The 53,697-nt window shown below is 40.0% G+C and overlaps 3 protein-coding genes across 4 annotated transcripts; 1 reads left to right on the forward strand and 2 right to left on the reverse strand.

Moving 5' to 3' along the window:
- The first annotated feature begins 15,366 nt into the window (after positions 1–15,366).
- mmp19 (matrix metallopeptidase 19) lies at positions 15,367–20,589 on the forward strand. Its single transcript, XM_022197448.2, has 9 exons — positions 15,367–15,509; positions 15,713–15,798; positions 15,920–16,050; positions 17,002–17,211; positions 17,298–17,543; positions 18,753–18,878; positions 19,169–19,333; positions 19,426–19,553; positions 19,648–20,589. Exons 1-9 carry the CDS (start codon positions 15,414–15,416, stop codon positions 19,876–19,878), a joined length of 1,419 nt encoding a protein of 472 aa, XP_022053140.1. The 5' UTR covers positions 15,367–15,413; the 3' UTR covers positions 19,879–20,589.
- A 106-nt stretch (positions 20,590–20,695) lies between these two features.
- On the reverse strand, positions 20,696–34,442 carry LOC110953450 (transmembrane protein 198-like). 2 transcript variants are annotated; one of them, XM_022197450.2, is made up of 5 exons: positions 33,962–34,442; positions 23,691–23,943; positions 22,943–23,518; positions 21,958–22,035; positions 20,696–21,711 (listed from the first exon to the last, which is right to left on the reverse strand). In XM_022197450.2, exons 2-5 carry the CDS (start codon positions 23,842–23,844, stop codon positions 21,659–21,661), a joined length of 861 nt encoding a protein of 286 aa, XP_022053142.2. In that variant the 5' UTR covers positions 23,845–23,943; positions 33,962–34,442; the 3' UTR covers positions 20,696–21,658. The 2 variants fall into 2 exon arrangements, with proteins under 2 accessions (XP_022053142.2, XP_022053141.2); XM_022197449.2 differs by having other exon boundaries at positions 21,887–22,035; positions 33,962–34,409.
- A 2,841-nt stretch (positions 34,443–37,283) lies between these two features.
- On the reverse strand, positions 37,284–52,454 carry timeless (timeless circadian clock). Its single transcript, XM_022197446.2, has 30 exons — positions 52,315–52,454; positions 50,782–50,914; positions 50,517–50,670; positions 48,779–48,893; positions 48,589–48,651; positions 48,374–48,475; positions 48,084–48,239; positions 47,869–48,002; positions 46,797–46,884; positions 46,521–46,697; positions 44,124–44,341; positions 43,925–44,028; positions 43,526–43,695; positions 43,309–43,434; positions 42,990–43,141; positions 42,552–42,649; positions 42,358–42,478; positions 41,998–42,199; positions 41,739–41,878; positions 41,266–41,345; positions 41,023–41,146; positions 40,832–40,914; positions 40,509–40,663; positions 40,106–40,328; positions 39,844–39,912; positions 39,570–39,688; positions 39,175–39,406; positions 38,214–38,265; positions 38,061–38,131; positions 37,284–37,861 (listed from the first exon to the last, which is right to left on the reverse strand). The coding sequence occupies exons 2-30, from the start codon at positions 50,861–50,863 to the stop codon at positions 37,731–37,733; spliced, it is 3,741 nt and encodes a 1,246-aa protein (XP_022053138.2). The 5' UTR covers positions 50,864–50,914; positions 52,315–52,454; the 3' UTR covers positions 37,284–37,730.
- Between the last annotated feature and the right edge of the window lie 1,243 nt (positions 52,455–53,697).

The raw sequence follows: 53,697 nt of genomic DNA on the forward strand, positions 1-53,697 counted from the left end.
ACAGATTACAGGTGAGGATGGTTACCTTTAGTAACCATTCAAACCCATTTGTGTCAACTAGTGTGCATGTTATCAGGCTAAAATCACCAGGGTATGTAAACTTTTGATCAGGGTCATTTGGGTAGTTTCTATTGTCATGATTTAAAAAGAGTAAACACAGTCGTTTGACAATAAATGGCTTCATCCAACCACGAACCATGAGTGAGAGAACATATTTTCTCTTATCATTCATATGCTCTGAAAAATGGCCAAAAAAATCACAAACTCTGCCAGAGTATGAGCACAACTGTATGTCAAAATCGTATCCAGCTTTTATGCATGAATTTCAATAATATTATTAGCATTGTTTTACATTGAAAACAGCCATAAGCACAAACAGCTACATATTATCTTGCAGTGTTTATATCAGCGACGTGGTTCAGATTTTTATTTCTCAGTTTTGTACCTTTTAAACAAGAAAACGTCAGAATTTTCAGGACTGCTTGTTGTAAGCAATATCTTTTTATAACTTTGTTAACCCAGATATCTCAAAAGAGGAACATTAAAAAGCCAAATGAGGTAACTTATAAAATTACACTCATATGTTTCCATTACATATTGTGGTTTTTAAAGCAGAAGTTAGGGATTGAAATGTAGTTGTTGGTTGGGTACAGCTCAGCATCAAATTAAAACATCTGGGACTCTGTTTTTTTTTTTTTTTTTTTTAATATGCAAAAATGTGCTCTTATCCAGTTTTTCCAAAATGAATTTGAGTTATATCTTGGATGTTTTTTTCTTGACTTCTTAGCAGGGGTGGATCCCGATTAATTTTAGTGGAGGGGCACTGAAAAGTTGTAAGAAAAAATGAAACCTGCTACCAACCTCTTGCTTTGACAAAGTATTTCTCATGTTTTGTTTTGGGTAGTTTTTTTGGCTCTTTAACTCAATAGGAAAGCTGTATATGACCTTTTCATTTTGTACTGTTAACATTCAAATTATGATGGACTTGTTTCCTTGTTTATGTGAATTACAGCATCATTAGCTGCAGCATCTGCCTGTTATGTAAAACTAGTAAGCTCAACGACAGTATCCTGAGGGAAATTAAGTGGCAAATATTCTGCAAGAACAGCATTATATACAACCCTGTCAATTTCCATTTCTTAGAATGTTTACTGACAATTATCACACATAAAATAAGAAATAATATTCTGTACTTTTAGCAACCAGTTCTCAGCTGTATACCAGACACATCATAAGGTTCTGATTACTAATCAGTCTAAATCACAATGAGTACAACCCAATACACATTTTGGATGGAATACTCGGTTAAACAAACATTTTAGGTGCATGTCCAGGGATTTTTGGTGGAATGTTCCTTTAAGGTGGATGTGTGAGGACCTCAAAAGGAGAATACTTCCTGAAACCAACCTTTTAGGTCAACATTCAAAGATTTAAGGTGGAATATTCCTTTAAACCAACCGAAATCTTCATGTTTTGGTCATTATCAAGTGAGAAACCTCAATCCAGACTCCTCATACTGTGTGTTCCAGATAATTATGCAAATGTGATTTTTCGTTATTGTGAAGAGGCTTTTTGCTTAATTTTACTAAATCTGCTTTTTTTTACTATTGCAAAGGCCTATTGTGAGCATTATTTGGTAGTTTTGGAATATTTTTATTATTTAGAGGTGTAATAATCAAATTTTCTAGAATATGACTGTTCCACATAATTATGCAAGTCAAATAAAAAATAAACACAGTTCAGTTTTAAACGTAAACAACACATTTATTTCATACCAGCAAGTATGTAACATGATAACACTGGGTAACAAAAAAATTTTTTTGAAAAATTGTCTAGAGTTTTTTAACTGATTTAGGAGGATTAAGTAGCGCTTAATCCGAAAATGACATCCGTTTTACTCTATCAGGTCAGGTTTTGAAGCTATACAGATTGGTTGAAAATCTAATTTTTTGCCCAAATCAAATACACCTCTGTGTAGTTAACGGCTGCGTTATGCCAATACTTCTTATCTAAGAATGCTTTATTATTACAAAATACACATTTGAGGGAGGGCTGCACAGCGGCGTAGTGGTTAGCACTTTCGCCTTGCAGCGAGAAGATCCCTGGTTCGAATCCCGGGGTGGGCCTGGGATCTTTCTGCATGGAGTTTGCATGTTCTCTCTGTGCATGTGTGGGTTTTCTCCGGGCACTCCGGCTTCCTCCCACAGTCCAAAAATATGCTGAGGTCAATTGATCACTCTAAATTGTCCATAGGTGTGATTGTGTGTCTGTATATGTAGCCCTGTGACAGACTGGCGACCTGTCCAGGATGTCCCCTGCCTTTGCTCAAGTCAGCTGGGATAGACTCCAGCACCCCCCGCGACCCTAATGAGGATAAAGCGGTGTATAGAGGATGGATGGATGGACGGACATTTGAGGGATCACTTACTGCTATCAATGAACAGTCTCCAATCTGTGGGGTCATACTTTGTATGCTAGCTTGTGCAGGAGACCCGCAATGTCTGAACAATGCACCAAATCATTCTCCTCAGAGAAAAAACAGAGGTATGTCTGTTTCTGTAAAATGTTATGCGAGTACTGTCTGCAAGAAGGTTCTTTTCCTTCAGTCGGGAAGCCAAAAGCTTAGATCACGAACTAGATCATTTAGCTCTATTTGTGTGAAAGGATGTGGAGCATCATCATCAAGAAACACCTGATCCTCTTGATCTTCATGGTCACTAGAGGAATCTCCCTCACTAATATCTGGAAGCTCTCCAAAGACAGGTACTGGGATTTCATCACAGTGAGCTACAGGACGACGTGCTGATTGAAGATCAGGATATGTAAGGCTGCCCCTGTTCTTTCTGTTAATCCCAGTTACATCTACAGCACAGAAGTAGCAGTCAGTGACATGGTTTGCTGGTTCTCTCCAAACCATGGGAACTCCAAACTTTAGACAACTCTTCTTGCCCTTTGTCCATTGATGCAGATACTCAGTACATGCTTTGCACACCATATGTGGGGCCCAGGCTTTATCCTGGTCACCAAGCTTTATACCAAAATAGGCATTATAGGCACACTTTATGAAGCTTGTAACAGAGTTCCTGTTAGGTGCCAATGTGTATTCACCACAGATGTAGCAGAATACATCAGGTTGATTTTTGCAAGCTCTTCTGCGAGAAGCCATGGTATTCACCTATGTGCAAAGAATAAAAATAAGTAATTTACTGAAGATATTTCAAGAAACAAAAACTGGGTATCATCCAAAACAATATACGATAGAGATATACACCAAAAATATCGTGATTGTAAGTTGTAGATGCGTAAACAATAAAGCAATCATACGCATATATATAAAGAAAAGGTGAAAAACAACAAATGGTCATTGTTAAAAAAGTTGCCCTGATAGAGCAAAACTAATGTTATATTTGAATTCTGCACCCCAAAATTATGTTAAAACAGCTTTAAAACCTCAGACAATTTTTTTGTTGTTGACCAGTGTAATCTTTATTTTAAAAAAATATTCAACAATGGTATAATAAAAATAACAGTTTTAAACAATATTTAATTGAAAATGTGTTTATTACATGTTGATATAACCGCCTTTCTTCTGCAATACTTTAACCAGTCTAGAATCAACTGAGCATGTGAGCTTTTTGATGGTTTTAGAGTCAATGTTCTTGCTTATGGTCAATATTGCTCTCCAAAGACTGTCCTTAGAAGAAAACTGGCGGCCATTGGCGTACAACTCCTGTTTGAGAATTGCCCAAATATTCTCTATTGGGTTTAGATCTGGTGAAGCAGGGGGCCATGTCATCAGGCGTTTGTCCTTGAAATTCTTCTTGGCCAGCCACTCTTTTGTGTACTTGGAGGCATGACTTGGTGCATTGTCCTGCATGAAGATGATGCTCTTCTTGTAACTGGCAGGCTTTGATTTGTACCATGGTATAAAATCTTGTTCCAAGAACTTGGTGTAATTTTCCGAGTTCATTTTTACTCTTCTCTAGAAGAAGGAGTGAAAATGAACTCGGATAGTTTGGATAGAGTTTTGATAGTCTGGATACTAGAACTTGAACAGTGTTTATATTGTTTGTATATGGTTTGGAGAGTTTAGAGAGAGAGAGAGATAGTTTGGAGATTTAGGAGAGTGAGGAGAGAAAGATAGGTGATAGGATGAAGCCAACCAGGAAGTGGAAAATTTCCCCTGTTTGGGAACATTTTGATTTTTTACCTCCTAAGGTAAGCTAAATCTAACATTATTACAGACACATTAGGTTCGCTTATCAAAAATTGTATTTTTCACTGTTTCTTATTTTATTCAAAGGTGAGGTGTTTATTGTGTGTGTCAAAAAAAGGAATCATTTAAAACCAGAAACAGTTGAAAACCTGCTACTTCTGAATAAAATGAATAAAATCTCCCCTTTCCTGTACATCCTTGTCTAAGTTACACAAGCATATTTAGTACAATCTTCCTAGTTCCACAAGTACTTTCACTGTCCTCTGCCTGCATAAGGCCATGCCATTATCCTAAGGTGACAGAAAGACATTATTACAAAACCTGCTACATTATACGATACTACCATTTTGGGGGAAATTTACACACACAGAATACATGAAAATATATTTTATTATACACATATGTGATCATTTATCTATAGAAATTATTTGATCATACATTGTTTTGTTTTTCATAGTCATTCCCAACAGCCATAATGAACAATGATTCAATGCATCAGGCATGTGGTTCAGATACAGCTGCCTGTAATTATACACTTGACCAGTAGGTGGTTTCGTGTGCTCATGAAGCTTCAAGAAATGAACCCTTTCTCGAACCAACTGGCTCAAGTGGTTCCTTGCCTCATGAGACTTGGGCTGAATCCCAAACCGCCCCCTACACACTCCCCCTACACTACCGAGTGTCACTCCAAAAGAAGTCACACTCGCAGCTGTGGAGGGCACCTATTATTGAAGGGGGAGGGTATAAATACGATCGTCAGGAATGGGACGCCCTGTTGCCTCACCGGAAAACGGAAGATGTCATCACCATGGTAACACAAAGACGCCTACTGTCATGGCTGTAGCGTTGTGGCACAGGTTGCAACTAACAAGGATCGCTGCTGCTTCCAGAAGACGAAAGCATCCCCCTTTTTTTCACTCACACGTTTTCCAATCCTATTATCTGGCATTTCAAATCCAACAAATGAATGAATGAATACATGAATTCTGTCAGTTCAAATTTTAAGGTGTCAGGGGGTGCACAATTAAATCAAACGTCAGCAGAGAAGAAGATTTGTTTCTTTTGTTTTATCTTTTTTCACCACTCTTTTTGTGATGTTCTGTCCGTGTGAAAAAGGGCATGGGAGAAATAAAGGACGCACGTGGAACTCACATCGATATGTTGTTTCCTCCTCCATTTCAACGTTGCACTTCCTGAAAAAGTTGTCCAGAGTGAGCATCGATGCAGACTCGCTATTTAAGGGCTGAACAGTCCACTCTCCCTCCGCACTACGCAGTTTGGGACCGCCCTTAATATGGAGGACCCTCCACGGGAACGCGCAAACGGAGGGGTAGTGTGTAGGGATAGTGTGTAGGGGGCGGTTTGGGATTCAGCCTTCATCTCACCATCACTACCCAAAATGTTTGTTGCATGAGCTCCAACAAAACCTGTCCAGGAAGAAGGCCACTTTGACAAACAGGAAGTGGAAGATTCCAAGCAGATTTATAGAAGGGGGAACCGGACTGTACTAAGTGTGGTCGAGTATAGAGTGGTGTTTTGTGGGTTTTTAAGGCTGATAATGATTATTAGTGAGACATTTGGAGGAGATATTTATTTGCAGTAAATAAAAGTATTTAAAAACTTGGAATTAGCGTTAGAGTTAGCAGAATTACGGAATTACGGATAAACAATGTTTCCAGGGTTCTCTGATAAAATAAAAGCCGTGATTTGTTTTACAGAAAATTACATTATTTCATAAATGTGACTTTGAAAATGTAAATCAAACTGTAATAAGCATTTGCTAGCTGCTCCACTTGCTTTGAATATTTTTGTCCCCCTTTTTGTCAAGCCCAAACGAAAAATGAATCCATATTCTGGCTACATTACCAACAGCAACATCTATGGAGTGACCGGAAGTTAGCCGACCTGGCGGAAGTGCTAATGAGGTCTGCTCTGGCATGGATTATTACCGTCACACATGTAGCTTTGAAAATAAATCCTGTCCAAGACACAGAGCTGTAGCTCCGTTTCAGTGTTAGCTCTAATGTTTCTCTGTGTGACTGTCTGATTTCCTCTAATAAAATCCTGTTCACTGGGAACTGCAGTCATAGATATATATATATATCTACTGATTCATACCTATGCACACTAGTCTGGTCCATAGCCCTGGTCTGGTCCGGTCGGGTCCGATACAGGCTCGATGACGACGTTTCACGAGTACGTGAGAACGCAAGTACGGACAGTTACGTACTGAGAAACGGCCATAGTCTTCTTGCCACAAAGGTACAAAGCTGCTCGTTTTCTAAAGCTTCTTCAAATCCAAACGAAATACCTTAAAAAGACCAAACTAACGTCATTGGTGCATTCATGTGAAGTCGGACAACGAAGTTGCGTTCAGAAAGGTCGGAAATTGGAGTATCAGTAATGTAAATTTCCAACGAAATTTTTTGTTTTGTTTTTTTTTTTGGGGGGGGGGGCACACGGGGTGGCCAATCAGATCACAGGAAGGGCACTGCAGACTGCAATACTAATACGTTCAGGTTTCCAAATATCTCCTTTTGCTGTGTTTCGTGATTCCCAAATGTGGTCATGGCCACAACAGGATATGAATGGACTGCAAGAGCCTGCTGAAGAATGTTGGGTAAACAGTGAGAAGAGAGGAATGGTGATCGTAACCGATGTTATGTCAAGATAAAAGCTAATAAAAGATATGGTACACTATTTTAAAAAAAATATTTCCATGTAAAAGATAATAAACCTTCATTGAACCTACCGTCCATAGTTGAGTGTTTTCTTATTTAATTAATAAACTAAGAGTCATGATGTTGTCATGATGGTGAGCAATCTGACCTTAAACCCTGAGGATTCAGTCCAGATCTTCTCTTACATTTTGTTTTCTGCAACCGGAAGATGCTGAAATATGCAGATGTCTTTTTTCAACAGTTTCTAGGATGCATCTGTCTCTGAATCACAAATGACTAAAGTTAGGATGAGTAGAACTGCGTCAAACAGATAAAGAAAACACATTTATATGGTTTGGCAGCTGACCCAGCCTCTGAGAATTGATTTATTCTGTTTGATTTAAAGTCAAGTCAACAGATGTTGAGCCAAAATGCTTTTCTGTAGAGAAATAAGACTGACACTACAAATTCAAAGACCAGTCATTACTATGTGTGGCACAAAGGTTTACCTGACTAACCTAATGTCATTTACACATGTGGACAAAATTGTTGGTACCCCTCAGTTAAAGAAGGAAAAACCCACAATTCTCACTGAAATCACTTGAAACTCACAAAAGTAACAATAAATAAAAATTTATTGAAAATTAAATAATCAAAAACAGCCATTACTTTTGAATTGTTGATTAACATAATTATTTAAAAAAACAAACTAATGAAACAGGCCTGGACAAAAATGATGGTACCTCTATAAAAGATTGAAAACTATTTGACCAGAGTGACATGATTAACTCAGGTGTGTCATTTAATTGACATCACAGGTGTTTCCAAACTCATGATCAGTCAGTCTGCCTATTTAAAGGGAGACAAGTAGTCACCCTGCTGTTTGGTGAAAAGGTGTGTACCACACTGAACATGGACAACAGAAAGCGAAGGAGAGAATTGTCCCAGGACATCCGAAAAAAATTATAGACAAACATCTTAAAGGTAAAGGCTATAAGACCATCTCTAAACAGCTTGAAGTTCCTGTGACAACAGTGGCTCATATTATTCAGAAGTTCAAGACCCACGGGACAGTAGCCAACCTCCCTGGACGTGGCCGCAAGAGGAAAATTGATGACAAATTGAAGAGACGGATCGTTGGAATTGTATCCAAAGAGCCCAGAGCAACCTCCAAAGAAATTAAAGGTGAACTCCAAGGCCAAGGTACATCAGTGTCAGATCGCACCATTCGTCGTTGTTTGAGCCAAAGTGGACTTCATGGGAGACGACCAAGGAGGACACCACTGCTGAAAAAAACTCATAAAAAAGCCGGACTGGAATTTGTATAAATGCATGTTGACAAGCCACAAAGCTTCTGGGAGAATGTCCTTTGGACAGATGAGACCAAACTGGAGCTTTTTGGTAAGGCACATCAACTCTATGTTCATAGACTCAAAAACCAAGCATACGAAGAAAAGAACACTGTCCCTACGGTGAAACATGGAGGAGGCTCAGTAATGTTTTGGGGCTGCTTTGCTGCATCTGGCACAGGGTGTCTTGAAAGTGTGCAAGGTACGATGAAATCTGAAGACTATCAAGGCATTCTGGAGAGAAATGTGCTGCCTAGTGTCAGAAAGCTTGGTCTCAGTCGCAGGTCATGGGTCTTCCAACAGGACAACCATCCAAAACACACAGCCAAAAACACCCAAGAATGGCTGAGAGAAAAGCGTTGGACTATTCTAAAGTGGCCTTCTATGAGCCCAGATCTGAATCCCATTGAACATATGTGGAAGGAGCTGAAACATGCCATTTGGAGAAGACACCCATCAAACCTGAGACAACTGGAGCTGTTTGCTCATGAGGAGTGGGCCAAAATACCTGTTGACAGCTGCAGAACGCTCATTGACAAATACAGAAATCGTTTAATTGCAGTGATTGCCTCAAAAGGTTGTGCAACAAAATATTAAGTTATGGGTACCATCATTTTTGTCCAGCCCTATTTCATTAGTTCGTTTTTTTTAAATAATTATGTTAATCAACAATTCAAAAGTGACGGCTGATTTTGATTATTTAATTTTCAATAATTTTTTATTTATTGTTACTTTTGTGAGTTTCAAGTGATTTCAGTGAGAATTGTGGGTTTTTCCTTCTTTAACTGAGGGGTACCAACAATTTTGTCCACGTGTGTAAATTGTAACAACAATTTTAAAAGATTAACTCAGAACACTTGTTCCAGTTTTTTTTTACCATCAGTTGAGGGTTGCATAAAAAACGTTTATGCCTGAGTCCTCATGGAGTACGAATGATAAAAGAATTTGGCCTACAGCAGTTTGCTAGACAGAAAGAAAAAGAAAAAAGTTTAACGAGGTATTAGTTTCTGTAGCAACCCAGTGTGAGTAATGGTTTAATCCCAGCTATCTCTTCTAAATTGTCCAGCTTCATCACTTCTTTGAACAAAGACCTTGGCAAGAGAGGCGAGGAAACATACCTTTAAATACGAATAAACCTCCAGCAGAACCAGGCTGAGGGAGAGCGTCCATCTGCCTTGACTGGTTGGAGTGAGACAAATCGACAACAAACAAAACAATGTAAACCCTGGATAGATCGGTGGAACTGCAGAACAGACCTGTGCAGCTCCATTGATGTAAATACCTGTAGAGAGGAACACGAGAGAGAACAGAGAAGACAAAGTAGAAACCATGGGCAATATGACATAAAACATGCACATTCTTGGAGGAAATGACAAGAATCACAAAAAAGTTTGAGTGTAAATACATGTTTAGTCAACTGCATAAACAGGATTACCAATACTAAAACAGGAAACTGAGTAAATGAGATAATAGATCAATACAAAACAGCAGGGTAAATAAAAATAAGACTAAGTGAGGACATGACCAGGGCAATCTCAGAGAGAACTGAAAGCAAGAGAAAAAGATTAGTTTTTACTGAAACAGTTCTGTTGCCTTTGGTTTTGAGACGTTAGTTGGGAACTAAGGACAGTGATCACAAGTACACAACCATGATCTGCTGTATGCGTGCAGCGGAGTGCAACTGTGCAATACTCACTAAGACTGAGAATAGATGACAAAGAGCGAAGGGAAAGCAAAGTCAGCAACATTGAACATCACCTCATATCAAATACGAGTCATAAAACGCTGCTGTTTGTTTGTTTTAGATGTATTCAGTTTCATCAGACTGGCCAAAAGCAGACTTCTCCTGAAAAGCTTCCTGTACTCCCATTCCTCACTAGTTCCTGCTTCTTGTTCCTTTTTTGTAATTGCCAGTAATAATGGAAATGTCACAACAATGACAGATATAGTGGACAGGAAGCGTGATGCTGACTCTACTGCTCTCCAGTCAGCAAACACAGAGAATTATGTCACATAGGTGATAAATGCAAACGAGTGCAGTAGCGCTTTACTTTATTTTCTTCCGTGTGGTTAAGTTGTGATACAATGAGGAATGTGGGGGATGTGGATAGAGTTTGTTAGATGTTCTATAAATAATATTAAAAGAAAATTAGCATTAAAGAAACAGCCTTACTTAATCATCTGTATGAACTATTAGCTTAATGCTTATGTGCAAATGAATGTTATGGGAAAATACAGTTTATAATAAATGGATAGTATGATGTATTTATACTAATAATTTCTTTTACTGAGGGATAAGAATTTGAGCCGGGTCCCATGACAGTATTATAGACAGTAGATGAAAAAGCTATTATTCTTCTTTCTTGAAAAATTGTGAGGTCAAGTATTGCTTTTGGAATACTGTAGAAAGACAACCTCTCTGTGTGGTACTAGTGTGGTGCAGCTATACAATGCCAACCATGCACTCACATCTTGGTACCAGCTGTTTGGCCTCTGTAGCATCTATACCTGCTCCATACACAGCAGTCTAGTGTGGTCCTATCCTGAATTTTGCAGCATTATGGGACCTTCATTAGAAAACATCAGCCCGGGCGCCCAGATAGCTCAACTGGTTGAGGAGGCGACCCATGAACGGGGTTATAGTTCCCGATGCAGCAGCCTGGATTGGATTCCTGCGCACAGCCCTTTGCTGCAGGTCTTAACACATTCTTCTCCCTTCTTTCCTGTCTGACCTATCAAAACAGCCAAAAATAGCTTTAAAAAAGAAAACATCAGCCTTTTGTTATGTACAATAAATATGTCAAATTGGTGTAAATGTTACATTACATTTCAGCTGCAAACTGATATTCATTTATCAAAAAAAATGATACCGCTGCTCTGCTTCAATGAGCAGAGATCTGAGGTGATCAAATTTGCTGATAAAACCAAAATTGTCTTCTTCAGAGCTGCAGTAGAAGGAAAACCGACCTCTTTTTCTGGTTTTTGGAGACATTTGAGCTCTCATCCAAGAGGATTTTTCAGTTTTAACTTGAATGGTGGGAAGTCCTGTGCTTTTTTTATCCTCACCTCAAGAATTGTTTTTTGTTACATTTTTGGTTGTTAATGGTTGTGAAGCTTCCTGTGGAGAACTCGAGATTGCATTTTAAGTACCTGATATGTGGTGTTGTAGACCTCCTCTTCTGTTTAGAGATGAATGTTGAGTTTAACATCGATGTCTTCCTTCATTTCATTCTCAAACCATCACCCTTCAGATATAGGTGGACTACTGAAGGAGGAGATACACACGTGGACAAAATTGTTGGTACCCCTCAGTTAAAGAAGGAAAAACCCACAATTCTCACTGAAATCACTTGAAACTCACAAAAGTAACAATAAATAAAAATTTATTGAAAATTAAATAATCAAAAACAGCCATTACTTTTGAATTGTTGATTAACATAATTATTTTAAAAAACAAACTAATGAAACAGGCGTGGACAAAAATGATGGTACCTCTATAAAAGATTGAAAACTATTTGACCAGAGTGACATGATTAACTCAGGTGTGTCATTTAATTGACATCACAGGTGTTTCCAAACTCATAATCAGTCAGTCTGCCTATTTAAAGGGAGACAAGTAGTCACCCTGCTGTTTGGTGAAAAGGTGTGTACCACACTGAACATGGACAACAGAAAGCGAAGGAGAGAATTGTCCCAGGACATCCGAAAAAAAATATAGACAAACATCTTAAAGGTAAAGGCTATAAGACCATCTCTAAACAGCTTGAAGTTCCTGTGACAACAGTGGCTCATATTATTCAGAAGTTCAAGACCCACGGGACAGTAGCCAACCTCCCTGGACGTGGCCGCAAGAGGAAAATTGATGACAAATTGAAGAGACGGATCGTTGGAATTGTATCCAAAGAGCCCAGAGCAACCTCCAAAGAAATTAAAGGTGAACTCCAAGGCCAAGGTACATCAGTGTCAGATCGCACCATTCGTCGTTGTTTGAGCCAAAGTGGACTTCATGGGAGACGACCAAGGAGGACACCACTGCTGAAAAAAACTCATAAAAAAGCCAGACTGGAATTTGCAAAAATGCATGTTGACAAGCCACAAAGCTTCTGGGAGAATGTCCTTTGGACAGATGAGACCAAACTGGAGCTTTTTGGTAAGGCACATCAACTCTATGTTCATAGACTCAAAAACCAAGCATACGAAGAAAAGAACACTGTCCCTACGGTGAAACATGGAGGAGGCTCAGTAATGTTTTGGGGCTGCTTTGCTGCATCTGGCACAGGGTGTCTTGAAAGTGTGCAAGGTACGATGAAATCTGAAGACTATCAAGGCATTCTGGAGAGAAATGTGCTGCCTAGTGTCAGAAAGCTTGGTCTCAGTCGCAGGTCATGGGTCTTCCAACAGGACAACCATCCAAAACACACAGCCAAAAACACCCAAGAATGGCTGAGAGAAAAGCGTTGGACTATTCTAAAGTGGCCTTCTATGAGCCCAGATCTGAATCCCATTGAACATATGTGGAAGGAGCTGAAACATGCCATTTGGAGAAGACACCCATCAAACCTGAGACAACTGGAGCTGTTTGCTCATGAGGAGTGGGCCAAAATACCTGTTGACAGCTGCAGAACGCTCACTGACAAATACAGAAATCGTTTAATTGCAGTGATTGCCTCAAAAGGTTGTGCAACAAAATATTAAGTTATGGGTACCATCATTTTTGTACAGCCCTATTTCATTAGTTTGTTTTTTAAATAATTATGTTAATCAACAATTCAAAAGTGATGGCTGATTTTGATTATTTAATTTTCAATAAATTTTTATTTATTGTTACTTTTGTGAGTTTCAAGTGATTTCAGTGAGAATTGTGGGTTTTTCCTTCTTTAACTGAGGGGTACCAACAATTTTGTCCACGTGTGTAGCTGTCCTATGCTGAAGTGGATATTTGGTCTCCCTTGTGTATTGGTCTGTTCACTCCTCACTGCAGTGTACTGTGAATCCAACATTGCTCAGCCTGTCTTTGGGTGTTTCGTCCTCAGGATGAACTAGTATTTGCTTCAGTGTTGCTCGGTCTGGGTTAGGGTTGTTCCACAGGATAGAATGCTCGGGTAAAATCCTTGTTTTACACCAGCTACAAATGGGATGAGAATGCTTTATACTTCTAGCTGTTACAAGTGGGTCTTCATTAAGTCAGCAAAAAGATCTGGACAAAACAGTCCATTAAACGGAGTAGCAAAAATGAACAAGACACAACAGTCCAGCTGCACCTGTCTTTGAGGACAGCAATGTTCACCTTCTGGACAGAGAAGACAGATTGTCTGAGAGAGGAGGGAAGGAAAACATCTACGTTAAACTGGAACATCCATCTCTAAACATAAGAGGGAGACTACAAGACCACTTCCATACTGATAATGCAGTCTTGAGATCCCGTCCCAGACAGTTTGTTCACCATTTAAGCTTCAAGGAATGTGAATCTTGGGTTTTTGCAGGTCCATTTACAATAGGAGTTGTGGGTGACAATCAGTACCTGCAACTCTCCGTCAGTTCGAAGTAAAAAAAAATCCTCCTGGGTGATGGGTTAACATCTGATAAAACATTAAAGAGAAGTGCAGGTGACAGACAAAATTGCCCTCTATTGACAGAAATATTAACATATATTACTTTGCTGGTAAAAGCTAATCAGTGCTATTAAATTCAGTTTATTTTAATAAGCAAAACCCCAATGTTTATTTGTTGAAAGGGGGACGAAATGAAATAACAGAATAGCATCTTTTCTTTTAATTATTTAAAAACCAAAGAGTTTACAGGCACACAAACATTTACACTGCAAGCACAGATGCTCTACCACAAAATTTCAGATATAAAGCTCTGTAATAATTTTACTAATTCAGAATAGAAAGGAAATATAAAGTATTTTCAGAGGTGTATCTCAGTTTTGCGTCATCATATATGTTCTATTTCTGTTTGTGGACCTAATGCATTTCTGGTCATTGGGGGGGGGAGAAGGACACAAACATCAACAAGTCACAAAAGCTGACAAAGCCACACCCTTGAACACATCGTTGCCTTATATTATGACTGAACGCTTGCAAAACATTTCCAGTAGAGAAAGCAACACAGTCTTCCCTTTGGAGTTGTTTTTCTGTCTACCTAAGAATTCAAATCCCTGATGCAATCTCCTTGATGAATCAGCACCTATGAAATATACATCTGATCCTTGGGGTTTCTAAACGTGAGGATTTTAACAGCGAATTACCAGATTTGTCTGTCGTGGTGCTGGATAGCTAACATGGAGTGGACGCACTATAACATATATGGGTATTAGTTTGGGTTTTTGTTTTTTATGTAAACAACTGTAGGCTGTAGACTTGTGAACTATACAGTACATATATGGGCTGTCAAACCAAAACAGGGACTTAAAAGAGGCGTAAATGGGCATAATCATTGCTATTCTATAAAATACTTATTAATTCAAGTTTGATAATGAATAATGTGCATTTTGGTAATTCATTTACGTCACATCACATTTGTTCCCCTCTAATGTGGAATTGAACTAATCTTGCTGATTGCAATAACAAAAAACTAAATGAACTCTTTGAAAACCAGCTACCTCACTTGTAACTAACCAAGCTTATATCAGGCTTATCCCTGCATGGATGGGTCATGGATTTATTTGTCTGTACTACCTGTTGGAATGACAGGAATGTGGAGATGAAGGGTGAGGTTCCTCCTGTGGTTCAGACCAATAATTTAACTGTAATACATCTAGCAGTGTATAAACACCAGTGGATCAGTGGACCTGAGGAATACTATGGAAATGATATGTGCTAGTTTTGTTCAGGGATAGAGCTCTCTCTCTCTCTTCAGTGGCTTGTTAAGAAACTAAAGTGACTACTGTAGTTTCAACTCTATAAATCGGTTTAATGTAAGGAGCGGCCTCACATCCTCTCTGAACAGCTGTGCAATTTAGCAATAGACATGTTGACGGTAGGTCAATTGGCTGCTCTTGCAAGCCTCATTCTTCAGAGGTGGATCATCGTAGCCACAGGGCTGACTCATACGCTGGCCGAGTTAAAAGCAGCTGGAGCGCCCAGAGAACAAAGAGTCGGCTGTGGGGCTCTGCTGAACACTTCTCGGGCTTTTGAGCACCAGCTGTGGATATTTGGGTCGAAGTCCGCTGATCAGTAACTGAATATGGACTACTCAGGGCTGTTGCTGCTGCTGCTGCTGCTCAGCCTCAGAGGAACATTCAGTGCTGTGGTGCAGTGGACGGAGTTAGATGAAGCAAAGGTAAGATGACAGCTGGGTTTCCTAACCTCTTTGAATACTCACTTTCCCCTGACATTTCTGATTTATCTCAGCAGTGAATCAGGTCAGTGAACTGTATGTTCTTGTATTTTTTATGCTCATCTTCATTTTAGTGCAAAGTTAAGTTGAACTAAAGTATCCTTTCAGAAACATGAGAGCTTTGTTGTTTGCCCAAATTTGTACAGGCTTATTTGAAGCAGTATGGCTACCTGAATGACCCCGCTGACCCACAGGACCCTCATTATCTGGAGGAGATCATTGAAGCTCTCAGGTAACTTAGATTACTGCCCTTTGTAGGAAACACTGACTCAGGGTCTGCTCGTACTTCCTACAGAGATGGTGTCTTTTGCTTCATCACTTTGCAGATGGTTGATTGTCGTTTGTCTTTTCAGGGTCTTCCAGAGGGTAAATGATCTGATACCTTCTGGAGAAATCGATGAAGCCACCCTGGAAGTGATGAGACAACCCCGCTGTGGTGTTGAGGATCCCTTCAACAAGAAATTTCACAAGTACAGAGTGCTAGGTGAGTTGCAAAGTGTATTTTCTATAGTCTGTTAACTCCAGAAATTTAGCTGCTCTCTAATAAGTCACGTTACCATTAAAATCCTTTCATGTCATTCATTAAACCCCTAAAACTCATCTCATGACATATTTCAAAGTTGTGTCCAAAAAAATGTTGCTTAATACTTGCAAAGCTACAAACCTTTATCTCTGCCCTGCAGCTCAGGCACACCAGCTCACCTACAAGTCAGCTCAAAAATTGTAAAACTGCTCTATACTACACATTTGCAAGTTGCAAAACTGAAGTAGTTCATTCATACATGTTTGCATCAGAAACTGATTATGAAGAACAACAGTGATGCAGAGAGCTTCCCCCTGCATGCGGATGTGATTGGTTCATTTAGTTTGTTACCTATGAAACCCTAAATGTCTGGACCTGTGTTTTTGAGATGGTCATGAGTCCACTGTGGTTTCAAGGCTGAAGTGCTAAGCCATGGCTTTGATTTCTCATTTCACATATGATGTGTCTTCCAGCATATAAAAATGCTTTAGGGATGTGTTAATGTGGTTAGAAAAAACTTTATTTACACCAAAGGCAGTCTTTTTCTAAGACTGTCAGCAACAAGAAATCAGTATTGTTCAAATATTCTTCAAATATTGCTGTAACTTCACTGTTAATAATCTGTGATGATGTCATTTTTAATAATATATCAGTGACAGTGACCATACCAGTGTTTTTACTACATTTTGCTGCGAATAGTGTTGTACTTTTATCTTAAGTAAGATTTTTCTGGCAGGACTTGTACTAGTTATGGGGTAATTTTTTTACATTTACATTTACATAAATGATCTCAGTACTTCTTCCAGCACTGAAGCTGACAGAATACTCCTTCATTTTGATTCTCATGGAGCTGACAAAATGTGCATTTTTTTCAGTTTTTCCATGGTGACCTAGAATATTCTTACTTTTCAGGTCGGTGGGGAAAAAAGACTCTGACCTATCGCATCTACAAGGACACCACTGACATGACCAAGTCAGACATCAGGGCGGCCATCCGCTCTGCGTTCAAATACTGGAGTGATGTGGCAGCTCTGACCTTCAGAGAGGTCGACTACGGCAGAGCAGACATAAAGATCTCCTTCCATAAGAGGGATGGCTGTCCTGTCCCGTTTGATGGCCGAGGTTAGTTTCCCCTGTAAATATATTTGTTCAGCTTTCACTTCACTCCTGGAAGATGTAATCATTCCTGTTTTCTGTGCCACCTGCAGGTCATGTGCTGGCTCATGCTGAGTCACCACCATCTGGTATTGTCCATTTTGATGATGATGAGTTCTGGACTGAGGGAACATATTATGGTACTAATCTGCGTATTGTAGCCGCCCATGAAATAGGCCATGCCCTGGGCCTGGGTCACTCCCAGTTCAAAAGCGCTCTGATGGCACCAGTCTACACCGGTTACCGTGCCAACTTCAGGCTGCACTCGGATGATGTGAAAGGCATCCAGGCGCTATACGGTGAGTGAAGGTCCAGCAGGATGGTGCTGAAACTTAACCAGGACCATCAAATTGGTATTGATTGTAGCGTATTGTATGGGTTTAATTAGCATGAAGCAGCACCTATGAACTGACATGACATCTCTTTATGCAGCTGTTGGCCTGCGGATACTGTAAACTTCCTGCTCAGGCTTTAGTATTATTGCCACTGGGGAAAACATTAAGCAGGCTGCATATTCTCTAAAGTGAGCATATGGGGTAATTATTCCAATCCTGTTTGTGGTTATGGTTAAAGAAACTGCAGCGCAAATATGCCAAACATATGCACTGACCTGTTTATTTTTCACATTTATAGTACCCTGTTCAGTGTTTGCCTGCTTTGAATAGCATTTCACATGTGCAGTGTGTATGATTGAGTGCCACCTAGCGGCTAGGTTGCATACGGTAGAGGATAAAAATGCAAAATGCCTTCTTTAGAGCCATTTCTAAGTTTTTCACCCAGGTCTAAATTGCAAAAATAGAAATTGGTGGTTAAGTTTTGGTTAGTTTGGGTCAGGCAGCAATCCAATCTAGTGCCAACCTTAATTTGTCCATTCTTCACGGTGTACTCCTTTGAAAGAGAACAAGCTGCCTCTATGTAAAGGATTTGTTCTAAAGGAGCAAAAACACAATAATTCTTATTTTCTGGTGATAAACTAATAAATGCTATACCTGATTTCTGCTAATGGTTCCCTCTAAAACCTACACATTGGGCCTTTAACATGTCATAAACAAGATTTGTTTGGCAAGTGTTTCAAAAAAAATTAACAAATATCAAAACAATAAACTCAAATATTAATACCAGCATCAAATTAATAATCCTGAAATATACTCTTTCCACTTTTTTATATATGAAACTGCATTGCATTATTAATTGATAATGATAACTGATGCAGAGCTTGCTTACTGTCAAAGCAGAAACCTGTCCACAACATAAAATCAGCTCTATCTATCAGTTAGCAAAACTTGTTTTTAGATACTATCTGAGGAATCCTGTTTAAATATATTCAAGTTCACTGTTTTGGACCCCATCACACTCTGATCTGCAAAGTATTTGATAAAAATGAAACAATCTATACCATCTAAAAGTCTCACTACTGGCAGGAAAGCATCCTTAATGTAGGTTTCAAAAGTAAAAATATACACAAAATGCAAACGTTCATCCTAAAATTTGCAACTTCTCTGTTTTAGGTAAACGTATCACCAGCACGCTATCCAGTCCAACGACTCCACACAGCCTGTTTCCCACTGAGAGCAGCCATGGGACTGAGAACATCCCTGATCCCTGCACAGCCACACTGGATGCCATTATGTTAGGTAAGTTAGAGATCACAATAATTACAGATAAAGTCATATCTGCGTGCATTGTAGTCTGACTTTGAGTGAAACTACGGCACGTAAACAAGTTGGATTTACATAATATCGACAAAATACAATTAGAAGTGTTTGTGGGCTGCTACAAAGATCTGAGAATGGTGGAGTTTGAAGGAGATGAAAAAAGCACCATTAACGTCTAAAGAGTGCAGTTTTTGCAATAGTTGTTGGGGACATAAAGGACTTTAAAATGCTGAAGGATTTACATATTTTTTTCCTGTACCCTGAATCAGGTCCCTGGAGGAAAACTTTTGCTTTTAGTGGTGATTATGTCTGGACCATCTCTGATCTGGGACACAACACACCCATAAAAGTCGACCGGGTGTGGAGGGGACTCCCTGGAAACCTGAACGCTGCAGTGCACTCTCAAAAAACCAACAAGACGTACTTTTTTAAAGGTAATATATGCCTGGTGGAGCTGGGCTTCTGTTCTGCAGCTGTCAGTCCTGAATGTTCTGAACATAACAGTCCGTTCTCTGTCTGGTCACAGGTAATAAAGTGTGGAAGTACACCGGGTTCATGCTGGACTACGGCTACCCCAAACCTCTGAAACGGATCCCTCCCAATATCGATGCCGCCTTGTACCTGCAGATAAACAAGAAGCTGGTCTTCATTAAGGTAACTGTGAGGAGAAGCAGCGCACATATTTATCATTTTTCTTGGACACACCTTCATTTTTTTAATTGCATCTCGTTGCTGTCTGCCTGTGTAGGGGTCAGAACACTGGCAGTGGGATGAGCTGAAGTACAACGACTTAACTTTCTACCCCAAACCGCTCAGCATGCTCTTCTCCGGAGTGCCATCCACCCCTGACGCTGCCTTCACCTGGACCAATGACAAGATCTACGTCTTTAAGGGGGATCAGTACTGGAGAGTGAATGAGCTGCTCAGAACAGAGAGCGGTTATCCTCTGAGCAAGAAGGAGCGTTGGATGCGGTGCTAGTGTTTGACCAGTAGGAGGCAGTAGGTACCAGGAGGTCTGACCATAGAGGGCGTGCTGGTTCCACTCCAGGGGCATTGACAACCACACAACCTCAACAGTGGCAACACATTGTGAATTATCATTCACCACATTTGGAAAAACTAGCATAAGACTTGTCGTTTCATTTCACTGGATCTGAGGACAACCAAGCTCCCCGTACCCTCCAGAGCAGGCTGATATGTGTGAGGCTCTTTTTGTAGTGTGTATGCGTGTTTCTGTGACTGCAGTATTATGCAAGCTTTTATATGATCTCGGGGAGAAATCAAGGCCTTGTTTTCTTTTTCTTCAACATATGTGTTGGATTATGTGTCATAATACTTTCAGTAAGATGTAATATGGTGATGGGAGTGTGCACTTTCTGTTCAGTTTAGTGTAACCAACTCCTTATTCAGTGCACATTTCCATTATGTCATGAATCACACTGGTCAACATACATTTGTGTCAAGATTTTTAACAGCAAATGTAACATTTTCTACAAATAAACAAGAAACAAATCAAAACTGCCTTTTAGATGTGAGAAAAGTTGCTCACAATCCCATAAAAGGGGTAGAAAAATATTTAATGTTCACATGGATGAAAGGGTGGTCTGTCCTGCATTGTGCTGCCTGCAAAAAACTTTGGAGGCACCATGGCAACTCCAACCAATTGCAGAGTAGGAAATCCTCCCCATGACCTCTTTATTGGCGATGAAAAATCTGGTGAGTAATGCTGCCAGTGTTGCTAAGAGGCCAAAGAGACAAACAGTGACTGACTCAACAGATGAGCAAAAACTTCTTGCTTTTGTATCAAACAAATTTATTTATCTTTGAAATTTCTATCAACAGGTATTTACAGATTCAGGAAACAAGTGCGTTGTCCCTGATAAATTCAAACAACAAATGGATAATTATTTAAAAATCTACAAATTAACGACAAACATGCTTTGTTTTTTGTCCTTTTGTCCAACACTACCATGTACTTGGTCATTATATAAATTAAATTACAAAAAACTGACTCCACAAGCATACACGACAGACTATGTTCTTCACCTATTGTATTCTGACAGGGGCTACGTTGCAAAAACGATCCTCATTTCCACATATTCATGTCAGACTTTAATTTCTCACCACTCCATCTTAAAAATAAAAAATACACAAAATAGAAGTCACTTTAACGATAACTGTCCACAAATCCTACGACCACACAGTTAAACACAAAGACAAGTAATAACACAACACTTCATGGCAATGACTAACTTTTTAAGTACAGTACACGTAATGTCAAACAAACTGCTTTGCCATATTCACTACCAAAACATCTGTTTTTGAGGCTCAAACTTGCCGTTATGTATTCAACACGTTATGAGTGGAGATGGGTGACCTTACTTTGTTAGTTTGTGTTTCTCTGAGAAGCACAGTGGTTGCAGTGGTTTTAGGATCATCTAACAGGAGCCTGGCACCTCTGACCTCTCTCCAGAAAGCAGCATTCGGTTTCACTGAACACCCAGAACTGATTCTGGAGAAAAATCCATCCTCACTTCAAACCAATTTAAAGGCAATTAAAGCCCTTATATAGTGGAGCAGTTAACAGGTTCTACTCTACGTTAGCAAGACACAGTTGGAGAACCAGAGAGCACTACGTAGTCCCTTTTTATCTGTGCGTTGCTCAGACCCTGACAACTGGAGTGGTAGCAGTGAGAGGCACGGTGGACCCGGTGTCGTAGTCCAAGTCGATCATGGTGTGGTTGGCGGTGCCCAGGCTGCTAAGGGAAGTGCCGGTGCCCATCTGTCTGTCCCGTAGACTTTGCAGGTAGCTCTGAGACAGGAACAACACAGGGAGAGGTGAGTGAATCACATAAATGATGGCCTCAACTTGACAACAATTAAGAAACAATTTTGCTCTACTCTAGTTTTTTGTGTTTACTAGTCAGGAAAACCGATGCTACAAAAACACAATGACTACAGCACACGCCATGTTGGGTGACACTGACCGGTGCCAGTAGATCCCCAGCGTAACGTTTCACTGGGGTGGGTTTACGACGATAAGTGCCTTCCTGCCCACCTGCCTGCTGTCGCTTCTTGGCGTCCTTCTCTCGAATCCGCATCAGCTGGACTCTCTTTTGTCTCCGACTGATAACGACTACGAGAGGAAAGAAATCCAAAGGAAGCTTTCAGAATATTTGAAAGACAAAAACATTAATAATATTGTCTGAACTGAACTCAAGTCAGAAATTGTTACATTTACCCAACACGACAAACCTAAAGTAAAAAGCTTTTTGGTAAGATTTGTTAAAAACAGCACTGGTGTACATGAAGTTTAAATAAAGGTTGACTGGAGAAATGGCTTCATGAAGAGCTGGATAAAATACTTTCATTTAGAAGAGGCTGATGGTAGCATTCAATTTGCGGTGACACTTAAGAAACATAAGAAATACATCACATTGTTTCAAAACGTATATGTTAGCTGGTAAAGTGGTTAATAGGAAATTCACACAAGAAAATCATAAATTCTTGGCCCTGATTTGCTGTTTAATCATGTATGTTCCGAACAGTGTGTGTTATGAAGCGCAAACAGTCATACAGTCAAATAGTCAGACAGTTCATTTATCCTTTATTTTCATGCTAAATTACATGAAACTTTGGTTTCATGGCAAATAAATCCTCTTCACTTCTCATATTTTTAGCTCTGTGACATTACAGTTCATGTGGACTTTGAGTTTATTTAGCTTAAAATATATTAAACTACAGGCTCAAACGGTATTCAAAACAGTGCTTAAAATATTGGTAGTTTACATTTTACCTCCATTTGTTTTTGTTTCCATAAGTTAATTGCAAAGGCAGATATTAAGGAATTCATACAAAGTCTCTTACTAGCCATTTCTGCTCTGAACAAACAGGTGATTAATCATGTGATCACTTAGAAGACGCACTGCAATCTAACTCCAACACCTCCAGAAGGAGTGAGTCACTGAATAAATGTGTTATTCAATTCAGGCCCTGACACACACCCACAGCAGCGTGAAAGCATCATGATAGTCCCTCCTTACCCTCAGTGTGTGAGAAGCTGTTATCCGTCAGTTTCCACTGGACCAGTACTCCTATGAGGCTGAGTGCAGGCCAGATGCCAAGAATGACCCAGCTGTACCAGCAGAGCGCTGGTCCAGGAGTGAGGCGCAAACAGTCATACACATGTTTGGCCAGAGCCAGCATCTCCACAAAGTAATCAGCACACACTGTCATGATGGCTGCCCCGAACACAGCAGTGGACAGCATGGTGAAGAGCTTTTGCCACTGCAGCGTCAGCACAGCGAACAGCATGCCTGTTCCCAGAAGAGCACCCAGTGGCACCCAGACCGTGGTCGGTGTGTAGAACTGGTGAGTGACCAGCAGAGCGGCGAGAGCCAGGAGAAGGCCCAGCAGCAGGCCGGTCATGAAGAGGCCGACGCTTCGCACCAGCATAGTGACCAGGCCACAGAGGAGGCCTATACCAAGGCCAATGCCTGCGCTGGCCTCGACGCTCAGCTGGGTGTCCAGCACATGCTCCTTGTGGCACAGCAAGAAAATGATAACTGAGCCAAACATCAGGCCAGACAGGAACATGACAGCCTTGAAACAGCGGTAACCTGGAAGAGGAGACACAGAAGAGATCTACAATGAGGAATTAGGGAGTTGGAAGGAATAGCCTACTAAGCAGAAATCCCATTATATGACCATAATGTAAGCAAAGAACAACCACAGCAGATGACATCTACTGGAACATGTGTATACAGTCTGTGACACAGCAGGGATGCTCACCAAAGAAGCAGTAGATGATGCCGAACAGGCAGCACATTGAAGAGATGACGGCGGGGATGACATCATACTTCCTCTCTATCTCCAAACTGCAGGCGTCAACCTCAGCCATGTCTGCCCCCGCCCCTTCTGAGCTCAGCCCAGTGGGATCTGCCATTCTGGTTGAATGTCAAAGGCTCTGGGACCGGCTGAAGTTCAGGATGAGAGAAGAACTTCAGTTGGCGTTATCTCAAGTCCATTGGAGCAGGTTTGGGGACTGGAACAGAAGAGAAAAAAGTTGATAATTTAAAAAAATATATATAACAACTCCAGGTCAGCTTATAGTCATGTAAAAACAAAAGCAGTTTTATCTCATTAACCCAGAGAGGAAAAGCATACAAGAGGTAAAGGTGAGGTGTGAAATCTTCAGATCAACTGTGACTTCTTTGAGCTGCCCTGTATGTACAGGGCACAGTCATAAAGATGACTGTACTCAGTCAAACCTTTTATGCCACAGCAAACATACAAACAGCTCATTCACTCACTGTAATCTATGTGCAAGCTGTGTTCCTCTTGAACAGTTTAGGGACATGAGCTCAGACAGTCGTGTCATGTCACCTGATTAAAGTTTAATTTCATCATTTTTTAATGCAATTAAAGTAATCTAGTTTTGAATGTCACTTGAGAATTTAATGGAAAGGAAAAAGCAGTCAAATAATACTTTACTTTTTTTATTACTGATGAAATTTTCAGGGAAGGTCAGAAATGACACAAAGACCAAGTGATTAGATTTTGGCAGAGATGCGGCTCATAGTCTGGATCCACAGATTTGGTAAGGATTTCCATGTCATTGCGAGATAGCGGCACAGCATCACTGTAACTACAACTACAAGTGAACATTATGTCAGCTGCCTGCTGCCGATCACATGATTGCAATCCTTCTACAAATCGACCGCTGTGGACGAAAATTTTGTAAAGAGTTCATCTGTCAGAAATCATTCAACGACTGAGCAACCTTGGCGGAGTACTGCGCTGTCTGACTGCTTTTCTCATTTATCATCAAACTTTGGTTTCATGGCAACTGAAAAGTTAGTTCTTCAAACTGCAACAGGGGTGCAGTTGTTACCGACCTGTAAAAGCCATATATCCATGTATGTGTAAATATAGTCTATTTAGCTACATTTATTTTAAAGCTACAGTCCAAAATGACCCTGAAGCCCAATTTTTCCTCTGACTGTATTCAAAACAATACCTAGTTTACATTTCACTTCCACTTTCCCCCTTAAATGGTGGAAGGTTACCAACTAGTAGTCTTGAAAGATTATATATGATATCTAAGCTGACAGGCCTGCAGAGAGCCACAGAGGGCTGCAGTGGGGCTAAAGGCTTATGGGTGGACTTCTCTTTCTGAGGCTGCTGGCAGGCCTCTTATATGAGCTCACCACAGCTGAGATCCGATTACAGCTAACTCACGTTTTCTCCACTGTACAAACAGTCAGGAACAGTCGGTCCAGCCTTTCCTCTTTAATAGCTGCCAGCTCCTCTCCTTTTGTCCTGTTTCTCTTCTGCCTCTCCTTCCTTACCTCCAACTTTCCCCACCTTAAGTCTGACATGTGGCAGATCTATTTTGCCTTTTTCTCAAACACGAGACTGTAATCTGTACGTCCTGTCTATGAATGACTTTACATGGAAAAAATTAGACCATTGGAAAGTTTTCTTTTCTTCTTCTTCAGGCACTCGCAGTTGTTCTGTACCTATTTTTCTTCCCCTCTTTCTGTTTTCTATCAATGACAACTGCTATGTCTCACAACTGAGGAGAAAAATATGTGACTAGTTGCAGCCCGTTTAATGTCTAATACATTACACAGTTAGTAAATACTTTGAGAATGTGGACATTTAATGTTTCTCAATTAACATTTAAAATAAAAAATGTAGCTGTGACTGATTTGTCAGGTTCCTTATTTTGCTACAAACTGGGTGTTGCTTATGAAATGAGCTGACTGAATGCCTTATTGATATCAGTAAAAACAGAGGATGAGAAAAACATCTCAGATCAATCTAATGAACACCAGCTGAAACGTTTGGGGCTTTCTGACTTCAGCAGGCCAAACAGAAAACTGACAAGAATGAGACAGAGCCAAAATAAAATCTAACTTTTCAAACACAGTGAGCACTGCCGGCAAGATCTCTGTTTACAATCAAGACTATAATCTTCACATCCAGCCGGGCCAACTGAGAATGAAGAACCAAACTATGCTTGGGATAAAACTACACACACAGGTCTTGGCAGCATGTTGTTTGGTGTTGGAGTGCAAACATGACAGCTGGTAGGTTTTGTTTTGACATTTACATATATTCTCTACATCTGTCGAGGTTAACTCTGCATCCTCTAAACTTTTAGCAGATGTGAATATGATGTGTCAGTGTGTTTGTCTATACATGCTGTGATTCCAGTGACTCTGAACAGGATAACCTCATAGTTATGAGCTTTTGTTTCCCTCTGGTTTGGATGGTACTGGCTCTGTGTCTCTGTGTTACCACAAATACAGTCATATGAGAAGAAGAGCAGGTTTGTTAATGTCAGTGCTTCTTCAACTGTTAAATTGCCAAACTGGCATGTGAACCACAAAGACATTTGAGTACTAAAATGAACCAACAGATGTCCGTAGATAAACTTTGGTTCCAAGTAGAGCTGACTTTTACTGTAAATTATACTTGATGTTGCTGACTGCTGCTTTGCCTCTAGTTGGTCTTTGTTCAATATGACACCTGCTGTGGAGCAACTGGTTGGACTGCATATGAAACACCTGCAGCAGCCAGCTTCTGGCACGGAGCGCCACATACGGAGATCACCTGTTCTGTGACCTTTTGCCATCTGTCATTTTAAGCATTTTTTGTCTTGTAAGGAATGTGACTTAGTTTAATATGAGACTAATTTAATGTTGTGCTACTCAGCTGATTTCTTTCATGCACTCTTGTAGAGGAAACAATGTTTTACTGCATACATTAAGATAATTAGCTAAAGCTATACAGCTTAAGTGACACACAGCATGATCAAATTCAAAAACACTTCAAAAATTTTACTGACATAATAATCAAGACACCTCACATTGCGCTGTAGTTTATTTTTTATAGTAATTATGGTCACAAGAAACTATCTAAATTCGCTACCATTCCATTTCATATTTCATATCCTCCTGCTTTGTACCACATACGTGGTTTTTGTTTAACTTTATATTGCAAATGTAAAAATAATGTTTCCACCAAAAGCTAGCACTGTGAGTGGGAGCCAGTTAACATTTCAGGATCATTTTAACAGTAATTTACTTCACTGTACACACGCATACATCCATGGACACTCCCATGTCTCTGCCTCAAGTTACCACCTCACTTCATCACAACGGTGTCCAATGTCTAGCAAGCTTGGAAGTCATCGCTGCTGTGGGAGAATAGAGCTATTATGGCGCAAAACAAAGACTCTGAGGCCCATGCTGTGACCTCTAGTGGCACTCACAGGAAACCATGCGGACAAAAAAGGGGACCACATAAAGATGGCTGAGAGCAGCAAGGAAACTGCTACATCCCAAGTTGTTTGCTTTAAGATGGGTGCCAAGCATTTGCCTTCAGAGGGCTGGTGAGTGATGGAGAGAGGGAGGTCCAAACTAGAAGCAGGACTATCTGTCTTAATGACTGAAGTCCCTGGAGGCCCCAAAACCTCCCAATGCTGGATTTTCTACAAGTGAAAGTTGCCTGGCAACTAATTCAATACGAGCTAACTAGGCTAAGAGTCTGCAGCATTGTTAGCAACTCTATGAGGCTGTACTGTAGCATCACAGAGCACTGAGTTAAAAGGTAGGATCATAATGCTAATATGCTAATGGTCTAAGTGTAATCCTGCAGAGATTACACCACCGGGCACATTTTAGCACCATTTTTTAAATTAGCTCCAAATAGGAGGTAGAGCTGAGGTTTGTTTTTTTTAGTTTTCTCAACATACAGCAAAGGACTGAACAAATTTAGGTCTACTGATGGTGCTAGGTGAAAAGTAAAGGGTTAACCAAAGTAATCATATCCTCTGGTAATGTATCCTCTGGTGCACTTACATATCTGTAGCACTTTTCACAGTAATCACTCAAGAAATTATCCTACAACGCACAATATATGACTGTAATGACAAGACCTGTATCACGTTTTACCCCTCTCTCTTCCTTTGTTTTCTATCTACTACTTAACTCTTCTATTTAAAATGTCGGAAAACAACAGTAGAATAACTTAAAAGGCTTAACATGTTTACTTCAAAACAAAAAAAGTCAACCTTTTTGGCAAATGATCGAAGATTTCAGTCTGGACTGACGTGCTGGATCAGCCAACTTAAAGTGGCTAAAACGCTTTCTATTTCACTTCAGACATTCTTGAAAAGTTTCAAATCCTCCTGCTTGCACAATGAGAGAGTTTTAATGAGGAAATGTTAAATGTTTAAATTGTTTAATGAGGTATCACTTCCATTTACTTAAGAGGCGGCTGATGGGAACAGAGAGTTTACACACATGTAAGTATCAGCTGCAGATGAGCTGTTGGGATATTATGTTGGCCTTGAGTATACTCCCCTTGAACAAACAATGCGGGGGGCTGAGCAGCACCGATTTGAGAGCTCAGCTGCTGAGGAGCAGGCAAGGCCGACTAGAAGTTCCCCACATAGCTAATTTGGGTGTGTTTAATCAAGGGGTGGGCGTGTGCGATTACTGCCAAGGATTCTGCGAGTGCTCCGCTGACTTGACGACCAGAACCAGCTGAGAAGCCAAAAACCTGCAGTGTTATGACTTGGCTGTCTGACAGCTTCACTTGGAAGACTCTACCAAGAATGCAAGATGCTCTGGGGTCTTAACAGTTGTAGCTATAAATCACGTCACCTTAAACACCCCAACCAGCTGAAAGAATGACAGTCTAGACAACAGAAAGCATGGCAATAAAGCTAACTGTCACTGTGGGGGCATTCAAATGAGCCCGTATTGTGCCATGGACAAAATCTTATATATATATATATTTATACCTAAATCTATTCTCATCATCTCAATAATATCTGCTAAACCTCTGCAGCATGTTGGGCAAGACATCAAATGTCCCACTACTGAGCTTCCTGCTATGGAGCAGCAGGAAGCTCAGGACCAGATGAGGAAGTGGAACATCAAGTTTCAGCAGGAACTGACCTCTGTGTTTGTGACACGGAGCAGAGACAGGACCAAAGAGCTGGGATATCAACAGCAAAGCTTCTTTTCAACTAAAACAGCACTCTAGATTTCAGCTGAGAATCCCAGACTAGAAAAAACAAGGGAGTTATCTCGTACTTTGCTCTGCTGAAAAGAATAGAATCGTCAATACAAACAATTTGATCTGATTTGGCCATACATAAGGACGCCACAGGAAATGCAGCCTTGTGATTCAATAAAAATAAACTTGTAATCTGTCTGGCTCGCAGGCTAATCTATAACACTTGCTATTGTGTAAGAAGTAGCCGAGCTTACGTGGTGGAGACCTTTTCAGCAGGGGTTTTGTGCATAGCAGCTACTGTGCTCCTTGTGCGTAGCTTGTGTACTGTAACAACTGGCATAATGAACGAAGCACCACATGATAGCCAGTTTTCACTTTTAAATGACTTTGAATGCTCAAAGGTTGTGTTCTTCATAATCTGTCAATATGAGCTACATGTAACCATATTCAAAATAATAAGGCCCAAAGTTTAAATGCCCAAAAATGTTTGCTCTGCTGTCAGCCACCACCAGTCATTTGCTCAAAAGCCCGTTCACTTCTTTTAATTATTAGTTCAGATTTACCTTTGCCCGCTCACACTTCTTAACTATTGAAAAACTGCACATACACACACATTGCTCAATGTGTGACCGTGCCATACACTTGCTTTTAGACCTGTTCTGACATTTTTCCATTCAGATTTGCCATTCTCCACCAAATAACGTTTCTATTTTCACTGCCAGTTAACTTGCCCATTAGTTACAGGACCTAATAATGTCCAAATGTGCTTATTTTAATTAGCAATGTCTAATTTATTTTCTTCTTATAACCTATGCATTTTATGCTTAATTTCATACTTCCCAACTGCAGAAAAAAACAGACTGATGCACTCAACACAAACAAATAAATAAAAAAAATCCTCAACTCAAACTTTTAATAGTAGCTTTTGATTAACTGCTGTGCTAAGCAAACACTGTAAACTAAATTATATCTGGGCATTAGTACACTGACAATGGACATTTGTGTTTGACAACCCTGACAACTATATCCCAGTGGACTGTCATTACATTGTAGATGCACTCAAAACAGTTTAGACAACTTTCCACATAGCATTCCATCAATGAAGGACTGTTTTAGGGCCAACTTTTAACTACAACATAGTCAACAGAACTTACTTTCCACTGAAAAGCTTTGAGATGCAACAGCCCCTTCTAAGTTCCACATCTATTCTGTTGTCTGTTGTCATTTCATTGCATTCAGCTGCTTTGGCCAATGCAGCAACTATCCAGATATCCAAATCAGAACTTGATTTATATACAGAATTAAGAGCTACTTTCTAAAAAAGAAATGCCACAAAAATGTGCACTTTGTGTAATGGATTTTTCTTGAACCCAGGAAGCCAATGAAAAAAATATGTTCCACTTTAGTCCTCATAATGACTTCGCACACAGCACAGTTGGAATTCCAAGGTCTTGGTCATCACCCAGAGTTATGAAAATGCACATACTTTTAAAATATTTGGTTGCACTCAACAACCTTTAATCTGTAATTGATTCCAAAACAATCAGTCAAGTGAATATTTTCACCGAATCATTTGCCCTGTAGCTATGAGAGCCAATAATGTCCACTTGTGGTTATATTTAATTAGAACTATCGAACTTCTTTTCCCCTCATAATCTCTCCATTTCATTGCTTGTCTGACTTTAGCCTAAACAATAGAGGCCTTTCAACTTAAGACTGCAAAGAGCTGCTTATAAAGGGGCATGAAAAAATTTGCAACATAACGAGGAGCCTTTCGAAGGGAGTCACATGTCAGTGCTGCATGAGTGTTCACTGTAAGTCAGAGCAACTCACGGTCATTAACAGAGAAATCCATTCGAAGGAGTCATATCCATCCACACATTAAGCTGCAGTTTGTATGAGTGGTGATACAGCAGTAGAGGAAGGAGTGCACAGTGTGTGCGGTAAGGAGGGGCAGTTTCACAGCGCTCTATTAAGGTCTGTGGTGGAGAGCAGCATTTAGTAGGCAGTGTGGTGGAGTCTGATGTCCATATGTTAGCGAGAGCATGACAGTACACCACTGTACATGAGATAATACGAGCAGCTGATGAACACTAGGTCTGAGGACAAAGTCTACATGTAAGCACTAATAACTCAGAAGTGTTCTTATAGAAAGCTATTCCCTTTTATCCTCCACCTCCCTGCAGATTCAAGCTTGAGTCACTTCATAGTAATATAACAGCGTATAATAAAGATCATGTCTTCATCTGTCTTATACAAAGGGAGCTGGTGGAAAAGAAAGAGTTGCTAAGGCAGACTGTCAAAGGAATAGAGTGCTGATTGAATTGTAATCATTCGTTGATAGTCGTAGGGAGTCAGAACACAGCAGTGGTTCAGACCTCCAGTGCAGTGCCTATATATGTCTGCAGCACTTCTACTGCAGCTCTATCATTTAGAGCAGCCGTTTAACTTGCTTTGTAAAATTCCAGTCTGCAATAATTGTACCTCCTACAGCGATCTCACAAGCCTAAAATATCATGTATGTCCTCTAGTTTGCTAGCCAACTCAACGCCCCTCTCATGTCACGGCTATAACCAATGTTTAAAGAACTATAAGTAGCCTATGGATGGACGTTTCAAAATTACTGCTATCACTTTTTAGGTGGTTTTCATGTGACAATAGGGGTATTCTTGCACCCAGGAGACTCTAGATCCTTTTGTCTCAGCGTTTCACACACCCACTGTTGTTGTTTTTCATGTCAGCTCTCCCAGACTTTTGTGACAGAAAGAGTAGCAACTGAAACCCAGAGTTGGCCTGCTGTGAAAATGTATTCACAACCATATTCCGTAAGGTGACTCAAACTCAATGTTACCGTCAGAATACTGGCCCAGCTGCAGAGGGTGCAGGTCAGAACAAACAAAAGGAAAGCAAAAAAGCGAGGAAGAAGAAATAAAATTCCTCTGACATCATAACAAAGACATCACATATCTGGAAGTATTTAACATGCAGTCTGTGTTCTTGCTGTTCTTCGGTACTGCACTTCAGGAAAGTAATGTTTTGTTACAGGAATACACTTTCCTAGCAGGGAAGAAAGCCACAGGTACAGAGCACAGCAATTCATTTGATTAACCCCAGCAGCGTTTCTTGAACAGATTACATGGTGAAGATCTTCCTTAACACTGCCGTTATTCATAAAGATGTGCTTAGAGTCACCCCTCGATATAGAGATTAGTCAGTGTGCAGCCAACACTGACAGATGCAGAAGGCACAAGCACGTGTCACGTGTCATGTGCTAACCCAACTGTCCTGACGTGTCCTGCGGTAAATTCACTTAAATAATCCTTATTGAATAGTGTCATTGTGAAAGTGTATTTGTGTTTGTGGTGACTAAAAGGTCCAAACACATGACAGCAAACAAGAGAGGAGAAATTATTCCCTTACTGGTTTCCAGTGACTACTCCATTTCTCAATAACTTACTAATCTGCATTTTAAGGTAGCCACAGGCACTCATCTTTTTCAGCTCCAGATTTAGGTTAACACTAAAGCTAGGAATTCTCAGCTTCCGCGAAAAATGTTTAATATGTATATAATGTGAAGCAAAAAGAAAGAACTGCAAAGTAATACAGCCTTAAACCAACGCCACCATCTCAGATAGTCTTGGAAAGGTATTGGCCAGCTTGCCAACACTTTGATTAGAAAAATAAAACCCTGTTCTCTGCAGGAGAAAAGACTGCTTGTGACGACATATGAAAGCAGATCCAAACACAGCTATTATCCAAACAAAAGCTAAATTAAAGCCTGTGCTCATAAAAGAGAATTCATACTTTGCTGTGCAGGTCAGCTGCCCTTAGCTGTGCAGACTTTTTCTACAGTCGTTCAAGGTATTTTCAGTAAAGTTTAGCATTCAGTATTTAGTTTTCTAAAATGTCATATTGTGTGTTTAACTGTTCAAGATTAGAGGACTCAACATGGCGTTAGCATATTTTAATAACAAAGACAAGACATAATTGAGAGCGCTGTGCCAGGCTAATTAAAAGGCATAATGAAAAACAACATGTTCAGTGTAACTTTCATCAACCTCTGCTCCTCATGACTCCTTTCCTGCCTTCTCCTTTTCCCAAAAGCAGGGAAGGGCTTCCTCTCTGACTTTTCAAAGGGGCAAAACCATCTGGTGCAGGCTGACAGAGTAGGTCAGAGCAGACAGGGGGGTGCACTGAGGGGCTTCAACTACAGACTGTGCGCCCCTGTAAAGACACGACTTGTAGGCTGTCATCACACTTACCCCCCCCAAAAAAAAAAAAAAAAAAAAAAACTTAAATCAGGAGGCAGTCCCACCCTGAATCACACAGCAGAACCACAGGGCTGGGCCTTTTGCACGCTATATGGGCCATAAGGAGACGTGACCTATTTGCCTTAAAAGACAGAGATGTTGGTACTCAAATGCATCATTAATAGGACAAGATCTGGTTCAAACCACCTGTAGAGCTTGCATAATGAATAAATACAGCCTTATTAGTTCATGTAAGACTTGTAAGGTAGATTACTTACCATTTTCAAATGCCCAACTTCTCCACAACTAACTTAAAACGGAGAGTTATGCTCCAGTGCAAATCAAAGCTGTGGGACTTTGGTCTAAATGCCTGGTTGAATGCACACCAATAAAGCCTTCATTATCCTGGATCATTATGTCTTTGTCCTCAAAGGCTGAAGGATAAGTTGAATTATGCGCCTCAAGTGTAAAATACTTTAAAAGAGGAGCAGCCATGAAGGCAGCCTACGTGTTATTCCAAACATTTCCAGCTGTAGAGTTTGGCAGAGATCAGTCAGGATCTGATGTGGTTGGATTGTTCAACCAGAACCAGTCATCACTGCTAATGAATATGCGGTTATTGTGTCCACAATGAGTTCTAATGTCCAATTCACAGAGAATAACAAATATACATCCTAATATTGGCATTGAAAACGCACTTTAGCTTAGTGACACAACAGCTACAACACACACATAAACTATTTTAGCAAAGTTTAGATAAACTGTTTTAAAACTTACCGATGAGTCTGTGTGTCCGCCACTTGTAACGTTAACTTCTTCCTGTCAGGCAGGAACAACAGCCCACCATTCACTGCCACAAAAGCAGCGCGAGGGTACCAGGGAAAACCGGTTTTCTCTCAACTTGTCCCCAGGCTCTTTTTAAACCTCACAAGCTGCAGCAAACCGACAGCAGCCGCATCGTTTTGTTCCTCTCCCTGCTTTATGCAAATCTTTTTCAAACAGGCTCCGTCGGCAGATGTGAGCGGGGTTAGCTAGTTTCCATTCTCCGCGCTCAGCAGCTCAACTCCGGGGCTACGTTAACCGTTGAAGCTCCCCGTCGGTGAGTCCACACGAAGCCGGGTCTTCCTCTCTGGAAAATCTGAACCAGCCTCCCCTCACACGGCCTGCCCTCCCTCCCTCTCTCTCCCTCTCTCTCTCTCTCCTCTTTTCTCCCCTTCTCTGGAGCAAATGGCACTTAAAAAACAAAGGAGGAAAAGTTTTCCCTCCGAGGTAATCCCCCTCTCTGTCTCCATCCAGCGTCGGCCGTTGGAAGGCGGGGTGTGTAGGGAGGGGGCCCGGCCTGAACTGTACCTGAGCTGACTGGGGGTTAGGATTTTTTTTTAACCTTAACCCTCCTGTTATGTTGACCCATTTAAAAGTAATAAATCAATAAATCAATAAAATCTGAAAGAAAATGTACAGGTATTTCTGCAGGAGTTGGGCTGTTTCTACTGCTCCATTGCATTTATTAAATTATCTGCAAACACTTTGTTTTGCATTTTTGTTTGTATGAAAAGTGCTATATAAATAAAGTTTACTGATTAATTTCTGTCGTTTTTGCATATGAAAACTAATCTGACTTACACTAGATGTTTGGGGCCAATGATTTTTAGAACCCAAAAATGACTATATTGATACAGGGCTGAAGCTGTGTTTGGGTTCACTCTAGCTAAATCAGTAATTGTTCTCTTATGTTTTTCTTCAAAGAGAAACTAAACTACATAACTTTGTAATTGGGCATCTTTTGTAGAAGATTTATAAGTTGTGGCTTGGCCATATTAATGCCCAATAATTTTTGTTACTAATGATTTGAGGTGCACATAAATCAGCTAGAACACAATTTGTGCTGCCAGGTTTCTGGAGTTAATGTTTATCTAATAGGATGCACATTTTGTGTTTGTGGCTGATCAGTTTAAAAAATAAACTTGTATAAAGATCAACCTCTGATCCAGAGCAACATTGAAGCCAAAATCCAATTATAGGTAAGTTACTAAAGCGTAGCTCTATAAAAGGATCAAACTCAGTTTCATTTATTTGACCAGAGCAGTCCATTCTTTCTTAATTATTACAACTGACCTAACTAGAAAGCAGAAACCTTCACTTCCTTACATGTGCAAGACTTAATACTTATTATAGTCTAAAAATTTACTAATTAGAGATATTTTATAGCATGACAACTTCAAAGTGGGCCTGTTTAATAGATTAACTGCTCCATAAAGAATCAGTAAATGCTTTAACCATTATAAAAGTCATTTAAAAGAAATTGAGGCCTTTTACAAAATAGTAAAGACATGACTAATATGTACAACTGTCCATAATGAGGTCCATGTGTTAAGATGTGAAGGAGGACTCATTCAATCACAGCCTAACTCATTTGTTTCTCCTTTTATCTTCATGCAGGGAATGTGCTGGGTACAAACAGCAACAACTGGTGACATGGGAGCCTGAGGATTGTGCAGGAAAGTTCAGGAATGAGCTGCAGCTGTGAGTGCTGTTTGTGGGGGCGCTTCTTTTCCTCCGCCATGTCTACCGCAGGAGGTGGCTGTGTGTCTGTGACGGGGACAGTCTTATTTAGTCATGGCCCCAACCACAACACTAACAGTTACAACCTACACCCACCCACAGTCACTGTTTACCACGGTTTGCATGGTGTGCTCTGCCGGTATTTACATAGAGAGAGTTTGACTGGACAGAGCAGATCAATGGAAATCATTGGTGTCACTTCCAGTACTATAAGGTACTGTTAAGCAGAGATGCTATTCCCCGTTTCCAGGTACAATCAGAGCCTGTCAATTTCGCAAAAGCACATGAACTACCTGTCAAACACATGCAATCATACAAAAATGGTAAAGGCTATGCGTCCCCTGTTGTCGTGTTGAAACATGATGCTGAGTTCCAATCCATGTGACTTCTAGGAAAGAGAAATATTGGAAGGCAAACAAATCAGGTCATATTTTCCATCCCTCACGCCCCAAGCTAACCTGAAGGAGGGGAATCACTATAGACACATTTTCAAATATACATGATGCAACAACCCTGTTTCGAGCTAAAATAGATAAGTGCCAAGTAAAAATGGAAATTCAACATCCAGTTTCATGAGTCATCCAGGGGGAAATTTTGTGTGATCGTAACAGACCAGTCACTAAATGATTGTTTTCCCTACTGTAATCTAAAGTTTAAACCTAAGCATTACCTCTGAGCTGTTAAAGCATAAACATGTATTTAGTGAATATATAAACTTAAAAACTCCAGTGATTTCCAGCACTTCTTACCTCATGTTTGAAGTCAGCTCGTCACTGGCATCAACAAAGCAGTTTTATGGTTTCTATTTCCTGACTGTTTGCCTTGATGACTAGCACAATGCATCTGGCACTCACGTGTACGCAATACAGCCGCCAGATAATTGCTTTTGGTCGCTCAACAATGAGTCATCTCTGTTTAATATACAAACTGTCCAAGCCTGGTGTAGCTTGAATTCGTGGAGACCTATTAGGCGTTTCTCTGAGCAGGGGAAACAACATAGCTTTAACCTCTTAAGTTTCATGAAATACACCCACACCCCACTGTGCTCACATGCTTAACTCGGAGCTGCATCTGCGGATTGTCAGGTCTGCTTCTGGCTCTGTGGGATGGGGGCAGAGCAGATGCTGTGACAGGATGTTACTAACATGGTCCAGATGTGAGGACAACAGGCCACCTCCAACACAGCTGGAAAACGAGGAGGACTGCAAGCAGCGATGGCTGATATACACAAAATACAGGATCCATAGGTAGAAGAATGCTGAATCAAGACCTTTCGTTGTGTCATTTCTGAACAAATATCAAAAGACCAGTCCTTAATTTGTTTATGTGCTTCTTTATCACCACAGAGAAACAGCAGTAAGTTTACTACTAAAAACTAACTGTTAAGAAATATAAAGCAAAATAAACACATATAATGAGTATAAATTAAAATACTCCTACACTTAATTCACAATGTGAAAAACATGTATCTGCCCTCTGGTGTTAAAAGCAGTGTGGTGCAACAAAGTCATACAACAAAACAGCCAAAGGGCCACTGTAATCTGGTAACAGTGTCATTTTATTTATTAATATGATTAAATTTTACTGTGAAATCCAGAGCCACCATTGAAAATAAGCTCAAAATGTAAAGTATTTGTACACATGCAACAATTCTGACATCCAAAATGAATCAAATGAGTGTATCAAACAGTGTCATCTGTAACACAATGATGTCCATTTTGGGAATGCAAAGGGAAAAAGAACAACTGGCAAAGAAGAGGACTAAGAACTTATTTACCATAACAAAACAAAAACAGAATCAGTTGCTTAGGGAAAGAGATGACACGGCGAAATTGCTTAATAGGACCCATGTATCTACAGGGACAGTACAAAGATCCTACCTCCCTGGATTGTTTGGTGTTCCATTAATAGTTTCTGCTGCCTGGACTAAGGACCTCCAGAGAGCCTCCTGCCTGCAGTTTTTAAAGTCCATTAAAGTATGTCACTAATCCTCATCTTCCTCTTCATCGATTAAGACCATCTTCCGTCTTCGCTTTACCGGAGCAGAGATATCCTCCCTGTCTGAATCATCATCACCATTTGCATCCAAATCCATCACAGTGATGGAGTCATCCTCTGTAAAGACAGCAATGTGAGGGTTGGAAGCAGCAGTTACAGCCTCATTAAACATACAGACACACATATAAGGCTTAGCATGAAATAAGGAGTGATGGCCTCAACTTGCTTCGCTTTGAACTTTAAGCTTACAAGTTTTCTGTTATGGATGACCTAATTATTTAAGTAATACATTAAAATAGCAGCAAGAGCACAATACCATTCTCCTTCTCTTCATCGTCATCCAAAACCCTGCTTCTGCTTCTTTTGGTAGAAGTCTTCTCCTGGGACCTGATGTGAACACATGAAAAACTAAGATGATTCTCTGCAGCGGTTTGTCTTGATTGATTAATAAAATCCTGCGATGCCTCACCTCTCAATTACAGTGTTGGTGTCATCAGCAGGAGTGTCAGCTGACACAGGAGCTGAAAACAAAGGCAAAATATGAACAGTTACCAAAATCATCGACTTATCCCTGATTAGCAGTAGATTAAGAACAACAGACTTGAAGTGGCTTAAAATGTGACATCTTAAAGTCTCCCTTCGGTGAACCATGACAAAGCAAAAGCACTGATAAATTGCTTATTAATGAGAAAACAAAATTAAATTCTTAAGAGGATCTATCTATCCACAGGGACAGGTCTAAGGCCCTGTGTCTATAGATTGTTTGGTATTCTGATGACAGATCTTTCCACAGTCTAGACTGCAGACCTCCAGAGGGCTGCATCCACTTTAAAGCAACTTGAGAGATCCTCATGTAACTCCTGTCTGAAGGTTTAGCAATCCATTAAAGAATGGCAGTAATCCCCATCATCCTCTGACCATCTTTTGCTTCACAGGACGAGGTAGATGCTCCCTGTCTGAATCCGCGTCACTAGGCAGTTTAACTATTATTAAACCACAGATACACTGGAGTAATCATATTATGATGTGTGATTTTACGCTCCACTTTTAACATTGTGGCTCTGTGCTGCTGTTTTTTTACGTTTCTGCTTTCCCAGCAATTTCAAGCAAATTAATGGTGACCAAATCTTTCCAGTCAATTTACATCTCTACTCTTCAGCTCAGAAACTGTCCGTATTCTGTCCTTGTAACTTACTTCTGTGCTATTCAGTCATCTGTTATAAATGTGTCAGTAAACTGAAGCATAAACAAACTATTTAGATTTAGTAATACCCAGTTTCACTAGCGTCTACTAGCACATTCTTGGCTATTTGACAACCAAAGCAGGCTATAAAAGAGGCAAGTTTTATGTGCACCATGTAACTTAATGCTCAACTCTGTGAGAAAGCTGTAATTAAATGGTGCCATCTGACACAAGGTGCCACACATACCTGTATCCTCAGAGGTGTGGCGTTTCCTCGTGCGTGCGAGTAGCAGAGCTCTGAGAGCCTGAGCTCTTTGTTCAGTTGAGTCTTCCTCATCCTCCTCCCGCTGGGGTTCTCTGGCTGGACTCATGGACCCGTTTCGCTCCTCACTGGGCTCGTCCTCTCTAGGACTAAGAGCTGCAGCTGCACTTCGGAGCTGAGAAGCACTGATCTTTGCTGGGATCCTCCAGAAGGACTCCTAATTACAGACCAGTGACAAATAACTCCAGTTAAGGTTTTGTCAAATTTCAGGTGTATAGTTTTCATTTTCCATTATTTCAAAATGACTTTTCAACAACACTATCTCAAATCACAGCAATATATGGGATATAATTAGAATGAGGTCAAATGACATCACACACCTGTTCATCTGCAGGTGCTCGCATTCCCAATTTGCGCAACAACCTCAGGAAGCTTTTGTTCTCCATGGCGTCTTCACTCGCCTCTGTCACAGGAACGAGTGGAACAGGCTGGGACAACCCTGGGGAATGGACAACAATAATTTCATTAAGAGAACAATCTGTTTATGTTCTAATTACATACAACAACTTTCATGAGAACTTTTCTAAAGCCACCAGCAACAGAATCAAAAAATATCACAGAGTTTGCATACTGTTTTTTGACAGTGACACTCACCATCGTCTTCACGATCACTTGCTGTTCTGTTTAAACAATTCTGCAGCCACAGCAAGGGTCCAGACATGCCTTTAAAATCAAAAGCAAAACAAAGCAATATGACACTAATCCCAAGAGTACATCAAGAAACAATTCTAGCCTGTAGTTGTAGGTAAACTTTAACTTGTGTTCTCAAACAAGGCTGTATAAATACTTTTTATTCATTATATTTACTACCATCATTTTACGGATCCTACATTTCACCGTTTGGCCTTCGTCTCACCTGCCTGGTGTAAAGCATGCACCATGGTGCCCACATCAGCTCTTCTCTCTAATGGGGAGTTCATGCTTTGGCTCCTCCTTCCACCATTTTGTGATCTTTCTCTCTCCTGATCTTCATCCTCCTCACTGTCTTCCGACTCATCCTCACTCTCATCTTCATCATCTCTTTCCACAGAACCATCTGGGAAGCCTTGTGTTAGTTCAGCTAAGAACTCTTCTTCAGTCTACGGCAGAAAGTACATCACATTTATTGTAGAAACACTACTTCTCTAAATAGAATGGATCACAGTTAGATTATATTTTGATCATACACTTGTTTTTGTATTAGAGGCACGGACATCATTCCCACATTTTTGACGTATTTTATAGTTTTAGTGTACAAGACCAAAACACATCAAAAGTACCATTCCTTTCCCAGAGTTCTTTCCTTGAGCGCTGCGGCTTCTCTTCTTATAAAGTTCTCGTCTCTCGGACACCAAACCCATACTGAGCAGCTTGTCCACCACACGTGCACGGGACCTCTTGGCTGTGAGTTTCTTCAGGATGTTACCCAGAACATCTGTGAAAATGGTTTTACTTTTTATCACTTTGAAGTCACCACACAAACACGGAAGTAGTCACGGCACAACTGTTTTAAAGGACTGGATAGGGGACAGGGGTTCAGTGATTTTTCTGTCACGTATTAAATTATTCCATATTGAATTATGGTGTATAATAACATGATTACCATCAGAGTCTCTGTATTCCTCAAAGAGCATCTGTAGCTCCTCTTCCTGTTCCTCAGTCCACAGAACAATTCGAGTACCTTTCCTTTGAATAAGAAAAAAAGTCTTGAACAACAGTCTTTTATACTTTTCAGTGTAGTCTCTAGAGCCATTCTGCAATATATTCCTCTATGTATTCACGCAGAGCACATACTTTGGCTTCTTCAGTTCTTTAGCGTTCTCCACCAGACCCATGTGCACCAGTTGTGTCACTACCTGCCGCCGATTTCGGTTGCTGTTGCTGAGTAATGGCAGCAGAGTCTCCACTATGTCTGGCACTAAGCACAAGAATAAACAGTCAATGAAAGATTCTAAACCTTAGAACAAAGTGTGCAGCTGGACCTGGTAACAATACCGCCGACAGATGTGAAAAAACAAACAAATGACAAGTGTGAACCTTCAGAATCGCGGTGCTCCTCGTAGAGCTTACGCAGCTCCTCTTCCTCCTCTTCGGTCCACGTTGGTTTCTTTCCCTCTCTGACATATTTAAGACAGTGAGAGGTGATGCGTTATATTCGGGGGCTTAAATAAATACACATACACTATCAGTCAAAAGTGTGGACACACCTTCTCGTTCAATGCTTTTGACTTATTTGTATTATTTTATACATTGTAGATCAACACTGAAGATAAACATTTTTTTTGTTTAAAATATAGTTCCATATGAATTCTTTTCATTTGTTTCGATGTCTTCAGGATTAATCTACAATGTATAAAATAATTAAATAAAAACCATTAAATGAGAAGGTGTGTCCAAACTTTTGACTGGTAGTGGACATACATTTTTAGACAAATGTACCTTTAACTTGTAACACCAGTCAGCATAACTTGACACACACCACATAAATACAAACAAAAGAGAGCACACACCCATCTTTGCTGTAGCCCTCCGTCATCTCACGTGCAGCCCCCACATTTTTCCAGAACAGCAGTTCAACATATGCCTTGTTGTTTTGTGCTGTCAGGGAAAAGAAACGGTTCAGCACATACTTGGCAAAGGTCACTAGTTCCTGTGAAGAGAGAAAGAAAAAAAGGTTAGATCTTGTGTTTAATCTTTACTAAGCTTTATATCCCCAACAACTTGCTCAACAACTCAGAAGAATGTTTTTCTCTTGTGCTCTTAGTGTACCTTGTAAGCAGCTGCTGCGGGGTCATTGAGGATTTTGTTGAAGAGGTGGAAGACAGACAGCTGGAAAAGCAGGGCCTCCATTTTCAGATCAACCGCCAAGCGGTGCAGCATTCGAGCGATGCAGTGGTTTGTGTGTGGTGTGTTTTTTGAGTATGATTTTAATAGAAGAAGGTATGGACGCACAATACTGGGGTTGGCAAATCTGCAAGGGCCAAAAGAAAAAGCAAACATCCCATTTGAAGGTCACAAAATGTGTTTGCAAACAAAGTTAAAAGCGCTATTTGGTTTGTACTAGCAGATTATTGTCTGAAAAGCAGTTTTAAAAGAATGGGCGTTAGTTGCAGTCGCCATTTTCCTCACCTCTTAATGAAGTCTAGAAAGTTAAACTCTGTTTCAGAAATCTGGACAGACTCCAATTCTTCCTCTTCTAACTCTGCTCCATCTTCATCCTCCTCTACCCCAGTCTCAGGAGGAGAGGATCCTAAAATAAAATGGGAAATTTTAGATGATGCAAAGACGACACGCAGAGTTAAACGTAAGTTTAAAAAACCTACTTGGCAGATTGGCATGAAGGATCTGCTTGAGGAGTTCCAGTTCCTCTTCAGGTTCCACATCAGCTGAACCAAACACATCTCCCTCCGGCCAGACCTCCCTGTATATGACAAGAAGAAAAGCTTAAAGACTTAAATACTATTTTAATTACTGGAGATGTCTGATTAACCGCTGGAATATTGTGGATTAATGTTTTCGTGAACATTCAAATCAACTGGCAATGACTGACTTGAATGATAGAGTCATGTTTGCAGTTTCACACCAGTAAAAGTTGTAGATTTTTTTGGTTTCACAGACTATGAAGATGTACTGTTTTTCTCTCATTATTTCTTTGGAAATCTTCAGGGTTTGAACAGTTGTTCAGAAAAATCTAGTAATATTTTAATGTCACTTTGAGCTCTCTCTTAAGGATAACAAAAATAATGTCAGATCGTACTGACCTGGCAGCACGCAGCAGCCCCAGTGCTTCAGGTCCAAGTCGAGCCAGCAGAGCATCTTGTACTCGCACCATAGCTTCGGTACGCTGCTCCTCAAGAGGAGTTTCAGACGTGGCATCAAATGGCACAATGCTTTCGGTTAAAGATTCTGACAGCTGCAGACAGAACAAAGAAAGGTGGTTATTAATTGCTGGTAAATCTAGCCGTTCAAACTTTGAACCAGACATGACTCTACTTAAGCATCAGCATTTATCATTACCAGACTGATATGTTGTGCAGCATTTACCAGCTGCTCCCCCTTGAGGTTGATTCTCACACTGACCTGAAACCCTGCAGCCTTAAACCCTTCCTCCACAATCTTCCAGGTCTCCTCCAGGGCTTCTGGGCTAGTTTCTGCTGCCGACTGTTGCTTCTTACCTCGAGACTTTTTCCGCTTCACGTTCTTCCTCTGCAGAGATACCACAGTAAGGCACCAAAATTCCAGGGAGGTATTAAAAGCAAAAATATAAACACACAACAAACATAATAGAACGGCTTACCTGCACCATCAAATTTTTGCGACCTTTACAAAAACGTTCCAACATGCGTAAGAAGAGATGAGTTGACTCCACCAGGTCTTTGAGGTAAGAGTGAGGCTGCCTGGTTTCATCATACTTCCTCAGCAAGGTCAGGAAAATGTCCCTGTACTCCATCAGGTAGAATACGTTACCTAGAAGTTGAAGATAAACAGATGAACTTTTTCATGTTTGCTGATACAAACTAGGACTAAACCTGAATATTGTTTTAGTAGTATAGCCATATACTTCAAGCATTATGTAAAGATTAAAACGTGCTGTTTAGGGTTTACTGACCTGGAAACAAGCAATAAATGTTTTCATGTATATCCAAGTCGTACTCTTAAAAGATTAACCTTAATTAGAGCTAGTAGTTTTACTTACTTTTAATAACACTGGAACTCTGACGGATGGTTTCATCTGGTGATCGGTCCATCTCATTCACAGTCAGCAGCAGCTCTTGATATGCCTTTAGTGCCAAGTGCATTCTACAAAAACAAGAAAAAGTTAAAACAAATGACAGCAGTCTAAGGCCAGCTCACGTACTTGTTTCTATTAGCCTGCTTTCTAATGATCCCCTTACCTGCGAGACCAGGATGTGGCCTCTTTGCGGTCTGTGAGCAGCATCTCATAGTAGTTGGTAATGTTGCGCTCAATAAAATGGAAAGCACGGATCGACATGGTCTCAGAAACTAAATCTGCACGGAAACCGTTACCACGATTGAAAGCCATGAAAAAGCTGAGCGCCCAGAGGTAATAGGTCTCATCGTGCTGCTGCGACTGCTCTCGAATGAGATTTTCCTGTAAAGAAAAAGCAAAACCTGGTTAGCACTGAACTTTGGTTTCAAATGCAGAAACCTCTAAACGTTTTACAAAATTGCACTCCTGTTTTATTATATTCGACAACCACATACAAAAAAAACTAACACATGAATTTCATAACTGAAGCAAAAAACAAATAAAGACTGAAAAATGGATCCACTCTATATTAATAAACAAATAATAAACACATTCTTTTATGGTCATACAGAAAGAAGTTTTGTCCCAATGTGATGATAATTCTGCACCTTCACTCAGAATGAGAATCAGAAAAGTTTTTATTGAGTATGAGTACACACGTGGACAAAATTGTTGGTACCCCTCGGTTAAAGAAGGAAAAACCCACAATTCTCACTGAAATCACTTGAAACTCACAAAAGTAACAATAAATAAAAATTTATTGAAAATTAAATAATCAAAATCAGCCATCACTTTTGAATTGTTGATTAACATAATTATTTAAAAAAACAAACTAATGAAATAGGGCTGGACAAAAATGATGGTACCCATAACTTAATATTTTGTTGCACAACCTTTTGAGGCAATCACTGCAATTAAACGATTTCTGTATTTGTCAATGAGCGTTCTGCAGCTGTCAACAGGTATTTTGGCCCACTCCTCATGAGCAAACAGCTCCAGTTGTCTCAGGTTTGATGGGTGTCTTCTCCAAATGGCATGTTTCAGCTCCTTCCACATATGTTCAATGGGATTCAGATCTGGGCTCATAGAAGGCCACTTTAGAATAGTCCAACGCTTTTCTCTCAGCCATTCTTGGGTGTTTTTGGCTGTGTGTTTTGGATCGTTGTCCTGTTGGAAGACCCATGACCTGCGACTGAGACCAAGCTTTCTGACACAAGGCAGCACATTTCTCTCCAGAATGCCTTGATAGTCTTCAGATTTCATCGTACCTTGCACACTTTCAAGACACCCTGTGCCAGATGCAGCAAAGCAGCCCCAAAACATTACTGAGCCTCCTCCATGTTTCACCGTAGGGACAGTGTTCTTTTCTTCGTATGCTTGGTTTTTGAGTCTATGAACATAGAGTTGATGTGCCTTACCAAAAAGCTCCAGTTTGGTCTCATCTGTCCAAAGGACATTCTCCCAGAAGCTTTGTGGCTTGTCAACATGCATTTTTGCAAATTCCAGTCTCGCTTTTTTATGAGTTTTTTTCAGCAGTGGTGTCCTCCTTGGTCGTCTCCCATGAAGTCCACTTTGGCTCAAACAACGACGAATGGTGCGATCTGACACTGATGTACCTTGGCCTTGGAGTTCACCTTTAATTTCTTTGGAGGTTGCTCTGGGCTCTTTGGATACAATTCCAACGATCCGTCTCTTCAATTTGTCATCAATTTTCCTCTTGCGGCCACGTCCAGGGAGGTTGGCTACTGTCCCGTGGGTCTTGAACTTCTGAATAATATGAGCCACTGTTGTCACAGGAACTTCAAGCTGTTTAGAGATGGTCTTATAGCCTTTACCTTTAAGATGTTTGTCTATAATTTTTTTCGGATGTCCTGGGACAATTCTCTCCTTCGCTTTCTGTTGTCCATGTTCAGTGTGGTACACACCTTTTCACCAAACAGCAGGGTGACTACTTGTCTCCCTTTAAATAGGCAGACTGACTGATTATGAGTTTGGAAACACCTGTGATGTCAATTAAATGACACACCTGAGTTAATCATGTCACTCTGGTCAAATAGTTTTCAATCTTTTATAGAGGTACCATCATTTTTGTCCAGGCCTGTTTCATTAGTTTGTTTTTTTAAATAATTATGTTAATCAACAATTCAAAAGTAATGGCTGTTTTTGATTATTTAATTTTCAATAAATTTTTATTTATTGTTACTTTTGTGAGTTTCAAGTGATTTCAGTGAGAATTGTGGGTTTTTCCTTCTTTAACTGAGGGGTACCAACAATTTTGTCCACGTGTGTAAGTATACACAAGGAATTTAGACTTGATTTTATACTTGGATTCCATTCTTATAATTCACCAATTTTAGCTCAACCATTTCCTGAGAGAATGTTCTGCTGACAGAGAACCTAGATTCTCTGTGATGTTGCTGAACAGTTTGAATTAAGGCTGAATCTGATCAAAATCCCACTGGGCTATTGGATGCCTGTGTGTTTGCTAGAGAAAAACAGTCATTATGTGACAGTAGCTGACCTTAACAAGGTACATTAGTCGATTGTAGCAGTTGTCCAAGAAGTCCACACAAAACTCTCGAAGGAAGAGTCGAACATTTAAGGCTGAGCGGCGTTTGTCCTTACACTCCTGGGCTTTTCGATTCCTCTTAGGAACACGTCTCACTGCTTTGCCCATATCATGAGTGTAATTCTTGAACTAAGAAATGAAAAGCACAGACAAATTAACATAATATTTGTTAGCATCACTACATATAAAGTTAGGATTTTCTTACACTGGAGATATACTACTACTCACATTCTGAAGATTTCTGTGATAGATCACATCTTTGTCCCCTATTGCTTTGAGACCTTGAATAACATAAGATCCTCCAAAACGAGAGTGCCTAAGAGAAACACCAGCACACACACTTTAACACAGAAAAAAATATCGACATACATTACTGTGGACAAGTTTTAGACACATATACCTGCTGTAATGTGGGAAGCTTCCAAAATGAAAGCCACTGACAATATGACAACATCCGAGATGGCACCACAGATGGCGGCCTCCCTGTGTGGAGCTCCACTGTACTTCTAATACTTGTAGGATTTTTCATTTAGAATTCTCAGATTTAGATTTGTGTATTTATTCTTTTACTGTCTGCTGTTGGTGTTAGGTGCTGCTCTCAATACACCATGTCAACTTAATTGAGTGCACTTGGCAAAAAAGGCTTTTCTGATTGTGATTATTACTTAACTTTACACAAACAATACTGAACAGCAAAACTATAAGTCCAATCAGTATTTGGTGTGGCCAGTATTTTCCTTTGAGGGATCATTTCTTTGCACAGAAGAATTAGTAACTGCATGCAACTTTGTATGTTACAGCTCGCAGCACAAGCTTCCTACATCCTTTCTAACAGAAAGTGATAGTTCAGTGAATGGGGATCTTTATGTGGGGCAATTTGCTGGGACGCTAAATAATATTTAGTTGAGAAATTATTGTCACAATGAATAATTAAATTTGAGTTAATGATGATCTATTTTGAGCTCAATACATTTGTACTTTCCATGTTTGTGCACAATGATGAACCCCATTTCGCATCTTAATGCCTTCACTCTGTTTATAAAACCTTGTACCTGTACTCTCCTGCTTTCAAAATTTCTTCTCTGTGCACTCATTTATAATCAAACAAAACTGAGCTATACGCATTTAAATGCAAAGAGTGCAAGTTAATGCACTACAGGTGCAGTATAAAATGTGTTTAGTTGTCGAATTGCAACAAAACTGAAGTTGTTCTACAAGTGGTGACCGGATGAAGAAAGTCTTTTACATCCATTGTGCCATCCTGTAACACAGACACTAAAGACCATCTGCTTTTCCATACCTGGTTCCTCTCTGTAATGTGCGGGAACGTTTCTCTGCATGCTCCTTCTGCCGCAGCGATTCCAGTTCCTGGGAGTCCCTCTGCTTCTCTTCAGCTGAACGAGCATGACCGGCGCTCACCAAAGCTTCTGGAGTCTGGAAAGAAAATAAAAAACATGTTTAAACACAGAGCAGCTAGAGAACTATATATGCGCCTCCAAATGAACCTGGTCTTACCTGGTCTCTGAACATGAGGGAGATTATTTCCAACACATGCATACTCCACTGCTGCTCACTCTGGGCTGACGCCAAGAACTTGACCAAGTCATCAAAACCGCTCATGTGAAGTGCCCACAGCACTCTGTCATGGACACTGGCATCATCATCCACTTTCTACAACCAGAGGAAGGGCAGAGATCAGGGAAGGAAATAAAGTGAGATTAAGGTTAATGGAATAACTCCAAAAGAGAACACTTATTGGTAATGATCAGTATCTTATCAAGCTGGCATTTATGTTAAAATCAAACCTTCTCTTCATTGGGGTTCGCAGGTATGTGAAGTACATTCCTGACCAGAAGCAAAATCCTCTCTATGAGCAGATTGTCTTCCTCCTGTCTCTGCTCCCAGTCCTGAATCGAAGGTGAGCAGGGGGACGGAGCAAAAAAGCAAAAACACATTAATAAGCAGAACCATTTCACTGAGAGAAAACAGCTAAGATTATGTGCATCAGAGGAAAACTTACAAGTTGCAGAAGGTCATACAATGTCTCGCTTAAAATGCCAAACACACGTTCACTTGCAAATGCCTACAAATAAAAGAACATAACATTATAGTACAAAGCAGTAATTTTTACAGTACACCTCAAACATAATGAAATTATTAAGGCTGTGTACAACCCATATATTCTAACTTTAATGATATTATCACCATACCTCTTTATAGGCTTGTAAATGAGAAGTCACTTGCAAAAAGTGAAATCTAAATACTGGATCATCTGGGACTTTCCCAAAACAAAGCATGGCAGGTTGAGTAAGGTTGACCATGAGCCTGAGGGAAAAACGTAGAAGAGTCATTTGAGTCAAAGGTCCCATTCTATGGCCCTTTATACACTGCTCAAAAAAATTAAAGGAACACTTTTTAATCTAAGTATTGCAACAAATCAGTGAAACATGTGGGATACTGATCTGGTCAAGTAAGTAACTGAGGGGCTCTTTAGTCAGTTTCAGCTGCTTTGGTGTTCATAAAATTAACAACAGATGCACTAGAGGGGTAACAATGAGACAACCCCCACAACAGGAATGAGTTTACAGGTGACATTTTTTTCCTTCCTAATGTTTTCAGACTGTTTTTCACTAGTTTTGCATTTGGCTAGGGTCAGAGTCACTTCTGGTAGCATGAGGCGATACCTGGACCCTACAGAGGTTCCACAGACAGTCCAACTCCTCCAGGATGGCACATCAATGCGTGCCATTACCAGAAGGTTTGCTGTGTCTCCCAACACATTCTCAAGCATGGAGGAAATTCCAGGAGACAGGCAGTTAGTCTGGGAGAGCTTGACAGGGCTGTCGAAGGTCCTCAACCCATCAGCAGGACAGGTATCTGCTCCTTTGTGCAAGGAGGAACAGGATGAGCACTGCAATAGCTCTACAAAATGACCCTCAGCAGACCACTGGTGTGAATGTCTCTGATCAAACAATCAGAAAGAGATGTAATGAGAGTGGTCTGAGGGCCCACCGTCCTCTAGTGTCCGCTGTGCTCGCTGACCGGCACCGTGGAGCTCAGCTGGCATTTGCCATAGAACACAGGAATTTGCAAGTCCACCACTGGTGCCCTGTGCTTTTCACAGATGAGAGCAGGTTCACCCTGAGCGCATGTGACGGACATGAAAGGGTCTGGAGAAGCTGTGGAGAACGTTATGCTGCCTGTAACATTGTTCAGCATGACTGGTTTGGTGGTGGGTCAGTGATGGTGTGGGGAGGCATATCCATGGAGGGACGCACAGACCTCTACAGGCTGGACAATGGCATTCTGACTGCCATTAAGTATCAGGATGAAATCCTTTGACCCATTGTCAGTTTTCATTCCCATCAAACAATGTGGCACTTTTCATTCCTAACACATTATCCAGTCCATATCAATGCTAATATCCAGTTTGTTTTTTCCCCGTATTGAAATATGATGTATTTTAAAGTGTTCCTTTAATTTTTTTGAGCAGTGTAGTAAGTTATCTAGAGTCATATAGGTCCTCAAGATGTGTCTTTCAAATTTTAAGCTAAAACAAATTGCTAAAAAAATAACCCCATCTAGTTGTGGAAGAGCTTGAGGGAAAAGCAACATCTTCATACTTTCACAGTTGTTGTTTTAAATTCAAAACATACCGTATGGGGCCTTTAAAAATTCTTGTTGACCAAATTCTAAAGTCATAACAGTATATTCAAAAATTATACATTTTCTTGTAAATTAAAATGCAACTGTGCTTATTAAACCAACACTTTATACCAGTGTAACAATAATGTAACACAATATTTGCATCACTTTAGCCATAATGTATTATAGGACTGCGTTATCTTATTTTTTATGAACAAACTGATAATTTGATACATGTCTATTTAACATATTCATGAGTGGAAATTGTATTTTGAAGAGAGATGTTTTATAAGAGGTTCATACCTGATGCAGGCATCAAATAAGGCTTTGTCTTGTCTATGCTGAGTGATAATAGGTAGAAGGTCATTCTGTACAATCTGTCCCGCGCCCAGCTGCTGCCGGACATCGCGGGTGTCATCTTCATGTCGTAAATACCGGATCAAGTCTTTCACACTCTCTGTTACACAGACAAAGGACAAGTAGAGGATAAGTGTTTTTGATCCAAAAAAATAATCAAAAACCTATCATTATAACACCCAAATATTTTTAGTATTTCAAAATCACTCACCCAAACAATCAGACTCCTTGTGATAGGTGTCTCCTTCCAGGTAACCCAGAGCACTGCACGTTGCTAAAAGTTCACAGTTCATCCTGAGTCTGTTCTGACACCATCAGGCAGCCTTAAGGTGCAGAGGTTCAGTCTAAAGAGTGATGCAGTGGGATAGAAAGGGGGAGAAGAGACATTATGTAAGCTGGACAAACAAACAAATAAATTTAGTAGGCTATTACACAAAAAGAAAAGCCAATCTCAACACCAACAGAGCATCACAAAAAAGTTGTGTTTTTCAGAATGAAAGTCATTTTTATGTGTTAATATTTAGTCTCTGGTCAATTAAAGCAATGTTTTCTAATGCAAGGAAAGACACACTGATAACAAAATAACATTTTAACCCAACTCACAATAACTGACACCTAACTTTATGGATAGGATCCTAAAGCATATAATGTGTTTTCTCAATTTTATTCCATTGTTGTGTCAAAAAATAATATCTGTCAAGAACTGATCATAGTCTGCGGGAACATTTACCCTCATCCATCTGCATTATTTCAGCTGATCTATGCCCTGTTTTATAACTAATGCAGCTGTGATAACCAATAGTCACCTAATCTAATGCAGATTTCAACATGCCAAAAATTGCTGCAGCCCATACATTGAAAGGGTTAGGGAAATACTATTAAATTTACTTGATTTCATTCTTAAAGGCTACATTGTAAATATTACAGCCCATAAGATAATTGCAAAAGAGAAAATTATTTGTATTATTTATAATTATCTATATCTATATCTATATCTATATCTATATATATATATATATACAACTAATTAATTAATCATGCTAATTGTGGTATTATTTCCAAATATAAACAATGACACTAGATATACCTGACACACACAGTCTAAATATCGCAAACAATACAAGAATATTGCCTAAAATGTAAACAGCCTGCCTGGTTAGGCTTTAAAAGGATTTCTTTGGTCAGTTATTTGGTTACAAGAAATGTTTCACAAGGACAAACCTTTGTTATTAACACAGACATAAAGTTGAACCTGGCCAGTATATTTATACTAGTCGCAGTGCTGCATCATTTGTATTTCCTATACACCAACAGGAGTACCACTCATAGTTTCGTTGTGTGTAAGCTTACAATGACAATAAAGGCTCTCTGATTTGATTTCTGACGAAAGCAGCTCACTTGATGGCACATCTGGTAAGGTTTGCTGATGAATTCGTTGATTTTGTGAAGTTGTGCCATTTTAGGAGATTATTCGCGTTAGGTATCCTCTCATTGATAACTAAAAATATTCACAATCAGAGTAGCTAACTGTTTTTATGCAAGTATTCACCATTTAACAGTAAATATTAGCGTCGGTGTCCACAGCCTACAAATCACAGTGCACTCTCCACACATTGCTAATGTTATGTAGCAGGAGCAGTTAGCTTCGGTTACAGTTAGCTTAGTTTTAATAAGTTACTGTAGCTCTGATCGCGAAATGAAGACATTCCTGGTTCATAAAAGGAAATAAAACCAACAGACTAACCTGTAATGTCGCTCAGTGTTGTTGCCCTACAGGTGGTGTGTTAAAAAACCGATAGTGTATTAAGTTAAAACCGTTTTCAGCAGAAAAACGTTGCTTTTAACCCGCTGTCTGAAGTCGGACAAGTCTCGCGCCAAGACAGCGAGCGAAAACTCAGAAACCGGATGTAGAATTTCGTCATACTGTGTCACTTTTAGCCCTCAGCTTGGGTTTTCAGGCACCAGTTTTCGGACATGTATTGACAAAAGAAGCTTCATCAGTGAAGCATGTCTGCTTTATATTTTGATAAAAGAGGAAAATGTTTTATTTCTGCCACGGTCCCGGTCTGACTAGTCCAGACTTTGGGAAAATTGTGGAATGAAGGTGCAATTCGAGCTACAATGTTGCCTGGCAGGTTATACTCAGGGCACGTAAAAGAATAATCCACGCGATCATACTACTGCAAGAAGTTTTTTGTGTACTAAGGCTAAACGATTAATCGAGGTATTATCGAAATTGCTATATAACAGCTAAGTCACATGAGGTGAGATTGTGTTAAGTAAAATTATGGAACTTCAATTTGATAAATTAAAACTATTCCAACAAACATGAAGTTGAATGTAACAGTTTGAAATTGAATTCTGTTGCTCTAAACTTGCATTTGATCATCACTGAAAATTCAACTCTAAACATTTAGTTTTTAGATTTCAAATTCAGTTGTTGAAATAAACATTCAGATTTGATCACTCTGTGCCACACATCCCGGTCACTGAGGAAGAGTAATTGATCACATAGTTCAATCTTCCAATCAGAACCTGCAGTATTTAAACTTTCTGCTGTAAAGTGAAGCTAAATCTCCTGGATGGGATGTCTGGAGGTCTTCACCTGGGACTAAAGGATTATTACATTCTTATCGGTAAGTCAAGTTCGTGTTTTGTAAGTAATCAGGAATATAGCTAGCAGGTTTCTTTTATTTGGAAGATAATAAACATCTGTTTTAAATTCATCTGTCTAAAGAAATTACAGAAATTAGCCCTGCATCACTGACTGTAGGAGTTTAAGAAGAGAGATGAACTACTGAAACAGTCCATCTAGTCAATTTTATCATTGCAGTAATGTGATTATTGTAAGAATACAATACTTGTGTTTCCATCAGCTTCCTGTTAGGGGTTAATTATTATTAGGAAGAAAGCCCTGCAGTGGAGTTCTCACACTACTAACTATATATTTTTGTCTCTTTGTTTTCTAATCTGTCTTGAAACACTGAACTGCATTACACTTAAAAAAAGGTTTAATGGGGATGAAAAAAATCATTGATAAATGCAGAGTGTCTGCATGCCATGTTACCTTATGCTAAAGTAACTCATTTTGTAGTAAATTAGATGCTTCAGGTGAGAAGCTTCTGAG

Source organism: Acanthochromis polyacanthus, chromosome 5, assembly GCF_021347895.1.
Source record: "Acanthochromis polyacanthus isolate Apoly-LR-REF ecotype Palm Island chromosome 5, KAUST_Apoly_ChrSc, whole genome shotgun sequence".
NCBI classification, from domain to species: Eukaryota; Metazoa; Chordata; class Actinopteri; family Pomacentridae; genus Acanthochromis; species Acanthochromis polyacanthus.

Excerpts from the sequence above, each read along its gene's own strand:
- mmp19 (XM_022197448.2), top strand. The coding sequence starts at position 15,414 with ATGGACTACTCAGGGCTGTTGCTGCTGCTGCTGCTGCTCAGCCTCAGA. Across the intron at positions 15,799-15,919 it reads GAGATCATTGAAGCTCTCAG|GGTCTTCCAGAGGGTAAATG; the intron begins GTAACTTAGATT and ends TTGTCTTTTCAG. Across the intron at positions 19,554-19,647 it reads AGAAGCTGGTCTTCATTAAG|GGGTCAGAACACTGGCAGTG; the intron begins GTAACTGTGAGG and ends CTGCCTGTGTAG.
- LOC110953450 (XM_022197449.2), bottom strand. The coding sequence starts at position 23,844 with ATGGCAGATCCCACTGGGCTGAGCTCAGAAGGGGCGGGGGCAGACATG. Across the intron at positions 23,519-23,690 it reads CATCATCTACTGCTTCTTTG|GTTACCGCTGTTTCAAGGCT; the intron begins GTGAGCATCCCT and ends CTCCTCTTCCAG. Across the intron at positions 21,712-21,886 it reads CTGGGGATCTACTGGCACCG|AGCTACCTGCAAAGTCTACG; the intron begins GTCAGTGTCACC and ends TTCCTGTCTCAG.
- timeless (XM_022197446.2), bottom strand. The coding sequence starts at position 50,863 with ATGAACTGTGAACTTTTAGCAACGTGCAGTGCTCTGGGTTACCTGGAA. Across the intron at positions 48,003-48,083 it reads CCCTCATGTTCAGAGACCAG|ACTCCAGAAGCTTTGGTGAG; the intron begins GTAAGACCAGGT and ends TTTTCTTTCCAG. Across the intron at positions 42,650-42,989 it reads GGGCTGCTGCGTGCTGCCAG|GGAGGTCTGGCCGGAGGGAG; the intron begins GTCAGTACGATC and ends TGTCATATACAG.